Raw genomic sequence first — 72,089 nt, forward strand, 5'->3', positions numbered from 1 at the left:
CCATACCTCCCTCTCTCTCTCCATCCATACCTCCCTCTCTCTCTCCATCCATACCTCCCTCTCTCTCTCCATCCATACCTCCCTCCTCTCTCCATCCATACCTCCCTCTCTCTCTCTCCATCCATACCTCCCTCCCTCTCTCCATCCATACCTCCCTCTCTCTCTCCATCCATACCTCCCTCCTCTCTCCATCCATACCTCCCTCTCTCTCTCCATCCATACCTCCCTCCCTCTCTCCATCCATACCTCCCTCCCTCTCTCCATCCATACCTCTCTCTCTCCATCCATACCTCCCTCTCTGTCTCCATCCATACCTCCCTCCCTCTCTCCATCCATACCTCCCCATCTCTCTCCATCCATACCTCCCTCTCTCTCTCCATCCATACCTCCCCCTCTCTCTCCATCCATACCTCCCTCTCTCTCCATCCATACCTCCCTCTCTCTCTCCATCCACCTCCCTCTCTCTCCATCCATACCTCCCTCTCTCTCCATCCACACCTCTCTCTCTCCATCCATACCTCCCTCTCTCTCTCCATCCATACCTCCCTCTCTCTCTCCATCCATACCTCCCTCTCTCTCTCCATCCATACCTCCCTCTCTCTCTCCATCCATACCTCCCTCCCTCTCTCTCCATCCATACCTCCCTCTCTCTCTCCATCCATAGCTCCCTCTCTCTCTCCATCCATACCTTCCTCTCTCTCTCCATCCATACCTCCCTCTCTCTCTCCATCCATACCTCCCTCTCTCTCTCCATCCATACCTCCCTCCCTCTCTCTCCATCCATACCTCCCTCTCTCTCTCCATCCATACCTCCCTCTCTCTCTCCATCCATACCTCCCTCTCTCCATCCATACCTCCCTCTCTCTCTCCATCCATACCTCCCTCTCTCTCCATCCATACCTCCCTCTCTCTCTCCATCCATACCTCCCTCTCTCTCTCCATCCATACCTCCCTCTCTCTCCATCCATACCTCCCTCTCTCTCTCCATCCATACCTCTCTCTCTCTCTCCATCCATACCTCCCTCTCTCTCTCCATCCATACCTCCCCCTCTCTCTCCATCCATACCTCCCTCTCTCCATCCATACCTCCCTCTCTCTCTCCATCCATACCTCCCTCTCTCTCTCCATCCATACCTCCCTCTCTCTCTCCATCCATAACTCCCTCTCTCTCTCCATCCATACCTCCCTCTCTCTCCATCCATACCTCCCTCTCTCTCCATCCATACCTCCCTCTCTCTCTCCATCCATACCTCCCTCTCTCTCTCCATCCATACCTCCCTCTCTCTCTCCATCCATACCTCCCTCTCTCTCTCCATCCATACCTCCCTCTCTCTCTCCATCCATACCTCCCTCTCTCTCTCCATCCATACCTCCCTCTCTCTCTCCATCCATACCTCCCTCTCTCTCTCTCCATCCATACCTCCCTCTCTCTCTCCATCCATACCTCCCTCTCTCTCTCCATCCATACCTCCCTCTCTCTCTCTCCATCCATACCTCCCTCCCTCTCTCCATCCATACCTCCCTCTCTCTCTCCATCCATACCTCCCTCCCTCTCTCCATCCATACCTCCCTCTCTCTCTCCATCCATACCTCCCTCTCTCTCTCTCCATCCATACCTCCATCCATACCTCCCTCTCTCTCTCCATCCATACCTCCCTCTCTCTCTCCATCCATACCTCTCTATCTCCATCCATACCTCCCTCTCTCTCTCCATCCATACCTCCCTCTCTCTCTCTCTTTATCCATACCTCCCTCCCTCTCTCCATCCATACCTCCCTCTCTCTCTCCATCCATACCTCCCTCCCTCTCTCCATCCATACCTCCCTCCCTCCCTCCATCCATACCTCTCTCTCTCCATCCATACCTCCCTCTCTCTCTCCATCCATACCTCCCTCCCTCTCTCCATCCATACCTCCCTCTCTCTCTCCATCCATACCTCCCTCTCTCTCTCCATCCATACCTCCCCCTCTCTCTCCATCCATACCTCCCTCTCTCTCTCCATCCATACCTCCCTCTCTCTCTCCATCCATACCTCCCCCTCTCTCTCCATCCATACCTCCCTCTCTCTCCATCCATACCTCCCTCTCTCTCCATCCATACCTCCCTCTCTCTCTCCATCCATACCTCCCTCTCTCTCTCCATCCATACCTCCCTCTCTCTCTCCATCCATACCTCCCTCTCTCTCTCCATCCATACCTCCCTCCCTCTCTCCATCCATACCTCCCTCCCTCTCTCCATCCATACCTCTCTCTCTCCATCCATACCTCCCTCTCTCTCTCCATCCATACCTCCCTCCCTCTCTCCATCCATACCTCCCTCTCTCTCTCCATCCATACCTCCCTCTCTCTCTCCATCCATACCTCCCTCTCTCTCTCCATCCATACCTCCCTCTCTCTCTCCATCCATACCTCCCTCTCTCTCTCCATCCATACCTCCCCCTCTCTCTCCATCCATACCTCCCTCTCTCTCCATCCATACCTCCCTCTCTCTCCATCCATACCTCCCTCTCTCTCTCCATCCATACCTCCCTCTCTCTCCATCCATACCTCCCTCTCTCTCTCCATCCATACCTCCCTCTCTCTCTCCATCCATACCTCCCTCTCTCTCCATCCATACCTCCCTCTCTCTCTCCATCCATACCTCCCTCCCTCTCTCCATCCATACCTCCCTCTCTCTCTCCATCCATACCTCTCCATCCATTCGGCATTTGGTTGTGTGTGTGCATGCTTGTGTAAGTGTGTGTGTGCGTGCATTTGTGCATGTGTGGAAGAGATACATGGAGAGTGAGATGGAGAGAGCGAGGGACAGAGAGAAAGAGGTGGAGAGAAAGAGAGCGGGATGGAGAGAGAGATTGTGGGTGCAGATAACCATACTGAGTGTGTAATTGCAGTAGACATCTCATCACATGTCTGTCATAATTATAAGCAGGTGTGGGAATTGTCCTGGTACTCAGCTCTGTGTGTGTGTGTTTGTATGTGTGTGTGTGTGCATGTGCGTGTGCGTGCTTCTCTAAGTGGGAGAATCCTGAATACATGATCATCACCTGTCTAGTGAGAGAGAGAGACAGAGAGAGATAGAGAGGGACAGAGAGGGACAGAGAGAGACAGAGAGAGACAGAGAGAGACAGAGAGGGACAGAGAGAGACTGAGAGGGACAGAGAGGGACAGAGAGGGACTGAGAGGGACAGAGAGGGACAGAGAGGGACAGAGAGGGACAGAGAGGGACTGAGAGAGACTGAGAGAGATGGGGATGAGATATATATAGGGAGTGGGAGAACGAGAGGAGAGAGTGAAAAAGTAAAGGTGCCCTTTAATTGCTATCATCTTGGTAATTCACATATTCATTTTTTTACACAAATGCAAATCCAGATAAAATGCAAATCCAGCTCTTTAGATAGTTGTGTGTACTTCTGTGTCTGTCTGTGTTGGGTTCTATAACCCTGTCCTCTCTCTCTCTCTCTCTCACTCTCTCTCTCTCTCTCTCTCTCTCTCTCTCTCTCTCATTTCATGTGATTTCAAAGGGCTTTATTGGCATGGGAAATATACAGTGGGGAAAAAAAGTATTTAGTCAGCCACCAATTGTGCAGGTTCTCCCACTTAAAAAGATGAGAGAGGCCTGTAATTTTCATCATAGGTACACGTCAACTATGACAGACAAAATGAGGAAAAAAAATCCAGAAAATCACATTGTAGGATTTTTTATGAATTTATTTGCAAATTATGGTGGAAAATAAGTATTTGGTCAATAACAAAAGTTTCTCAATACTTTGTTATATACCCTTTGTAGGCAATGACACAGGTCAAACTGTCTTCACAAGGTTTTCACAAGGTTTTCACAAGGTTTTCACACACTGTTGCTGGTATTTTGGCCCATTCCTCCATGCAAAACTCCTCTAGAGCAGTGATGTTTTGGGGCTGTCGCTGGGCAACACAGACTTTCAACTCCCTCCAAAGATTTTCTATGGGGTTGAGATCTGGAGACTGGCTAGGCCACTCCAGGACCTTGAAATGCTTCTTACGAAGCCACTCCTTTGTTGCCCGGGCGGTGTGTTTGGGATCATTGTCATGCTGAAAGACCCAGCCACGTTTCATCTTCAATGCCCTTGCTGATGGAAGGAGGTTTTCACTCAAAATCTCATGATACATGGCCCCATTCATTCTTTCCTTTACATGGATCAGTCGTCCTGGTCCCTTTGCCGAAAAACAGCCCCAAAGCATGATGTTTCCACCCCCATGCTTCACTGTAGGTATGGTGTTCTTTGGATGCAACTCAGCTTTCTTTGTCCTCCAAACACGACGAGTTGAGTTTTTACCAAAAAGTTCTATTTTGGTTTCATCTGACCATATGACATTCTCCCAATCCTCTTCTGGATCATCCAAATGCACTCTAGCAAACTTCAGATGGGCCTGGACATGTACTGGCTTAAGCAGGGGGACACGTCTTGCACTGCAGGATTTGAGTCCCTGGCGGCGTAGTGTGTTACTGATGGTAGGCTTTGTTACTTTGGTCCCAGCTCTCTGCAGGTCATTCACTAGGTCCCCCCGTGTGGTTCTGGGATTTTTGCTCACCGTTCTTGTGATCATTTTGACCCCACGGGGTGAGATCTTGCGTGGAGCCCCAGATCGAGGGAGATTATCAGTGGTCTTGTATGTCTTCCATTTCCTAATAATCCCACAGATGATATCTTCAAACCAAGCTGCTTACCTATTGCAGATTCAGTCTTCCCAGCCTGGTGCAGGTCTACAATTTTGTTTCTGGTGTCCTTTGACAGCTCTTTGGTCTTGGCCATAGTGGAGTTTGGAGTGTGACTGTTTGAGGTTGTGGACAGGTGTCTTTTATACTGATAACAAGTTCAAACAGGTGCCATTAATACAGGTAATGAGTGGAGGACAGAGGAGCCTCTTAAAGAAGAAGTTACAGGTCTGTGAGAGCCAGAAATCTTGCTTGTTTGTAGGTGACCAAATACTTTTTTTCCACCATAATTTGCAAATAAATTCATAAAAAATCCTACAATGTGATTTTCTGGATTTTCTTTTCTCAATTTGTCTGTCATAGTTGACGTGTACCTATGATGAAAATTACAGGCCTCTCTCATCTTTTTAAGTGGGAGAACTTGCACAATTGGTGGCTGACCAAATACTTTTTTTCCCCACTGTATGTTTACAGTGCCTTGCAAAAGTATTCATCCCCTTGGCATTACAACCTGTAATTTAAAAGGATTTTTATTTGGATTTCATGTAATGGACATTAACAAAATAGTCCAAATTGGTGAAGTGAAATGAAAAAAAGATAAATAACAGAAAAGTGGTGCGTGCATATGTATTCACCCCCTTTGCTATGAAGCCCCTAAATAAGATCTGGTGCAACCAATTACCTTCAGAAGTCACATAATTAGTTAAATAAAGTCCACCTGTGTGCAATCTAAGTCTCACATGATCTGTCACATGATCTCAGTATGTATACACCTGTTCTGAAAGGCCCCAGAGTCTGCAACACCACTAAGCAAGGGGCACCACCAAGCAAGTGGCACCATGAAGACCAAGGAGCTCTCCAAACAGGTCAGAGACAAAGTTATGGAGAAGTACAGATCAGGATTGGGTTATAAAAAAATATCAGAAACTTTGAACATCCCACGGAGCACCATTAAATCCATTATTAAAAAATTTAACGAATATGGCACCACAACAAACCTGCCAAGAGAGGGCCGCCTACCAAAACTCACAGACCAGGCAAGGAGGGCATTAATCAGAGAGGTGACAGAGACCAAAGATAACCCTGAAGGAGCTGCAAAGCTCCACAGCAGAGATTGGAGTATTTGTCCATAGGACCACTTTAAGCCATACACTCCACAGAGCTGGGCTTTATAGAAGAGTTGCCAGAAAAAAGCCATTGCTTAAAGAAAAAAATAAGCAAACACGTTTGGTGTTCGCCAAAAGGCATGTGGGCGACTCCCCAAACATATGGAGGAAGGTACTCTGGTCAGATGAAACTAAAATTGAGCTTTTTGGCCATCAAGGAAAACGCTATGTCTGGCGCAAACCCAAAACCTCTCATCACCCGAAGAACACCATCCCCACAGTGAAGCATGGTGGTGGCAGCATGCTGTGGGGATGTTTTTAATCGGCAGGGACTGGGAAACTGGTCAGAATTGAAGGAATGATGGATGGCGCTAAATACAGGGAAATTCTTGATGGAAACCTGTTTCAGTCTTCCAGAGATTTGAGACTGGGACGGAGGTTCACCTTCCAGCAGGACAATGACCCTAAGCATACTGCTATAGCAACACTTGAGTGGTTTAAGGGGAAACATTTAAATGTCTTGGAATGGCCTAGTCAAAGCCCAGACCTCAATCCAATTAAAAATCTGTGGTATGACTTAAAGATTGCGTCCCCACAGTGACCGTACGTACATACCCCAACCAGAAGCCATGGATTACAGGAAACATCCGCACTGAGCTAAAGGGTAGAGCTGCCGCTTTCAAGGAACGGGACTCTAACCCGGACGCTTATAAGAAATCCCGCTATGACCTCGAACCATCAAACAGGCAAAGAGTCAATACAGGTCTAAGATTGAATCGTACTACACTGGCTCTGACGCTTGTCGGATGTGGCAGGGCTTAAAAACTATTACAGACTACAAAGGCAAGCACAGCCGCGAGCTGCCCAGTGACACAAGCCTACCAGACGAGCTAAACCACTTCTATGCTCGCTTCGAGGCAAGCAACACTGAAGCATGCATGAGAGCACCAGCTGTTCCGGATGACTATGTGATCACGCTCTCCGTAGCCGATGTGAGTAAGACTTTTAAGCAGGTCAACATTCACAAGGCCGCAGGGCCAGACGGATTACCAGGACGTGTACTCCGAGCATGTGCTGACCAACTGGCAAGTGTCTTCACTGACATTTTCAACATGTCCCTGACTGAGTCTGTAATACCAACGTGTTTCAAGCAGACCACCATAGTCCCCGTGTCCAAGGACTCTAAGATAACCTGCCTAAATGACTACCGACCCGTAGCACTGACGTCTGTAGCCATGAAGTGCTTTGAAAGGCTGGTCATGGCTCACATCAACAGCATTATCCCAGAAACCCTAGACCCACTCCAATTTGCATACCGCCCCAACAGATCCACAGATGATGCAATCTCTATTGCACTCCACACTGCCCTTTCCCACCTGGACAAGAGGAACACCTACGTGAGAATGCTATTCATTGACTACAGCTCAGCATTCAACACCATAGTGCCCTCTAAGCTCATCACTAAGCTAAGGATCCTGGGACTAAACACCTCCCTCTGCAACTGGATCCTGGACTTCCTGACGGGCCGCCCCCAGGTGGTAAGGGTAGGTAACAACACATCTGCCACACTGATCCTCAACACGGGGGCCCCTCAGGGGTGCGTGCTCAGTCCCCTCCTGTACTCTCTGTTCACCCATGACTGCATGGCCAGGCACGACTCCAACACCATCATTAAGTTTGCCGACGACACAACAGTGGTAGGCCTGATCACCGACAACGATGAGACAGCCTATAGGGAGGAGGTCAGAGATCTGGCCGTGTGGTGCCAGGACAACAACCTCTCCCTCAACGTGACCAAGACAAAGGAGATGATTGTGGACTACAGGAAAAAAAAGAGGACTGAGCACGCCCCCATTCTCATCGACGGGGCTGTAGTGGAACAGGTTGAGAGCTTCAAGTTCCTTGGTGTCCACATCACCAACGAACTATCATGGTCCAAACACACCAAGACAGTCGTGAAGAGGGCACGACAAAGCCTATTCCCCCTCAGGAGACTAAAAAGATTTGGCATGGGTCCTCAGATCCTCAAAAAATTATACAGCTGCACCATCGAGAGCATCCTGACTGGTTGCATCACCGCCTGGTATGGCAACTGCTTGGCCTCCGACCGCAAGGCACTACAGAGGGTAGTGCGTACGGCCCAGTACATCACTGGGGCAAAGCTTCCTGCCATCCAGGACCTCTATACCAGGCGGTGTCAGAGGAAGGCCCTCAAAATTGTCAAAGACTCCAGCTACCCTAGTCATAGACTGTTCTCTCTGCTACCGCACGGCAAGCGGTACCGGAGTGCCAAGTCTAGGTCCAAAAGACTTCTCAACAGCTTCTACCCCCAAGCCATAAGACTCCTGAACAGCTAATCATGGCTACCCGGACTATTTGCACTGCCCCCTCACCCCATCCTTTTTACGCTGCTGCTACTCTGTTAAGTATTTATGCATAGTCACTTTAACTCTACCCACATGTACATATTACCTCAACTACCTCAACTAGCCGGTGCCCCACTGTTGGTTAAGGGCTGTAAGTAAGCATTTCACTGTAATGTCTGCACCTGTTGTATTCGGCGCATGTGACCAATAAAATTTGATTTGATTTGATTTCATTTGAAGATTGCTGTACATCAGTGGAACCCATCCAACTTGAAGGAGCTGGAGCAGTTTTGCCTTGAAGAATGGGTAGAAATCCCAGTGGCTAGATATGCCAAGCTTATAGAGACATACCCCAAGAGACTTGCAGCTGTAATTGCTGCAAAAGGTGGCTCTACAAAGTATTGACTTTGGGGGGGTTCAATAGTTATCCATGCTCAAGTTTTCAGTTTTTTTGTCTTATTTCTTGTTTGTTTCACAATAAAAAATATTTTGCATCTTCAAAGTGGTAGGCATGTTGTGTAAATCAAATGATACAAACCCCCCAAAAAATCCATTTTAATTCCAGGTTGTAAGGCAACAAAATAGGAAAAATGCCAAGGGGGGTGAATACTTTCGCAAGCCATTGTACATTGCCTAAGCAAGTGAAATAGATAATAAACAAAAGTGAATTAAACTAAAGTGAAATAAACAAACAAAAATGAACAGTAAACATTACTCTCACAAAAGTTCCAAAGGAATAGAGACATTTCAAATGTCATATTATGTCTATATACAGTATTGTAACGATGTGCAAATAGTACAAAATGAATAATAAATAAACTTAAATATGGGTTGTATTTACAATTATGTTTGTTCTTCACTGGTTGCCCTTTTCTTGTGGCAACAGGTCACAAATCTTGCTGCTTTGATGGAGTATCTTCTTCTTTTTTTTGGTAGGTTTCTACACTACTTTCCTTCAATCTATAGCATTTCTTAATATTATGTAGTTCCTTTGATTTTGATGCCTCATGATTGAGTATTGCTCTGTTCAAGTAGACTGTGATTTTGCTGTGATCTGATAGGGGTGTCAGTGGGCTGACTGTGAACGCTCTGAGAGACTCTGTGTTGAGGTCAGTGATAAAGTAATCTACAGTACCATTGCCAAGGGATGAGCTGTAGGTGTACCTACCGTAAGAGTCCCCTCGAAGCCTACCATTTACTATGGACAGACCCAGCATGCGACAGAGCTGCAGGAGTTGTGACCCATTTTTGTTGGTTGTTTTGTCATAGTTGTGTCTAGGGGGGCACATTTGGGAGGGAATGCTGTCACCTCCAGGTAGGTGTTTGTCCCCCTGTCTGCTAAGAGTGTCAGGTTCTTGTCCAGTTCTGGCATTTAGGTCACCACAGACTAGAACATGTCCCTGGGCCTGGAAATGGTTGATCTCCTGCTCTAGGATGGAGAAGCTGTCATCGTTAAAGTATGGGGATTCTATTGGGGGGATATAGATACCACACATGAGGAAATGTTTCTCTGTTGAGATAATGTCCTTATTAATTTCTAGCCAGATGTAAAATGTTCCTGTTTTAACTAAGTTAATAAAGTGTGTTATGTCTGTTCTATACCAAATTAGCATACGCCCTGAGTCTCTTCCCTGTTTCACACCTGGTAGTTTGGTGGATGGGCCTACCAGAGTCTCTGTAACCTAGAGGGCAACCAGTGGGTCCGTCTCCTCTATACCATGTTTCTTGTAGGATGACAATGTCTGTATTTCCAATTTCTTTGATGAAGTCTGGGTTCCTGCTCTTTAGGCAAAAGGTAGATGACCTCAGACCTTATATATTCCAGGATGAGATAGTAATAGCTTTGTGTTTCCTGGTGTCTAATGTTGTTTTCGGGTGGTTTAAGCTCAGACCATTACAGTAGGTGTGAGCAGAGCATGTTGACTGATCTGGGGGGGCCTATATAGGGTGTGGCTAGGGTTTGTTTGGGGAGAGGTCGGCTGGTTGGGGTGGGGATGTGGCTGGTGGTGCTGTGGTCTGGGTGTAGGTCCTCTTGGTGTGGATCCTCTTGATACAGGTCCTATGGGGGGGTGGGGGTGGGATGGGATGGGTGTCCGTTTCTCTATTGCTCCTGTTAGAGGTGCTGGGGCTGCGGTAGAGGGTGATGTCCTTCAGGGTCCTGGCAAAGGTGGGGACTGCTGCCTTGTAGAGGTGGACCTGGTCATGAAGGCTGTTTTAGTCCAAGGTGGAGTGGTGGGCCAGGTAAACATTTCGTTTTGAGGCACAGTCCCAGGAAATGCTTGCATTCACCCGCTGTATGGTGGCAGGGTGAAAGTATTTTCGTGGTAGCAGGATGGAGATAACCACTCATTTGCTCTCTTTCTCGCTCTCTCTCTCTCTCTCTCTCTCTCTCTCTCTCTCTCTCTCTCTCTCTCTCTCGCTCTTGCTCTCGCTCTCTCTCTCCTTCAGTCGGAAGTGCCCCTGACCGTTCCAGTGTGTCAGCTGTCTAGGTGATGGATAGAGGGAGAGTCGGAGTGATGGATAGATGGAGTGATTAATGGAGTGATAAATGAGAGGGCAGGATGGACATCAAAGGGAATTATGGGTGCCCGGTAGACCTGGGGAAAATTAGAAGTTTTTCAGAGTTAACCATTGTAGAGTAGTGATCCCAAGGCTGTCCAAATCACTGCTCAGTGGTCAAGGTGTTCTTGTAAATTGTAACAGAATACAGCTCCTAAATCTTAATCTGATTACGTAATACCTCTTGTATTCCGCTACTACCTGCCTGCAGCTCATGTGAACTAAACCAGAGTTCCTAACCAGATGAACTATGATTATCCTCTAAGGAGATGTGTCAACACCTCTGCAGTGACACACAGTGTGTTGTGTAGTTAAACACAACAGGACATCTGTGTAAGGGTTGGATATTATACTGGATATGACTGCTCTGAGAGAGTGAGATGTCTGTCTGTCTGTCTGTCTGTCAGGATGACCTAAACCAGGATTAGATCCTACCTCACCAACACATACACTACTAGTCAAAGGTTTGGACACACCTACTCATTCAAGGGTTTCCCTTTATTTTTACAAAAAAAAAATTACATTGTAGAATAATAGTGAAGACATCAAAACTATGAAATAACACATATGGGATCATGTTGTAACTAAAAAAGTGATAAACAAATCAAGATATATTTTATATTTGAGATTCTTCAAATATCCACCCTTTGCCTTGATGACAGCTTTGCACACTCTTGGCATTCTCTCAACCAGCTTCATGAGGTAGTCACCTGGAATGCATTTCAATTAACAGGTGTGCCTTCTTAAAAGTTAATTTGTGGAATTTATTTCCTTCTTAATGCGTTTGAGCCAATCAGTTGTGTTGTGACAAGGTAGGGGGGTATACAGAAGATAGCCCTATTTGGTAAAAGACCAAGTCCTTATTATGGCAAGAACAGCTCAAATAAGCAAAGAGAAATTACATTACTTTAAGACATGAAGGTCAGTCAATACGGAACATTTCAAGAACTTTGAAAGTTTCTTCAAGTGCAGTCGCAAAAACCATCAAGCGCTATGATGAAACTGGCTCTCATGAGGACTGCCACAGGAATGGAAGACCCAGAGTTACCTCTGCTGCAGAGGATACGTTCATTAGCGTTACCAGCCTCAGAAATTGCAGCCCAAATAAATGCTTTACAGAGTTCAAGTAACAGACATATCTCAACATCAACTGTTCAGAGGGGACTGTGTGAATCAGGCCTTCATGGTCGAATTGCTGCAAAGAAACCATTACTAAAGGACACCAATAAGAAGAAGAGACCTGCTTGGGCCAAGAAACACGAGCAATGGACATTAGACCGGTGGAAATTTGTCCTTTGGTCTGGAGTCCAAATTTGAGATTTTTGGTTCAAACCGCTGTGTCTTTGTGAGACGCAGTGTGGGTGAACGGATGATCTCCGCATGTGTATTTCCCACCGTAAAGCATGGAGGAGAAGGTGTTATGGTGTGGGGGTGCTTTGCTGGTGACACTGTCTGTGATTTATTTAGAATTCAAGGCACACTTAACCAGCATGGCTACTACAGCATTCTGCAGCGATACGCCATCCCATCTGGTTTGGGCTTAGTGGGACTGTCATTTGTTTTTCAACAGGACAATGACCCAACACACCTCCAGGCTGTGTAAGGGCTATTTTACCAAGAAGGAGAGTGATGGAGTGCTGCATCAGATGACCTGGCCTCCACAATCCCCCGACCTCAACCCAATTGAGATGGTTTGGGATGAGTCGGATGGCAGGGTGAAGGAAAAGCAGCCAACAAGTGCTCAGCATATGTGGGAACTCCTTCAAGACTGTTGGAAAGGCATTCCAGGTGAAGCTGGTTGAGAGAATGCCAAGAGTGTGCAAAGCTGTCATCAAGTTAAAGGGTGGCAACTTGAATAATTTGTTTAACACTTTTTTGGTTACTACATGATTCCATATGTGTTATTTAATAGTTTTGATGTCTTCACTATTATTCTACAATGTAAAAAATAAGAAATAAAGAAAAACCTTTGAATGAGTAGGTGTGTCCAAACTTTTGACTGGTACTGTACATGCACACACACAAACACACACTCACTGTTACACTAATGCATGTCAAAAGCCCCCTGCAACAATTACTCCCTCTCTTTCTCTCTCTCCCTCTCTCTCTCTCTCTCTCTCTCTCTCTCTCTTTCTCTATCACACAGCTTACTGAGTTTGTAGCAGAAATAAAGTAGTCTACACTCATTTACTCACTCTACCTCCCTCAGCATTTTCTCACTCACACACACACACACGTGAGTTGTCTCCATAGACATTAAAACTAATAGATAGTGATAGCGCTGACGTCATCCACATATTCATATGGAAAACTCCCTATGGCGCGTGAAGCCGGAAGTATTTACATTTGAAGCATGTCGTATTGCTGAATGGGGCTGAATGGCACCAAAAAATCACTAAGGATCATGGTGAAAGTGGCCGTAACTAGCAAAGGATCATGGTCAATGTAGTTGTTTTCATCCTGCCTGAGAGTGTGTATGAGGGCGCGAGCCTCCTCATAGCCTGCCGGCCCGTGAGTGGTCTGTGTCAGCACGTGGTCCTGTGTGACGACAAATGTAGTAGTCAGAATGGATCACTGTTATCTCATTTTGTATCAAACTTTAAAATAATTCACAGTGGGGATCGAACTTGATCATAATCATTTTAGAGCTCAAAACAACCTTTAAAAAAATCTGCCGATCGCAATTGACTTAGGCTTTCTAGGGCAGACCAGGGCTTTTGGCCCTGCTAGGTTCCAACACAATAGCCGACCAGCAGAGCTCATGACTTCACGCTCCATACCGGACACTGGGGGCCTGGTTGTCTCCCCCCTACCTGTTTGGCTGGCAGCTTCAGCTGCTCTCATCAGGAGATTGGATACAAAAGCCAAGAAACTGACTATTTACAGTGTGTGTGTGTGTGTGTGTGTGTGTGTGTGTGTGTGTGTGTGTGTGTGTGTGTGTGTGTGTGTGTGTGTGTGTGTGTGTGTGTGTGTGTGTGTGTGTGTGTATCCTACTGTCCTTCCTCCTCTGTCACTGTGTGCATTCCTGCCCTGCAGGATCTTATCAGGGGGCGGGTCTCCTGTCTCTCTGAGTTTGATGGATGACCCCGGAGCTGTCAATCAAGGAGACACACGATACCTGACCTGCCATTGACATGAAAATAAGCACACACACGTACTCTCTCTCACACACACACACACACACACAGTCTCTGTCTCTCACATACTCACACACATTCACAAACAGACTGGCACACATACAACCATACTGGCACACATTCTTGGCACACTGTGAGCTATTGAGCTGTAGCAGGAAGACAGGACACAATGCTGTGAGCTGGCTTTGTCTCCATCCTATCCTGCCTTTCTCCCTCTTCTCCACAATAAACAGAGGGCAGGTGACTGAGAGAGAGAGAGAGAGAGAGAGAGAGAGAGAGAGAGAGAGAGAGAGAGAGAGAGAGAGAGAGAGAGAGAGAGAGAGAGAGAGAGAGAGAGAGAGAGAGAGAGAGAGAGAGAGAGAGAGAGAGAGAGAGAGAGAGAGAGAGAGAGAGAGAGAGAGATAATAAAGAGGGAGAGAATAAGAAAGGGATGTGCAGACATAAACTCTCTCTCTCTCTCTCTCTCTCCTGTACCTGCTGTCTCAACCTCTGAATTCTCGGCTATGAAAAGCTAACTGACATTTACTCCTGAGATGCTGACCTGTTGCACCCTCTACAACCACTGTGATTATTATTTGAACCTGCTGGTCATCTATGAACGTTTGAATATCTTGAAGAACGAGCTGGCCTTAATGGCCATTTTTGTTAGATATTACTGCACAGCATTTCACTAAACCCGCAATAACATCAGCTAAATATGTGTATGCGACCATTAACATTTAATTTGATTTGATGCACTCTTATAATCTCCTCGGAGCCTGGTTGCTCTCTAGGTTTCTTCCTAGGTTCCTGCCTTTCTAGTTTTTCCTAGCCACCATGCTTCTACATCTGCATTGCTTGCTCTTTGGGGTCTTTGTGGTTTTAGGCTGGGTTTCTGTATAAGCACTTTGCTGATGTAAAAAGAGCTTTATAAATAAATGTGATTGATTGAAACCCATAAACACTCCTCAATCCTTTCACATCACTCTGTTTCTTTCTCTCTGTTTCATTCTCTATTATTGTTCTTTTATCACTCTCTATTTTCTACGTTTGTCCCTCTTCTCATTCCATACAGTGTCTGATATTCTAAATGTTTATTCTTTCCTCTAGCTGAAGTGAAAAGAGCTGTGTGTGTTATGGTTTGTCTGTTTGTGCTGTAAAGGAGTGTTGACCTGGAATAACAGCTCATGAGGGCATTATAAAGCTGTCATTAATCCTACATAAGAGAGGGCCACAATAGACTTCTGCTCTCTTTCTGTCTCTCCTTCTCTCCACTCCTCTTTCCCCTCTATCACACGCTCTCATAAAGACCACCACCCTCAACAGTTCTTCTGGTGTCACACATGCACACTAGGCCTGGGAACTGCCAGGGACCTCACGATGCGATTTTTATCACGAAACTTAGGTGCCAATACGATTTGTATAGTGGTTCTCACGATTCTATATGTATTGCGATTCGATACCGTGATTTTATTGCGATTTGATGTTCCAAACATATTGCTCATTATATGTCTGCCGCAGAGGGACAGGAGAGTGCCATGAGAAAACTAGTTTGGATCAGTCACAGCAATAAAAGTGCTGAACAAAAAATTGGCTCCCTATTTAAAAAGAAGACGGAGAAGAAACTATGAAGGGAAAATAGAGGAGTTTTGGTGCAGGTACAGCCAACTGAGCTGAACAAAAAATTGGCTCCCTATTTAAAAAGAAGATGGAGAAGAAACTATGAAGGGAAAATAGAGGAGTTTTGGTGCAGGTACAGCCAACTGCCGACAAAAATAAAATTGCGATATTGTCAAAACGATACGATACGGTACGATATATTGTAAAAAATAATATCCCGATATGTAACTGTATAGATTTTTTTCCCCATTACTAATGCCAACACACACACACACACACAAACACACACATTTGGAGTCCTCTGCTAATATTTTAAACTGGCATGAAGCCTATACTCATTGATAGCGGTTCTCAGTAGGCATGATGATCTGGCACTCAAGGCAGGCTAGAGTAAACGGTCATCTATAAAAGCAGTGATAACTGATGTGAGTGGCTCTTATCGGTGTGTGTTAGTGCTCGGCATTTGTGTGTGTGTGTCTGTGTGTACCTGTGTCTGTGTGTGTGTGCATGTTTTTATACTATCAGTGCTTAATTGAGCTATAAAAAACAATAACAATCTTTAAAGCATTCCTTTGTGTTAGAGAGAGAGAGAGAGAGAGAGAGAGAGAGAGAGAGAGAGAGGAACCAAGGACTGATAACCCCAATCCACAAAAGTGGAGACAAATTTGACCCCAATAACTACCGTGGGATATGCATCAACAGCAACCTTGGGAAAATCCTCTGCATTATCATTAACAGCAGACTTGTACATTTCCTCAGTGAAAACAATGTACTGAGAAAATGTCAAATTGGCTTTTTACCAAATTACCATACGACAGGCCACGTATTCACCCTGCACACCCTAATTGAAAAACAAAACAAAACAAAACAAAACAAAGGCAAAGTCTTCTCATGCTTTATTGACTTCAAAAAGCTTATGAGGGTCTGCTATACAAATTGATGGAAAGTGGTGTTGGGGGAAAAACATACAACATTATAAAATCCATGTACACAAACAACAAGTGTGGGGTTAAAATTGGCAAAAAACACACACATTTCTTTCCACAGGGCCATGGGGTGAGACAGGGATGCAGCTTAAGCCCCACCCTCTTCAACATATATATCAATGAATTGGCGAGGGACTAGAACAGTCTGCAGCACCCGGCCTCACCCTACTAGAATCTGAAGTCAAATGTCTACTGTTTGCTGATTATCTGGTGCTTCTGTCCCCAACCAAGGAGGGCCTACAGCAGCACCTAGATCTCCTGCACAGATTCTGTCAGACCTGGGCCCTGACAGTAAATCTCAGTAAGACAAAAATAATGGTGTTCCAAAAAAGGTCCAGTTGCCAGGACCACAAATACAAATTCCATCTAGACACCGTTGCCCTAGAGAACACCAAAAACGATACATACCTCGGCCTAAACATCAGCGCCACAGGTAACTTCCACAAAGCTGTGAACGATCTGAGAGGCAAGGCAAGAAGGGCCTTCTATTGCCATCAAAAGCACCATAAAATTTGACATACCAATTAGGATCTGGCAAAAAATACTTGAATTAGTTATAGAACCCATTGCCCTGTATGGTTGTGAGGTCTGGGGTCCGCTCACCAACCAAGAATTCACAAAATGGGACCTCCTGCCAAATGTATGATCATATTAGAGACACATACACTACCGTTCAAAAGTTTGGGGTCACTTAGAAATGTCCTTGTTTTCGAAAGAAAACCATTAAAATAACATCAAATTGATCAGAAATATAGTGTAGACAATGTTAATGTTGTAAATGGCTATTGTAGCTGGACACGGCTGATTTTTCATGGAATATCTACATAGGCGTACAGAGGCCCATTATCAGCAACCATCAGTCCTGTGTTCCAATGGCACGTTGTGTTTGCTAATCCAAGATTATCATTTTAAAAGGCTAATTGATCATTAGAAAACCCTTTTGCAATAATGTTAGCACAGCTGAAAACTGTTGTGCTGATTAAAGAAGCAATAAAACTGGCCTTCTTGAGACTAGTTGAGTATCTGGAACATCAGCAATTGTGGGTTCGATTACAGGCTCAAAATGTCCAGAAAAAAATAACTTTCTTCTGAAACTCGTCAGTCTATTCTTGTTCTGAGAAATGAAGGCTATTCCATGCAAGAAATTGCCAAGAAACTGAAGATCTCGTACAACGCTGTGTACTACTCCCTTCACAGAACAGCGCAAACTGGCTCTAACCAGAATAGAAAGAGGAGTGGGAGGCCCCAGTGCACAACTGAGCAAGAGGACAAATACATTGCAAAGAAAAAGCCATATCTCAGACTGGCCAATTAAAAATAAAATATTAAGATGGGCAGTCTGAGATATGGCTTTTTCTTTGCAACTCTGCCTAGAAGGTCAGCATCCCGGAGTGGCCTCTTCACTGTTGACGTTGAGACTGGTGTTTTGCGGGTACTATTTAATGAAGCTGCCATTTGAGGACCTGTGAGCCGCCTGTTTCTCAAACTAGACACTAATGTATTTGTCCTCTTGCTCAGTTGTGCACCGGGGCCTCCCACTCCTCTTTCTACAACTGAACAAGAGGACAAATACACACACACACAAACACTGTTACCCGCCTTTTCTCGCACACACACACACACCATGGGGTTTATGTCAAACTAAGTAGTATGTCAATGCATTTGTTGATTGTAATAGAATGAAAAGTCATGGAATCTCTCTCTCTCTCTCTCTGCAGCGTGTAAGGTTGGTTTCTACAGAGCTGTGTCTACAGACGGAGCATGTTCTAAGTGTCCTCCACACAGTCACTCAGAGAAGGTGGGGGCTACTGTCTGTGACTGCAACCCAGGATACTACCGCTCTGAGACTGACCCTGCATCTATGCCCTGCACACGTAAGAACACACGGACGCACACACACACTTTATTTCCCCATGGGGGATCTGTACTTTTTCTCCTCTCTATTCCTCCCTCTGTCTCTCCCCTCTCAGTCCTCCCTCTGTCTCTCCCCTCTCAGTCCTCCCTCTGTCTCTCCCCTCTCAGTCCTCCCTCTCTCTCCCCTCTCAGTCCTCCCTCTCTCTCCCCTCTCAGTCCTCCCTCTGTCTCTCTCCTCTCAGTCCTCCCTCTGTCTCTCTCCTCTCAGTCCTCCCTCTGTATCTCCCCTCTCAGTCCTCCCTCTGTCTCTCCCCTCTCAGTCCTCCCTCTGTCTCTCCCCTCTCAGTCCTCCCTCTGTCTCTCCCCTCTCAGTCCTCCCTCTGTCTCTCCCCTCTCAGTCCTCCCTCTGTCTCTCCCCTCTCAGTCCTCCCTCTGTCTCTCCCCTCTCAGTCCTCCCTCTATTCTCCCCTCTCAGTCCTCCCTCTGTCTCTCCCCTCTCAGTCCTCCCTCTGTCTCTCTCCTCTCAGTCCTCCCTCTGTCTCCTCTCAGTCCTCCCTCTGTCTCTCCCCTCTCAGTCCTCCCTCTGTCTCTCTCCTCTCAGTTCTCCCTCTGTCTCTCTCCTCTCAGTCCTCCCTCTGTCTCTCTCCTCTCAGTCCTCCCTCTGTCTCTCCCCTCTCAGTCCTCCCTCTGTCTCTCTCCTCTCAGTCCTCCCTCTGTCTCTCTCCTCTCAGTCCTCCCTCTGTCTCTCTTCTCTCAGTCCTCCCTCTGTACTGATCCAATTACTTAAGACTAATAAGCCATGTCCTGAGTGGGATGAATAGTCCTCAGTAACATCTCTTTCTTTCTCCCCCTCTCTCGCCCCCTCTCTCTCCCACTTGCTCTCTTTCTCCCTCTCTCTCTCTCTCTCTCTCCCTCCCTCTCTCTCTCTCTCTCTCTCTCTCTCTCTCTATCTCTCTCTCTCTCTCTCTCTCTCTCATTGTTCTGACTGAGACCTTGGTCTGTTTGTCATAAACTTAATTATGCCTATATACAGCACATGGTTCACCCAGTCAGCCTGAGAAAACACATAGAACACACATACACACTCACACAACATAACGACAAAAAGTACCAAAGAGGAAAGTATATAACCATAACCACAATATTATTTCTAACTCAACCTCCCTGTCCTATGTATCCCAGAACCCCCCTCTGCTCCACAGCAACTGATCTCAGAGGTCAACGAGACATCAGTGTTTCTAGAGTGGAGCGCCCCCCTCAGGCTCGGAGGGAGAACTGACATCAGCTACAGTGTGGACTGCCTGCTCTGCCACGGTCCTGAGAGTTACCCTGGGAGTCAAACCGGGAATCAAACTCAGATTGGGAGTACGTCTGGGAGTCAACTTGGAGAGGCTGATAGCCTTTGGGGTCCTGAGGCGCCTCTTGGGGCCCAGCTCTGCCTGCCCTGTGGCCCAGACGTCCTCTTCTCCCCCCAGCAGAGCGGCCTGAGGGCCACCAGAGTGTGTGTGAGCGAGCTGCAGGCACACACACGCTACACCTTCACCATCTGCGCCCGCAACGGGGTCTCCCAAGACCACACTGCAGGGGCAAGACAGAGTGTGTCTGTCACTCTCACCACCAACCAGGCCGGTGAGTTTATGTCTATCTCCTCTCAGCCCAGCAGGACTGTGTCTATTCCATGTCTGTTCGAGAGTTTCTGAAGCGGGTTGTTTTAATTGGATTTAGTTGGGTCTGAGTCTGTATTTCAGTCTCTTTGTATGGGGGTTTTGTGTGCATGTCTGAGTGTGTTTGTCTCCTCTCTTAAGGAGTGACTTGTCTCAGTGACATAAACAGAATACCACTGTGAAGTCGTCATGTAATTGGTTTAGGTTGATTTTTAGATGCCTCAGTAACACAATACTTGTCTATGGCTCCTCTTACTGTGTGTGTATGTGTGTGTGTGTCTCTGTGTGTGTGTGTGTGTGTGTGTGTGTGTGTGTGTGTGTGTGTGTGTGTGTGTGTGTGTGTGTGTGTGTGTGTATGTACGTGTTTAACTATACTTGTGGGGACCAGAAGTCCCCACAAGAATAGCAAACGAACAAAACATTTTGTTGGTCCCCACAAGGTCAAAAACAATTATGAAAAAAAATACATATATAATAATAATGTATGCACTCACTAACTGTAAGTCGCTCTGGATAAGAGCGTCTGCTAAATGACTAAAATGTAAAAATGTAAATGTCAAATGGTATTTCTAGGGGGTTTAGGGTTAAGGTTAGAATTTGTGTTAGGGTTAGAATTAGGTTTAGGGTTAGGGTTAGGAGCTAGGGTTAGTTTTAGGGTTAGGGTTAGGAGCTAGGGTTAGGTTTAGAGTTAGGGGTTAGGGAAAATAGGATTTTGAATGGGACTGAATTGTGTGTCCCACAAGGTTAGTTGTACAAGACTGTGTGTGTGTGTGTGTGTGTGTGTGTGTGTGTGTGTGTGTGTGTGTGTGTGTGTGTGTGTGTGTGTGTGTGTGTGTGTGTGCGGGAGCGTGTATGTGTTGGTTTATTCGGGTCCCCATTATCTTTTGCCTAAGCAGTAGTTTTTCTTCCTGGGGTTCACAAAAAACAAGTAACAAAACACTGATACACTGATAGACAAGGACAGTCACACAAATGTAAAATACAACGATATACAATGGTGTCTGTGTCTGTGTCTGTGTCTGTGTGTGTGTGTGTGTGTGTGTGTGTGTGTGTGTGTGTGTGTGTGTGTGTGTGTGTGTGTGTGTGAGTGAGTGAGTGAGTGAGAAAACTGAAGATCTCGTACAACATTGTGTACTACTCCCTTCACAGAACAGCGCAAACTGGCTCTAACCAGAATAGAAAGAGGAGTGGGAGGCCCCAGTGCAAGAGGACAAATACATTAGCGTGTCTAGTTTGCGCTGTTCTGTGAAGGGAGTAGTACACCAGTCTCAACCATAACAGTGAAGAGGCCACTCCAGGATGCTGACCTTCTAGGCAGAGTTGCAAAGAAAAAGCCATATCTCAGACTGCCCATCTTAATATTTTATTTCTAATGTAGTCTGAGATATGGCTTTTTCTTTGAAACTCTGCCTAGAAGGTCAGAATCCCGGAGTCGCCTCTTCACTGTTGACGTTGAGACTGGTGTTTTGCGGGTACTATTTAATGAAGCTGCCAGTTGAGGACCTGTGAGGCGCCTGTTTCGCAAACTAGACACGCTAATGTATTTGTCCTCTTGCTCAGTTGTGCACTGGGGCCTCCCACTCCTCTTTCAATTCTGGTTAGAGCCAGTTTGCGCTGTTCTGTAAAGGGAGTAGTACACAGTGTTGTACGAGATCTTCAGTCTTTTGGCAATTTCTCGCATGGCATTGCCTTCATTTCTCAGAACAAGAATAGACTGACGAGTTTCAGAAGAAAGTTATTTGTTTCTTTGTTTCTGGCCATTTTGAGCCTGTAATCGAACCCACAATTGCTAATGCTCCAGATACTCAACTAGTCTCAAGAAGGCCAGTTTTATTGCTTCTTTAATCAGCACAAACGTTTTCAGCTGTGCTAGCATAATTGCAAAAGGGTTTTCTAATGATCAATTAGCCTTTTAAAATGATTAACTTGGATTAGCAAACACAACGTGCCATTGGAACACAGGACTGATGGTTGCTGATAATGGGCCTCTGTATGCCTACGTAGATATTCCATTAAATTTCCAGCTACAATAGCCATTTACAACATTAACAATGTCTACACTGTATTTCTGATCAATTTGATGGTATTTTAATGGACAATTATTATTTTTTTCTTTAGAAAACAAGGACATTTCTAAGTGACCCCAAACTTTTGAACGGTAGTGTGTGTATATATATATATATATTGCTCTTGTTTCTTGGCCCAAGCAAGTCTCTTCTTCTTATTGGTGTCCTTTAGTAGTGGTTTCTTTGCAGCAATTCGACCATGAAGGCCTGTTTCACGCAGTCTCCTCTGAACAATTGATGTTGAGATGTGTCTGTTACTTGAACTAATTTATTTGGGCTGCAATCTGAGGTGCAGTTAACTCTAATGAACTTATCCTCTGCAGCAGAGGTAACTCTGGGTCATCCTTTCCTCTGGCAGTCCTCATGAGAGCCAGTTTCATCATAGCGCTTGATGGTTTTTGCGACTGCATTTGAAAGTTCTTGAAATGTTCTGTATTGACTGACCTTCATGTCTTAAAGTAATGATGGACTGTCATTTCTCTTTGCTTATTTTTCGTTTTTCTTGCCATAATATGGACTCGTCTTTTACCAAATAGGGCTATCTTCTGTATACCACCCCTACCTTGTCACAACACAACTGATTGGCTCAAATGCATTAAGAAGGAAATAAATTCCACAAATTAACTTTTAAGAAGGCACACCTGTTAGTTGAAATGCATTCCAGGTGACTACCTCATGAAGCTGGTTGAGAGAATATCTAAGAGTGTGCAAAGCTGTCATCAAGGCAAAGGGTTGCTACTTTGAAGAATATAAAATATAAAATATATTTTTTGGTTACTACATGATTCCATGATTCCATATGTGTTATTTCATAGTTTTGATGTCTTCACAGTATTCTACAATGTAAAGAATAGTACAAATAAAGAAAAACTCTTGAATGAGTAGGTGTGTCCAAACTTTTGACTGGTAGTGTATATATAAAAGTTCTACAGCTGCACCATTGAGAGCATCTTGACTGGTTGCATCACCGTTTGGTATGGCAATTGCACCGCCCTTGACGGCAAAGCGCTACAAAGGGTGGTGCAGACAGCCCAATACATCACTAGTAAAAATAAAGAAAAACCCATGAATGAGTAGGTGTGGACACACCTATTCATTCAAGGGTTTTTCTTTATTTTTACAATTTTTTTACATATAAAACTCAGCAAAAAAAGAAGCTTCCTCTCAATGTCAACTGCGTTGATTTTCAGCAAACTTAACATGTGTAAATATTTGTATGAACATAACAAGATTCAACAACTGAGACATAAACTGAACAAATTCCACAGACATGTGACTAACAGAAATTGAATAATGTGTCCCTGAACAAAGGGGGGGTTAAAATCAAAAGTCACAGTCAGTATCTGGTGTGGCCACCAGCTGCATTAAGTACTGCAGTGCATCTCCTCCTCATGGACTGCACCAGATTTGCCAGTTCTTGCTGTGAGATGTTACCCCACTCTTCCACCAAGGCACCTGCAAGTTCCCAGACATGTCTGGGGGGAATGGCCCTAGCCCTCACCCTCCGATCCAACAGGTCCCAGACATGCTCAATGGGATTGAGATCCGGGCTCTTTGCTGGCCATGGCAGAACACTGACATTCCTGTCTTGCAGGAAATCACGCACAGAACGAGCAGTATGGCTGGTGGCATTGTCATGCTGGAGGGACATGTCAGGATGAGCCTGCAGGAAGGGTACCACATGAGGTAGGAGGAAGTCTTCCCTGTAACGCACAGCGTTGAGATTGCCTGCAATGTTCAACAAGCTCAGTCCGATGATGCTGTGATACACCGCCCCAGACCATGACGGACCCTCCACCTCCAAATCGATCCTGCTCCAGAGTACAGGCCTCAGTGTAATGCTCATTCCTTCGACGATAAACGCAAATCTGACCATCACCCCTGGTGAGACAAAATCGTGACTTGTCAGTGAAGAGCACTTTTTGCCAGTCCTGTCTGGTCCAGCGATGGTGGGTTTGTGCCTATAGGTGACGTTGTTGCCGGTGATGTCTGGTGAGGACCTGCCTTACAATAGGCCTACAAGCCCTCAGTCCAGCCTCTCTCAGCCTATTGTGGATAGTCTGAGCACTGATGGAGGGATTGTGCGTTCCTGGTGTAACTCGGGCAGTTGTTGTTGCCATCCTGTACCTGTCCCGCAGGTGTGATGTTCGGATGTACCGATCCTGTGCAGGTGTTGTTACACGTGGTCTGCCACTGCGAGGATGATCAGCTGTCCGTCCTGTCTCCCTGTAGCTCTGTCTTAGGCATCTCACAGTACGGACATTGCAATTTATTGCCCTGGCCACAGCTGCAGTCCTCATGCCTCCTTGCAGCATGCCTAAGGCACGTTCATGCAGATGAGCAGGGACCCTGGCATCTTTCCTTTGGTGTTTTTCAGAGTCAGTAGAAAGTCCTCTTTAGTGTCCTAAGTTTTCATAACTGTGACCTTAATTGCCTACCGTCTGTAAGCTGTTAGTGTCTTAACGACCGTTCCACAGGTGCATGTTCATTAATTGTTTATGGTTCATTGAACAAGCATGGGAAACAGTGTTTAAACCCTTTACAATGAAGATCTGTGAAGTTATTTAGATTTTTCCGAATTATCTTTGAAAGACAGGGTCCTGAAAAAGGGATGTTTCTTTTTTTGCTGAGTTTATATACACTACCAGTCAAAAGTTTGGACGCACCTACTCATTCATGGGTTTTTCTTTATTTTTACTAGTGATGTATTGGGCTGTCTGCACCACCCTTTGTAGCGCTTTTCCGTCAAGGGCTGTGCAATTGCCATACCAAGCGGTGATGCAGCCAGTCAAGATGCTCTCAATGGTGCAGCTGTAGAAATGTTTGAGGATCTGAGGGCCCATGCCAAATCTTTTCAGCCTCCTGAAGGGGAAGAGGTGCTGTCATGCCCTCTTCACGACTGTGTGGGTGTGTGTGGACCATGTTAAGTCCTTAGTGATGCGAATGCCAAGGAACCTAAAGCTCTTGACCCGTTTCACAACAGCCCTGTCAATGTGGATGGGGGTGTGCTCTCCCCTCTTTCTCCTATAGTCCACGATCAGCTCCTTGGTCTTACTGATGTTGAGAAAGAGGTTGTTGTCGTGGCACCACACTGCTAAGTCTCTGACCTCCTCCCTGTAGGCTGACACTTCGCCGTCGGTGATCAGGCATACCACCATCGTGCCGTCAGCGGCCACACAGTCAAGGGTTAACAGGGAGTACAGGAGGGGACTAAGCACACACCCCAGAGGGGCCCCCATGTTGAAGGTCAGCGTGGCGGAGGTGTTGTTGCCTACCCTCACCACCTGGGGCCGATCAGTCAGGATGTCCAAGATTCAGTTGCAGAGGGAGGGGTTCAGTCCCAGGTTCCCTAGCTTGGTGATGAGCTTGGAGGGGACTATGGTGTTGAACACTGAGCTGGAGTCTTTGAACAGCATTCTCACATAGTTATTTCCCCTTTTGTCCAGGTGGGAGAGGGCAGTGTGAAGTGCAATTGAGATTGCGTCATCTGTGGATCTGTTGGAGCAGTATGGAAATTGGAGTGGGTCTAGGGTGTCTGGGATGATGGCGTTGATGTGTGTCATGACCAGCCTTTCAAAGCACTTCATAATTACAGATGTGAGTGCTACAGGGCGATAGTCATTTAGGCAGGTTACCTTGGAGCTCTTGCGAACAGGGACAATGGTGAGCTTGAAACATGTTAGGATTACAGACTGGGACAAGGAGTGTCTGTGAAGCCACTTGCCAGCTGGTCTGCGCATGCTTTGAGAACGCTCCCCTGGAATTCCATCTGAAACGGTAGCCTTGTGATTGTTAACCAGTTTCAACGTTTTGCTCACATCAGTCACAGAGAGCGAGATCACACAGTCATCCAGAAAAGCAGGGGCTGTCACGCAAGGCACAGTGTTATATTCCTCAAAGCGAGCATAAAAGGCATTTAGCTGGTTTGGGAGTTCTGCGTCGCTGGGCAGCTCATGGCTGGGTTTCCCTTTGTATTCCGTTATCGTCTGCAAGCCCTGCCACATATGACGACCGTCGTAGCCGGTGTAATAGGATTCCACCTTCCTCCTATATTGTCCTTTTGCATGTTTGATGTCTTGTCGGAGGTCATAGTGGGCTTTCTTTTATGCGTCCATGTCCGTATCCCGTTTCTTGTAAGCGGTAGCTCTACCCTTTAGCCCAGCGTGGATGTTGCCTGTAATCCATGGTTTTTGGTTTGGATACGTACTTATAGTCACTGTGGAGATGACATCGCCTATGCACTTATTGATGAAGCCTGTGACTGTTGTGGTAAACTCCTCAATGTTATCGGATGAATCCCGGAACATATCCCAGTCTGTACTAGCAAACAGTCTTGTAGCCTCGCGTCTGCTTCGTCTGACCACTTCCTTATTGAGCGCATCACTGGTACTTCCTGTTTGAGCTTTTGTTTATAAACAGGAAGCAGGAGAATGGAGTCATGGTCAGATTTTGCCGAAGCGAGGATGAGGGAGGGCCTTGTATGTGTTTCTGTGGGTAGAATAAAAGTGGTCTAGAGTTTCAGCGCCCCTAGTGGCGCAGGAGACGTGTTGGTAAAAGTGAGGTAGGACAGTCTCCCCGCGTTAAAGTCTCCACCCACCAGAAACGCTGCCTTTGGGTGAGGAGTTTCTTGTTTGTTTATGGTCCCATACAGTTTGTTGAGTGCCAGAGTGGTGTTGGCCTGTGGAGGAATGTAGACAGCCGTGATGAAAACTCTCTTGGTAGATAAAAGGGTCTGCAACTTACCATGAGGTATTCTATATCCCCTCTTCACATTGTTTAAGATAGAATTGAAATATTATTTTGAAATTATTATTAAGTGTAAAAACAAAAAAGCAATACGTATTTTATATCAGGTGAGCAAAAGCTTGAGATTCACACTTGAAGCAGCACACCAGTTGTTATTTATGAAATAATACCCACCGCCACCTTTCTTTTTCCCCGAAGCCACCATCCGATCCTGCCACTACATGGAGAATCTACCGAGTACTACGTGCATAGCGTAATCATCCAGCCATGTTTCAGTAAGACATATAATAATACATATTTTCAAGTCTCTATGATAAGAAAATTATGAACGAAGCTCATCCATCTTATTCTCGAGTGATTGGACATTTTCCAATAGAATGGAGGGGAGCGCCATTCGGTTTCCTCTTCACCTCAATTTCACTAGGACTCCCCCTCGTTTTCTGTGTTTACGTCTGCAGCGTTTTGGTAGCCCATGGAGCAAAGGAATAGGTGCCGGTATGAACAGTGGAACAGCTGTGTCGGAGTTGAAGTCGTAATATGTAATATAATAAGTTGCATGGTCTCATTCTGTGTGCAATAATAGTGGTCAATTCTTCAGAGTCTAAGACATTGGGGGGGGGGGGGTTAAGCTGACATATGGAATTGTTTTAAGATGGTCATACTATGGATAATTTAGCTAATTTATTTTGAATTTTAGGACCCCTTTAGGTATAAAAAAAGAAATTTGATAATATGTTTTGGCCTTTACTACTAAAGAATAGCATTGAATAACACATTCATAAATGGCAAAAAGGACAGTCAAAAAGAAACAAGGTTTTGAAGTGTCTGTCCTAAATCTAGGAGATATAAAAAATAATGGATTATTAAAAATATATATATTTAACCCATTTTGGGCAGGCACAAAACTACCTTCATAATTCCATTAGTTTTTTAAAACCGGTACCGGTTACCTTCAGACAAGTCCCATGACACTTGTGGGGGTCATAGAGCAAAACAGGGAACATCATGGTGTTCATGGGAGTCATAATAGTTTGTAGGCCAAACCTTTCAGACGCTAGGTCCCCTGTAGCTCAGTTGGTAGAGCATGGCACTTGCAACACCAGGGTTGTGGGTTCATTTCCCATGGGGGGCCAGTATGAAAAATGTATGCACTCACTAACTGTAAGTCGCTCTGGATAAGAGCGTCTGCTAAATGACTAAAATGTAAATGTAAAATGCTACAGACGTTTACGCGAGAAGACGTCTTTCGGGATGTCTTATGGTCTGGCAAACACCTCTCTAGCTCTGCCACCTTTCACTGCAGATGCGTAAGTGCGATACTGGCGGATGCGGTGGATTGAGACAGATATCACTAGCTTAAATTGACAGATTTTGATGGGGATTTTTTTGTTATGTAACTTAGATTGACGCACCGGTGTATAAATCGACTCTAGGGAATTAACATGATTTTTGAATGACTACGTCATCTCTGTACATTACACATACACTTATCTGTAAGGTCCCTCAGTCGAGCAGTGCATTTCAAACACAGATTCAACCACAAAGACCAGGGAGGTTTTCCAATGCCTCGCAAAGAAGGGCAACTATTGGTAGATTGATTTTTTTGTTGTTGCAGATATTGAATATCCTTTAGAGCATGGTGAATTAATTATTTACACTTTGGATGGTGTATCAATACACCCAGTCACTACAAAGATACAGGCGTCCTTCCTAACTCAGTTGCCGGAGAGGAAGAAAACCACTCAGGAATTTCACCATGAGGCCAATGGTGACTTTAAAACAGTTACAGAGTTTAATGGCTGTGATAGGAGAAAATTGAGGATGGATGAACAACATTGTAGTTACTCCACAATACTAATCTAATTGACAGAGTGGAAAGAAGGAAGCCTGTACAGAAAAACAATATTCCAAAACATGTGTCCTGCTTGCAACTAGACACTAAAGTAATACTGCAAAATATGTGGCAAAGCAATTAACTTTTTGTTCTGAATACAAAGTGTTATGTTTGGGGCAAATCTAACACAACACATTACTGAGTACCACTCTACATATTTTCAAGCATAGTGGTGGCTGCATCATGTTATGGGAATGCTTGTAATTGTTAAGGACTGGGGAGTTTTTCAGGATAAAAAAGAAACGGAATGGAGCTAAGCAAAGGCAAAATCCTAGAGCAAACCTGGTTCAGTCTGCTTTCCATCAGACACTGGGAGATAAAGGCCAAATCTACACTGGAGTTGCTTACCAAGAAGACAGTGAATGTTCCTGAGTGGCTGAGTTACAGTTTTGACTTAAATCTACTTGAAAATCTATGGCAATACCTGAAAAAGGTCTAGCAATAATCAACAACCAATTTGACGGAGATTGAAGAATTTTGAAAAGAATAATGAGCCAATTTTACAAAATCCAGATGTGGAACGTTCTTAGAGACTTACCCAGAGCCAAAGGTGCTTCTACAAAGTATTGACTCAGGGGTGTGAATACTTATTTAAATGAGATTTTTCTGTATTTCATTTTCAATAAATGTACTAACATTTCTAAAAACATGTTTTCACTTTGTCATTATGTGGTATTGTGTGTAGATGGGTGATTTTTTTTAATCAATTTTGAACTCAGGCTGTAACACAACAAAATGTGGAATAAGGCACTGTAGCTACTGTGGTAGGTCAAAGCTGTGTGATGGAAATCCATGGTGGAGCATGGGTGGTGTAGGCATTGTGGTGCTCGTGAATTTCCTTTCTTTTTCAGTTTCAGACCAATGCCTACTTCTCCACCGTTCTCTCCTCCGTAGTAGCAATACACGCACAGTAGTACACACACCACAGTTCCTGTCCATTGCCACTCAACAATGCTCTTTTAAGAGCCACCTAATAATTGAAAATAAGCATGACGTATGTGTCGGGATTGGGAGGGGGTGTCAAAACTATACACGAAAGAGAATAATCAAAATGTCTCCTCCGAAAGCCGAACCCAGGACCTTCAGATCCCATGGCGGTGACGTTAATGCTTACGCTGCGAACCCTGTCATGAACGCATTATCTTGACACTATTTAAATGGAGAGTCTGGTGATGACAGGAGACTTTTGTTGTTGTTCATTCACTCAGTTCTGATTGAACGTCCATTTCTCTTGCCTGGTTAAAAACAGTTGATGTGTTGAAAACAGTCACATAGCTAACCAAGTTAGCAAAAATGGCGTTTTCTTTTGACTGCACAAAGGTCAAAAGGTTGGTGTTGTTTAACCTGGGTGCACCCGCACTTTTTTTATTGAATGGCGACTTCAGGTTTTCGGGAATACATTGAAAAGTAACTTTACACTAATCAGTCAGTGCAAATTTGGATTATATTGACAAGAAAATTGTATTGACAGAGGAGGGAGTGTACTGAATCACTGGATAAGGTAAGGGCTGTAACGTTAGCTAGCTACATTGCTTTCAGAAAGGTTTTTTTTTGTCTCACCCATCTACACACAATACCCCATAATGACAAAGTGAAAACATGTTTTTAGAAATGTTTGCAAATGTATTGAAAATGAAATACAGAAATATCTAATTTACATAACTATTCACATTCCTGAGTCGATACATATTAGAATCATCTTTGGCAGCGATTACAGCTGTAAGTCTTTCTGGGTAAGTCTCTACAAAACAAAAGAGATGATCGTGGACTTCAGGAAACAGCAGAGGGAGTACCCCCCTATCCACAGCAGTGGAGAAGGTGGAAAGTTTTAAGTTCCTCTGCATACATATCACTGACAAACTGAAATGGTCCACCCACACAGACAGTGTGGTGAAGAATGCGCAACCTCAGGAGGCTGAAGAAATTTGGCCTGTCACCTAAAACCCTCACAAACTTTTACAGATGCACAATTGAGAGCATCCTGTCGGGCTGTATCACCGCCTGGTACGGCAACTGCACTGCCCACAACCGCAGGGCTCTCCAGAGGGTGGTGCAGTCTGCACAACGCTTCACTGGGGGCAAACTACCTGCCCTCCAGGACACCTACAGCACCCGATGTCACAGGAAGGCCAAAAAGATCATCAAGGACAACTACCACCCAAGCCACTGCCTGTTCACCCCGCTGTCATCCAGAAGGCGAGGTCAGTACAGGTGTATCAAAGCTGGGACCGAGAGACTGAAAAACAGCTTCTATCTCAAGGCCATCAGACTGTTAAACAGCCATCACTAGCACAGAGGCACTGCTGCCTACATACAGACTTGAAAATCACTGGCCACTTTAATATATGGAACACTAGTCACTTTAATAATGTCACTTTAATAATGCCACTTTAATAATGTATACATATCTTGCATTACTCGTCTCATACAGTATGTATATACTGTATTCTATACTATCTATTGCATCTTAGCCTATGCCGCTCTGACAATGACATTGCTCATCCATATATTTATATATTCTTGTTCCATTCCTTTACTTAGATTTGTGTGTATTAGATATTTGTTGTGGAACTGTTAGATATTACTTGCTAGATATTACTGCACTGTCAGAACTAGAAGCACAAGCATTTCGCTACACTCACAATAACATCTGCTAACCATGTGTATGTGACCAATACATTTGATTTGATTTGATAAGAGCTTTGCACACCTGGATTGTACAATATTTGCACATGATTCTTTTCAAAAATCTTCAAGCTCTGTCAAGTTGGTTTTTGAACATTGCTAGACAGCCATTTTCATGTCTGCCATATATTTTCAAGCTTTTTAAGTCAAAACTGTAACTAGGCCACTCAGGAACATTGAATGTCGTCTTGGTAAGCAACTCCAATGTATATTTGGCCTTGTGTTTTAGGTTATTGTCCTGCTGACTAAACCAGGTTTTCCTCTAGGATTTTGCTATTCCATTTATTTTTATCCCAAAAAACTCCCTAGTCCTTGCCGATGACAAGCATACCCATAACATGATGCAGCCACCACCATGCTTGAAAATATGAAGAGTGGTACTCAGTGATGTGTTGTTTTGGATTTGCCCCAAACGTAACGCTTTGTATTCTGGACATGAAGTTAATTTCTTTGCAGTTTTACTTTAGTGCCTTATTACAAACAGGATGCATGTTTTGGAATATTTTTTATTATGTACAGGCTTCCTTCTTTTCACTCTGTCATTTAGCTTAGTATTGTGGAGTAACTACAATGGTGTTGATCAATCCTAAGTTTTCTCCTGTCACAGCCATTAAACTCTGTAACTGTTTTAAAGTCACCATTAGCCTCATGGTGAAATCCCTGAGCGGTTTCCTTCTTCTCTGGCAACTGAGTTAGGAAGGACGCCTGTATCTTTGTAGTGACTGGGTGTATTGATACACCATCTAAAGTGTAATTAATAACTTCACCATGCTCAAAGGCATATTCAATGTCTGATTTTTTAGGTGCCCTTTTTTGTGAGGCATTGGAAAACCTCCCTGGTCTTTGTGGTTGAATCTGTGTTTGAAATTCACTGCTCGACTGAGGGACCTTACAGATAATTGTATGTGTGGGGTACAGAGATGAGGTAGTCATTCAAAAATCATGATGAGGTAGTCATTCAGAACCACTATTACTGCACACAGAGTGAGTCCATGCAACTTATTATGTGACTTTTCAAGCACATTTTTGAGCTTCAACCAATGCCATACTATCGCCCCCACAATAATAAAGCCTTGGCTAAAGGTTAAAGAATTTACAGCTCTGATTTTCTCCCCATCATAACCATGAAATATTCTGCGTGCATGTTTAGGATTGGACAAAACTGATAAAAGTAGCTTCGTGTCAAATTAAATATCCAATTGTCTCACATGGAATTCTCGTCTCGTCACATTTTCGTCGACTAAAATGAAAAAGTAATTTGTAATAGTTATTGTTTTTTTCCAGGGCATCTCATCTCGTTACGTCATAGTTTTAGTCAGGAAAAATAGGTAATTGACGAGTATTTTTCGTCATAGTTATTGTTGACGAAATGAACACTGGTGTGTGTGTGTGGTGGTAACACAATGCCTCTCCTACTCTAACTGGGTCAACTAAACAACCCATGAGTGTTTGCGTGGCTCTGAGTCATTCTGTGTGTATGCATGTTTGTGTGTGTGTATGCGTGTGTGTGTTCTGGGAGAAGGTCTGCTCGTTTGACAACCTCTCTTTACATTTAGGAGGACTGTAACATTTTACGAGGTGTTTCATTTTAGCTTGTTCGGGGAGTGTGAGTCAGATGAGGTGTGTGTGTGTGTGTGTTCTTTCAGAACTCACGATGTGGATGAAAACCTGTCAAGCCTGTAGCTTGAAGCATTTTGCTATGCACTTGTTATGCACTTGTGTCTTAGCTATTCTGGTAAACCATTCAAGACCGTTCAATAGAATGTATAAGCCATAGGCCTCCCGAGTGGCGCAGTGGTCTGCATTGCAGTGCTAGAGGCGTCACCACAGACCTGGGTTCGATCCCAGGCTGTATCACAACCGGCAGTGATCGGGAGTCCCATAGTGCGGCGCACAATTGGCCCAGCGTCGTCCGGGTTAGGGGAGGGTTTGGCCGGGGGGGGCTTTACTTGGCTCATCGCGTTTTAGCGACTCCTTGTGGCGGGCCGGGTGCCTGCAGGCTGACCTCGGTAGTCAGTTGAACTGTGTTTCCTCCGACACATTGGTGCGGCATGCTGGCGGGCGGGCGTTAAGAAGCGCAGTTTGGCGGGTCATGTTTCGGAGGACGCATGACTCAGCCTTCGCCTCCCGAGCCCGTTGGGGAGTTTCAGCGATGAGACAAGATCGAAATTGGGGGTAAAATAAAAATGGTTGGGCTGTCTTCAACTTGTGTACCCCTCTTTCTCTCCTCTCGCTGTCTCTCCCACTCTCTCTCGCGTAGCTCCCTCCTCAGTCACGTCCATCCAGAACAGTGATGTCACCAGGCACGGTGTGTCGTTGGCATGGCAACAGCCCGACCGGCCCAACGGGGTCATCCTTGAGTACGAGGTCAAGTACTACGAGAAGGTGAGGTGTCTCGTGGGAACCGCCGTTCAGAAATCAGATATCCTATGGAAACCTATTGTAACTGTGTGTTTGTGTGTGTGTATAAGTGTTCACGTGCTTCAACTGCTTCAACTGTTATCAATAGACCTATAAAATAACCAATAAACTATCTTCAAAGCTTTCCTTTTTTATGACACAGAAAAGGATAGAGGGAGAAATGGAGCAGGTTGACGTTTATTGTCATGAGTCTTATCCTGGAGGCAGAAATTAGTGACTTCCCATTAGATAGGCCAGCTGCAAAATTGGCTATATTGTAAAAATTCATGAAAACAAAAATGTCCTTTTTGGTCTTAATTTAAGTTTAGGGTTAGGCTTTAGCATTAGCAGTGTGGTTAGGTTTAGGGTTAACATCTGATTTAGTGACTTTGTGGCTGTGCCAGCTAGTGACCACTATGCAGAGCTGCCTCCAGAACACGATTCATGACGAAAAACGCTAACCTGCAGAAAGTGAGGGAGAGATAATACGAGATAAAATATATTGGGAGTTGGGAGAGAAAAAGAGAGAGAGTTTGAGGCAATGTAGATAAGAGATGAGCAGGCTGTGGGAGTGATTTGTGACTTGGTGTGGTGATATGTTTGTGTGTTTCCTTGCTAGGAGAGGGATTTCCCTCCAGACCCACACAGAAAACATTGTTCTGCAACTTCAAGTTACATTTTAGAATCATGTTCTCATCGCTTACCCATTTTCTTTACGCTTGCCAATTATAATGGGGTGTATTTTAGTATGCTGTACTCTATATTGGAACGCTTCATATAGTTGACATTGACACATCCCTCACCTCTTTTCCTCTCGTCCAATCAGGATCAGAAGGAGAGGTCCTACCGCATTATGAAGACGGCATCCCGTAGTGCTGATATCACTGGGCTGAGCCCACTGACTGTGTACGTATTTCACGTGCGCGCTCGCACCGCCGCCGGATACGGAGAGTTCAGCGCCCCCTTTGAGTTTTCCACCAACTCAGGTACAACACTATGTTCTATTATTTTATTAACTATTCTATTCTTTATAGAGCAAGAGATATTGAGAAAAAAATTTTACCTGTTGTGAATGAAAACGTCCTGGTTTGTGACATGTTGTATCCTCCCCCTGTCAGATCCCTTGCCTCTGATTGGTAATGCCGCTAACTCCACGCTTCTCCTGCTGTCAATCAGCGGGGGTGTGGTTCTACTGCTCATCTCTTCCACAGTCTTCATCATCAGCCGCAGGTACACACACACACACACACACACACACACACACACACACACACACAGCCACAGGTAAACACACATTCTTGTGTGTGCATGTGTGTATCACCTGGGTCAATGGAGGGGAGTTAGAGAGGAAACAGTGTGTCCTAAAGGAGTCAGTGTGTCCTAAAGGAGAGTGTGTCCTAAAGGAGATATTGTGTCCTAAAGGAGAGAGTGTGGCCTACAGGAGGCTGAGTGTCCTAAAGGAGAGTGTGTCCTAAAGGAGAGTGTGTCCTAAATGAGTGTGTGTCCTAAAGGAGAGTGTGTCCTAAAAGAGAGAGTGTGTCCTAAAGGAGAAAGTGTGTCCTAAAGGATAGTGTGTCCTAAAGGTGTGTGTGTCCTAAAGGAGAGTGTGTCCTAAAGGAGAGTGTGTCCTAAAGGAGGCAGTGTGTCCTAAATAAGGCAGTGTGTCCTAAAGGAGGCAGTGTGTCCTAAAGGAGACAGTGTGTCCTAAAGGTGTGTGTGTCCTAAAGGAGAGTGTGTCCTAAAGGAGAGTGTGTCCTAAAGGAGAGTGTGTCCTAAAGGAGAGTGTGTCCTAAAGGAGACAGTGTGTCCTAAAGGAGAGTGTGTCCTAAAGGAGAGTGTGTCCTAAAGGAGGCAGTGTGTCTTAAAGGAGGCAGTGTGTCCTAAAGGAGAGTGTGTCCTAAAGGAGAGTGTGTCCTAAAGGAGAGTGTGTCCTAAAGGAGAGTGTGTCCTAAAGGAGGCAGTGTGTCCTAAAGGAGGCAGTGTGTCCTAAAGGAGATTGTGTCCTAAAGGCCTGATTGCTCACCTGGTTATCCCCTTGTCCCTGACTTATCATTAGTGTCCACAACAACACAGCCCCTGTATCAGCTTCCCCTTGCGTCCTCACACACACACACACACACACACACACACACACACACACACACACACACACACACCTCTCCCTTGAGGCTGCTTTTTACTGAGAGTGGCTCTCAGGACTAAGGCATCACACACGTGCACACACCGCTTCAAGACTCAATGGGTAGTGTTAAAGACAGGTTCTGTAAGATAACACCTTTCTTCCTGTATAACCCATTAGTCACTATTCTCCTCCATCTCCCTCTCTTTCTTCTCCTCCTGTTGACTAGCTGTGTTCTGTTCCCCTAACTACTTCATCCTCTACCTCTCTTCTTTCAGGAGGGGACAATACAGCAAAGCTAAGCAGGACTTAGAGGAGGAGAAACATTTAAACCCAGGTAAGACCACACACACAAACAAACATGCCCGAGCGCATACTCATGCGGGCATTCCTCCATCCCTTCCAATTCATTTTCTCAAACCATCTCCCTTCCCCTCCCTCCCTCCCGCCCTCCCTCTCTCCATCTGAAGGTGTGAGGATATACGTGGATCCGTTCACCTATGAGGACCCGGACCAGGCTGTCCATGAGTTTGCCAAAGAGATTGACTTCTCCAACATACACATAGAGAAAGTCATTGGCATCGGTAAGGGAGCCTGACACACACACACACAGTTAATCATCAAGGTGCACAGGTGTGTGTGATACAAATGCTGTGTGTGCGTGTGTGTGTGTGTGTGTGTGCGTGCGTGCGTGCGTGCGTGCGTGTGTGCGTGCGTGCGTGCGTTGTAGGTGAGTTTGGGGAGGTGTGTAGTTATTTATACTGTGTGTATCTGTGTGTGTTGTAGGTGAGTTTGGGGAGGTGTGTAGTGGTCGTCTGCGACTCCAGGGGAAGAGAGAGATCTACGTGGCCATAAAGAGTCTGAAGGCAGGATACACCGACAAACAGAGGCGGGACTTCCTCTCTGAGGCCAGTATCATGGGACAGTTCGACCACCCAAACATCATCAGACTGGAGGGTGTGGTCACACGATGTGAGTGATTGACAGCTACTTTGACCAATCTAAGCAGAGACTTACAGGTTCTTTCTTCATTTATAAAGAAAACGCAGAGAACCCAAAGCTGATCCTTGTGGAACACCACTCTGGCTTAATCGCTGCTTGTTTGTCTCCTGTGCAGGTAACCCAGTGATGATCATCACAGAGTACATGGAGAATGGATCCCTCAACACCTTCCTCAGGGTAAGAGGGGGAACGAGAGAGAGTCTGTGTATTTCTGTGTTTATACTGTAAACTCTATTCTAAGGTCTATATTGTCTCTCTCCATTAGAAACACGACGGTCAGTTCACAGTGATCCAGCTGGTGGGCATGCTGCGTGGCATCGCGTCGGGCATGAAGTACCTGTCTGACATGAGCTACGTTCACCGAGACCTGGCCGCCCGCAACATCCTGGTCAACAGCAACCTGGTGTGTAAGGTGTCTGATTTCGGCCTGTCACGAGAACTGGAGGACGACCCTGAGGCAGCTTACACCACACGGGTAAGAACACACAGGAAAGAACATAGAACCTAAACATATTACATGTCTGGAGTAATGATTTATTATGCAAGATAAGTTAAGGTTTCAATGATTGTAAGATCACTCATCTTTGAAATGTGGGTCCTTAGCACCTTAATGCTTGACTGTGGATCCTCATTTCTAATTTTCTCATTCTCTTCCCATGTGTTACAGGAGGTGACTGGGACATACCACTCTCCAGGGGGGAAGATCCCCATCAGATGGACTGCTCCAGAGGCCATCGCCTACAGGAAGTTCACTCCAGCCTCCGACACATGGAGCTACGGTGTGGTCATGTGGGAGGTGATGTCATATGGAGAACGGCCATATTGGGACATGAGTAACCAGGATGTAAGCGTGTGTTAAAACTCAAAAACAGGACATTCGCCTGAATGTGAGACAGAAACAAAGTTCAGCAGTTAGACAAAGTTAGTTAAACATGCTTTCTTACCCTCTTCATCCCTCTCTCCCCCTCTCTCTAGGTGATAAAAGCGATAGATGAGGGTTATCGTCTGCCCCCGCCTATGGACTGTCCAGTGTGTCTGCACCAGCTGATGTTAGACTGCTGGCAGAGAGACAGAACACACAGACCCAGCTTCACGCAGATCCTCAACATGCTGGATAAACTAATCCGCAACCCAACCACCACACTGAGGAGGACAGGAGGAGAGAGGTGCACACACAGAGGAAACCATGTCTTTCATTGCAGGCACTTTCAGTGTTTTTTTCAGGATAACATGGACTGTCTATAACTCATCCTCTTTCTTTATATCTCTGTGCAGGCCTGTTCCCACTCTGTTGGAGCCTGTAGTATGTCCAGAGTTTGTGTCAGTGTGGTCAGTAGAATACTGGCTCCAGGCTATAGGGATGGACATGTACAGAGACACCCTCACTGCTGCTGGATACACCAGTCCTGACAGCCTGCTAACCCTCACACAGCAGTGAGTCTGTTTCTCTCTATCTCTCTCTCTCTTTCTCTCTCTGTCTCTCTGTCTCTCTCTCTCTCTCTCTCTCTCTCTCTCTCTCTCTCTGTCTCTGTCTCTGTCTCTGTCTCTGTCTGTCTCTGTCTCTCTCTCTCTCTCTCTCTCTCTCTCTGTTTCTCTCTCCCCCCCACCCTCTCTCTATCTGTTTCTCACTCTCTGTATCTCTCTCTCTCTGTCTCCCCCCCCCCCCCCCCCCACCCTCTCGCTCTCTTTTTCTGTGTGTACGTGTGCATGCTCTGTTCAACTCCCAACGTGTCTAACTGTGTGTTGTTATATGTTTACAGGGACATGGCCAGTATAGGAATCGTCACACCATCACACCAGGACCAGATCCTTGCCAGTGTGCAGCAGGTATTGCTGTCCCACATGCAACAAATACAGGAACAGATGCAGGACAGTATGGTTCCCGTCTGAGCCAGTGAATGGATAAAAAACAGAAACAGACATTTGTTTTCCATTTACCTCATCCATGCACTTTAGATTGAGATTTTCATAAGGAATAACGTCAACAAACAAACCCTACAACAGAAAATATGAATGGAGGAGAGAAAAGCAGCACTTTTATAAACCCTATAACCTTTGACCTTTGAACTATGCCCTGAGGATTGACCTGAAGCTGAAGAAGCTGCCGAAGAGGTTCCCTGTGTGTTTCAGTGGAACCAATGGAACATTCCGGCCCTTGTTCTGTTTACTTTTTGTACATACAGTGGGGAAAAAAAGTATTTAGTCAGCCACCAATTGTGCAAGTTCTCCCACTTAAAAAGATGAGAGAGGCCTGTAATTTTCATCATAGGTACACGTCAACTATGACAGACAAAATGAGAAAAAAAAATCCAGAAAATCACATTGTAGGATTTTTAATGAATTTATTTGCAAATTATGGTGGAAAATAAGTATTTGGTCAATAACAAAAGTTTCTCAATACTTTGTTATATACCCTTTGTTGGCAATGACACAGGTCAAACGTTTTCTGTAAGTCTTCACAAGGTTTTCACACACTGTTGCTGGTATTTTGGCCCATTCCTCCATGCAGATCTCCTCTAGAGCAGTGGTGTTTTGGGGCTGTCGCTGGGCAACACGGACTTTCAACTCCCTCCAAAGATTTTCTATGGGGTTGAGATCTGGAGACTGGCTAGGCCACTCCAGGACCTTGAAATGCTTCTTACGAAGCCACTCCTTCGTTGCCCGGGCAGTGTGTTTGGGATCATTGTCATGCTGAAAGACCCAGCCACGTTTCATCTTCAATGCCCTTGCTGATGGAAGGAGGTTTTCACTCAAAATCTCACGATACATGGCCCCATTCATTCTTTCCTTTACACGGATCAGTCGTCCTGGTCCCTTTGCAGAAAAACAGCCCCAAAGCATGATGTTTCCACCCCCATGCTTCACAGTAGGTATGGTGTTCTTTGGATGCAACTCAGCATTCTTTGTCCTCCAAACACGACGAGTTGAGTTTTTACCAAAAAGTTCTATTTTGGTTTCATCTGACCATATGACATTCTCCCAATCCTCTTCTGGATCATCCAAATGCACTCTAGCAAACTTCAGACGGGCCTGGACATGTACTGGCTTAAGCAGGGGGACACGTCTGGCACTGCAGGATTTGAGTCCCTGGCGGCGTAGTGTGTTACTGATGGTAGGCTTTGTTACTTTGGTCCCAGCTCTCTGCAGGTCATTCACTAGGTCCCCCCGTGTGGTTCTGGGATTTTTGCTCACCGTTCTTGTGATCATTTTGACCCCACGGGGTGAGATCTTGCGTGGAGCCCCAGATCGAGGGAGATTATCAGTGGTCTTGTATGTCTTCCATTTCCTAATAATTGCTCCCACAGTTGATTTCTTCAAACCAAGCTGCTTACCTATCGCAGATTCAGTCTTCCCAGCCTGGTGCAGGTCTACAATTTTGTTTCTGGTGTCCTTTGACAGCTCTTTGGTCTTGGCCATAGTGGAGTTTGGAGTGTGACTGTTTGAGGTTGTGGACAGGTGTCTTTTATACTGATAACAAGTTCAAACAGGTGTCATTAATACAGGTAACGAGTGGAGGACAGAGGAGCCTCTTAAAGAAGAAGTTACAGGTCTGTGAGAGCCAGAAATCTTGCTTGTTTGTAGGTGACCAAATACTTATTTTCCACCATAATTTGCAAATAAATTCATAAAAAATCCTACAATGTGATTTTATGGATTTTTTTTCTCAATTTGTCTGTCATAATTGACGTGTACCTATGATGAAAATTACAGGCCTCTCTCATCTTTTTAAGTGGGAGAACTTGCACAATTGGTGGCTGACTAAATACTTTTTTTCCCCACTGTACGTGTATGTGTAAAAAAAAAAATCAAATGCTCTTGATTATTTTATTTTTTTGTGAATTTGTGACACGACTATGTTTGTCACAGTCATCCTGACTTTTAAGTAATGTGCGAAATGTTTCTGTAGTTCGTTTAGAGTAGGGCTGGGCGATATGGCCTAAAAATCATATCTCAATTTTTTTCAAATTTATGGGCAATTCACAATAAATCGATGTTTAAAAGGTTTTCTCTAAATAAGCGTTGTGGTACAATTAAAGGTCAAATACACTGCATTTCACTAATCATTTTATTATTTTATCAAAATAGTTGTACCTAATTTTTTGCAATAATCACTGATCTAGCTTTCAGGTCTGTCTATGAAAATGCAAAATTTTTTACAAAAGGAACCAGAACCATGCATAATGCATATTCACTAATAATGACTAACTTCTTGTAGAAGGCATTGTAGAAAATTAACACAGGTCTCAAACAATCTCTAAAGCACAAGCCCACGTGCTAGTGAGTAGCCAGCTAATCTTTATATTTCAAGTTTAGCCAACTTGGATATATTTGCTAGTTTACAAGGCAGAATAGTTGAATTGTTATGAACACACCCTTCTGTCCATCTCCCAACTGTTTAAACAGCATGCTAGCCTTTCCACTTTGTTCAGATGTTGCAATCAAGTGGCCTACCTTATTTCTCGGAATGAGAAGGCGTTTCCAATTCCTTATATAATTGTGCTTTATGCTAACTGCACATTTATAAAACACACACTAGACAGCTAGTATAACAATCTGACTAAAATGCTGCTAGCGTTACGTCGTACCGCAATGCGCGCGCAACAAGCTGCGCATACATTTTCTAGAATCAATGTTCATTGATACTCCTATTTTAGGAGTGTCTGCTCTGCGCGACATTTGAGGAGATAAGACATAAAAAGGGTATCATTAGAAAGGTTAACCTCATCTATTACAGTAAAATAATGTCTTAATGTGTTTCGATGTCCGAATGACCGATTCTGTCACACCAAACCTCAAATGCAAATAGCGAGTTGAAACCGCTTGTCAGAGAGGAAGAATTGATCTCTCATCTTTGTTGTTGTGAGTGGCAGGTGGTGGGCTTGGTGCGTGTGTAAACAGAGAGGAAGAAGCGAAGCGAGAGGTTTCACTCTCGCCAAAATCTGTCCAAAATAAGCCCAATGCGTTTCTATGGGCTTATTTTGAACCTAAGCTTGTCGCCTGCCTTCCCGTCTTTGGGACAACGATTCCCATTGTTAGGGCGGAGACATGAGCATCTCATCATTATATACGGATCTCTGGTGTAAATGAGAAGGTGACAGCAGCACAGAGGAGCGAAGGAGACGAGACAAAAAAGACAACATGAGAGCAAGCGGACATAAACGTTAATAAAATAAAAATAAAATAAATGATTCTGCGATACAGGTATTTGGAATTATCACGCAAAAAGAGTAATTCAAATTAATTTGATATCACCCAGCCCTAGTTCAGAGTGGTGCCAATGTTTTCTGTTCACATAAACAGTTTTTTTAATCTCCACTACACAAACAGAATATATGCCTCCAATTTGCCACATATGCATTTCAGGAGCACACTACTCATTCATCTCTAATACAATATCATGACTCCAACTCCCATAACCACTAAGGAGTAGTCCCTCCATTGAACTTTGTTGACAAGTACTAATAAGTGCTACATCCATTCATCAACAAGGACTTGTAAGTTTATAGTGAAGCGGAGTTCAATTAATAAAACCAGGAGTTGAATGTCCACCAAGTATGGCCTAAGGCATTTCAGATGACTACGATAGTCATTATTTTGTAATTGTCATTGTGTAAATGTGCTGTTTATCATATCTGAACCATGACAGAATGTGGTCAGATTTTCAGCTGGTAGAGGAGAGATGTTTTAGCTGCTCTGGAGCTTTGGGCTCTATCTGAAACATGTCTGAAAGTTGACAGAAACTTAAAGGACGAGCTGAGAAAGTGTAGTTCTGAAGCATCACGCTCTGTGTGTGTGTGCTTGTGCACCTGCGCGTGCTTGCTTATCTTTGAGGACCAGTTTTGGATATGCAAAGCCAGAAAGATGGGGAGGAGAGGAGAGTGTTTTGTGATAGAATGTATTGTGCCAAGCTCTCGATGCCTTTTTTATTGAGGATGAACACACTAACAATGGTTTTAGCAGTTTTATCTAGTCAACGATGAGCATATACTGTAGGTATAGTCTTTGTAAATGTAATTGTTTGAAAATGAATTCAGGTACATGAAGCATTTCATTCTATTTATGGACTTCTTATTATCTGGTTTGTAAATTGTAAAATAGGAATATGGAAAATGAATGACTGACATATTGCATTGTAATAAATGTCCAAACTGAGATGGGCCGCCCGCTTCTGTCAGAACTTATTTTTGCTGCAGATGCAGGAGAGTGTGTGTGACTGCGAAGTGTGTGTGTCTGTGTGTGTGTTTGTGTGTGTGTGTGTGTGTGTGTGTGTGTGTCTGTGTGTTTGTGTGTGGGTAACGAAGTGAAGGGTCTGCACTAGTGTGTTCTGGCTGACGGCGGCAAAGCCAGGTGGATTCAAGTGAAGGGTGCTGGGAGGCGTTCTGTTAAAACGTTCAGTGGTGTGGAGAGTGCCATCTGCTAAACACACACTGTGACACACATACACACAGCAGGAGAGAACTACTGACACACACACACGGACAGCATAGGTAAAGGACCGGAGAATAACATATATCATCCATAGCAGTACAGAACATGGTGTACTCAAGGATATGTGTCACTTGAGCAACTGCTTGCACAAAACCAAACCTCAATTTCACATTCAAATCTGGGATATTTGATTTTGGATTAAATAAAATCCTTGCATGCTGGAGACAAAAGGCAAATCACCTTGGATACTCAGACATTCTACACCAGGGTTTTGCATAGGATCTGACTGATACACATAAACACAAAGCTGCCCTGTGGGTTAGGGGTGCGGAGCAGATATGTGCTGGGACAGTCTTTTTGAAGAGTTGATCCCGTTAACGGCCATAGACACACTGATCTCTCACACAAAACACACCCTGTCATATAAATACAGACGCACCCACTCTACTATTCTAATAGAGTTTGAGGGAGACCCAAGCACCAAGCTAGACACCAGTTCCTAATCTGCCTCTGTCTCTAAGAGAAAGGAATCCCTGTTAAAATGAATGCTGAAATTAAATCATTCTCCCCTCTGTCTCCCTCTCTCTCTCTCCCTCTCTCTGTAGGGTGTCATTGTGGTTTTTCGGTCACTAGCTTAGTGTGGTAATAGAACAGGCTAATCCCGCCTGGTCTTACACAGGGGAGTGGCAGTGGGGTGTCTTTAATAGCCAGCCAACCGTACCCTAATGTGTGTGTGACTGGGAGGAGAGAGACAGGGTTTAGATACACAAACACACACAAACACACACAGAGGCATGCACGCACACACACAAACACACACACACACACACACAAACACACAGCCAGGGTTGAAATATATTTCCATTTAAATGCATCACCTCATTGACCAATGCAATGCCAGAGGCATTCCCACGGTAACCCTGGTGTATGCGTGTGTTGTGTGTGTACGTGCATGCAAGTGTGTGTGCCCACTGGTACTGGTAGAAAGAGGTGCCAGGCAGTCCGGCAAGCGTAAATTAGCTCATATCCACACCATGAAATGATGTGTTATCCTGGTTCATTCACCAATACTTTTTAATATGTGTACTGAAGATGAGAGGGGGTAAGAGGGGAGAGGAGAAGAGAGGAGAGGAGGGAAGGGAAGGGAAGAGGAGAGGAGAGGAGAGGAGAGGAGAGGAGAGGAGAGGAGAGGAGAGGAGAGGAGAGGAGAGGAGAGGAGAGGAGAGGAGAGGAGAGGAGAGGAGAGGAGAGGAGAGGAGAGGGAGAGGAGAGGAGAGGAGAGGAGAGGAGAGGAGAGGAGAGGAGAGGAGAGGAGAGGAGAGGAGAGGAGAGGAGAGGAGGGAAAGGAAGAGGAGAGAAGGGAAGAGGAGAGAAGGGAAGGGAAGAGGAGAGAAGGGAAGAGGAGAGAAGGGAAGGGAAGAGGAGAGAAGAGAAGAGAATAGGAGAAAATAGGAGAGAAGAGGAGGGAAGAGGAGAGGAGAGAAGAGGAGGAAAGAGGAGGGAAGAGAAGGAAAGAGGAGAGAAGAAGAGAGGAGAGGAGAGAAGAGAAGAGAAGAGAAGAGAAGAGAAGAGAAGAGAAGAGAAGAGAAGAGAAGAGAAGAGAAGAGAAGAGAAGAGAAGAGAAGAGAAGAGAAGAGAAGAGAAGAGAAGAGAAGAGAAGAGAAGAGAAGAGAAGAGAAGAGAAGAAAATAGGAGGAAAGAGGAGGGAAGAGGAGAGGAGAGGAGAGGAGAGAAGAGGAGGAAAGAGGAGGGAAGAGGAGGAAAGAGGAGAGAATAGAATAGAAGAGAAGAGAATAGAAGAGAAGAGAAGAGAAGAGAAGAGAAGAGAAGAGAAGAGAAGAGAAGAGAAGAGAAGAGAAGAGAAGAGAAGAGAAGAGAAGAGAAGAGAAGAGAAGAGAAGAGAAGATGAGGAAAGAGGAGAGAAGAGGAGGGAAGGGGAGGAAAGAGGAGAGAAGAGGAGGGAAGAGGAGGGGAGAGAAGGGAAGAGAAGAGGAGAGGAGGGAAGAGGAGAGAAGTGGAGAGGAGAGAAGAGGAGAGGAGGGAAGAGGAGAGGAGATGAGAAGAGAGAAAAGGAGATGAGGGAAAAGGAGAGGAGGGAAGAAAATAGGAGAGAAGAGAAGAGGAGTGGAGGGAAGAAGAGAGGATGGAAGAGGAGAGGAGAGGATGGAAGAGGAGTGGAGACTTTCTGTCATATACTGTAGATAGAATTGAGTCCTCTCCCCCTTCTCCTCTCTCTTTCTCCTTCTCTCTCACCATCCTGTTGTAGCCACCTGTCCAACTTGGCAACCTGTGCTCCCCTCATTACTGAAGCCACTGACTCGAGTCATGTGATCCATCTCCCCTGCTGCCAGTGGACAGGTAACATCTGACAGACATTAAAAGCTGACTAATGAGTCTGAGACAGACATCAGGAGCCAATTGATGAGTCTGCAGTAGCATCTTACTATAGCACTTTTTACCCTAAAAACCTGCTTAGTCTAGTCAGTTGGGTAATAGCTCTATGACTTCTTACTTTTCTGCTGAATAGTTATCTGGAATACTTCAAATAGCTACAGCCATTTAATGGAGTCTCGTCAATGGGAGTACAGTCGTGGTCAAACGTTTTGAGAATGACACAAGTATTGGTCTTCACAAAGTTTGCTGCTTCAGTGTTTTTAGATATTTTTGTCAGATGTTACTATGATATACTGAAGTATAATTACAAGCATTCCATAAGTGTCAAAGGCTTTTATTGACAAATACATTAAGTTTATGCAAAGACCCTTCTTTTTCAAGACCTCTGCAATCCGCCCTGGCATGCTGTCAACTTCTGGGCCACATCGTGACTGATGGCAGCCCATTCTTGCATAATCAATGCTTGGAGTTTGTCAGAATTTGTGGGATTTTGTTTGTCCACCCGCCTCTTGAGGATTCTCAATGGGATTAAGGTCTGGGGAGTTTCCTGGCCATGGACCCAAAATGTCGATGTTATGTTCCCCGAGCCACTTAGTTATCACTTTTGCCTTATGTCAAGGTGCTCCATCATGCTGGAACATAAATTGTTCGTCACCAAACTGTTCTTGGATGGTTGGGAGAAGTTGCTCTCGGAGGATGTGTTGGTACGTTCTTTATTCATGGCTGTGTTCTTAGACAAAATTGTGAGTGAGCCCACTCCCTTGGCTGAGAAGCAACCCCACACATGAATGGTCTCAGGATGCTTTACTGTTGGCATGACACAGGACTGATGGTAGCGCTCACCTTGTCTTCTCCGGACAAGCTTTTTTCCGGATGCTCCAAACAATCGGAAAGGGGATTCATCAGAGAAAATGACTTTACCCCAGTCCTCAGCAGTCCAATCCCTGTACCTTTTGCAGAATATCAGTCTGTCCCTGATGTTTTTCCTGGAGAGAAGTGGCTTCCTCGCTGCACTTCTTGACACCAGACCATCCTCCAAAATTCTTTGCCTCACTGTGCGTGCAGATGCACTCACACCTGCCTGCTGCCATTCCTGAGCAAGCTCTGCATTGTTGGTGCCCCGATCCCACAGCTGAATCAACTTTAGGAGACGGTCCTGGCGCTTGCTGGACTTTCTTGGGTGCCCTGAAGTCTTCTTCACAACAATTGAACCTCTCTCCTTGAAGTTCTTGATGATCCGATAAATGGTTGATTTAGGTGCAATCTTACTAGCAGCAATATCCTTGCCTGTGAAGCCCTTTTTGTGCAAAGCAATGATGACGGCACGTGTTTCCTTGCAGGTAACCATGGTTAACAGAGGAAGAACAATGATTTCAAGCACCCCCCTCCTTTTAAAGCTTCCAGTCTGTTATTCTAACTCAATCAGCATGACAGAGTGATCTCCAGCCTTGTCCTCGTCAACACTCTCACCTGTGTTAACGAGAGAATCACTGACATGATGTCAGCTGGTCCTTTTGTGGCAGGGCTGAAATGCAGTGGAAATGTTTTTTGGGGATTAAGTAAATTTTCATGGCAAAGAGGGACTTTGCAATTAATTGCAATTCATCTGATCACTCTTCATAACATTCTGGAGTATATGCAAATTGCCATCATAAAAACTGAGGCAGCAGACTTTGTGAAAATTAATATTCTCAAAACTTTTGACCACGACTGTACATGGTTATAATGAAAACCTCAGAGTAGAAATGCTGATATTGGACCAGTTTTGTCTTTTAGACGATAATTAATAAATTGACAGGGGGACCTGATCCTAGATCAGCACTCCTGAGATGCAGTGTGAATACGGACCAAGAGTTTTGGAATCCTGGTCTTGAGGTCATAGAGGGGTCACTGAGGGGAGGTTGTAGTTCTCGAGGTCAGGGATGGACGGACCTCCCACGTCTCTGTTATGTTCTACCCAGAATTCCCTTGGGGATACCAGTGTGATTAACACTAATCTTGCTGCTATTTACACAACAGCCTCCACCATTACATTGCTCTTTAAGACGCACACACGCACACAGCCATGCACGCACATATTCACATACACAGGAGGTTGGTTGCACCTTAATTGGGGAGGACGGGCTCGTGGTAATGGCTGGAGCAGAATAAGTGGAATGGTATCAAATATATCAAACACATGATTTCCATGTGTTTTATGCCATTGCATTCACTTGTTCCAGCCATTATAATGACCCGTCCTCCCCTCAGCAGCCTCCACTGATTCATATACACACACACACACAGAGAGAGAAAGAGAGAGAGAGAAAGAGAGAGAGAGAGAGAGAGAGAGAGAGAGAGAGTTGAGAGTGAGTTGAGAGATGCTGCTGACTCTGTTGTATTTTGCTGGTCTAGTGCATAATGGTACAGTGCAGGTTCTTCCCCTCCATCTCCCTCTTTCCCTCTGTCAGTGTGTGCTTGTGTCCACTGATTCCTGTAAAGAAAGGTGAGTTCTCTCTCCTGATCTGCCAAGGTACCAGACTGTTCTCCATCTGTCACCAGCTACACCCCTCCAGTGTGTGCTTGCATGTGTGTGTGTGTGTGTGTGTGTGTGTGTGTGTGTGTGTGTGTGTGTGTGTGTGTGAGAGAGAGAGAGAGAGAGAGTGGTGTCCTAATTAGAGCACTCTATGCTTTCATGTCTGGGTTCACTATGGGGGGAATTTCCTTTCAATGCACTTTTCTCTCTACGTGTATTCTGACCTTGAACTTAAGCATGAGAATATCGTGCCATTCACCCGCTATTCGTTTGGGGAAGAGATAAATAAAATGGTGTGGCGCAGGTGTGTCTACAGATACTCTGTATTCTGACCTTGACTTCATTCCATCATAATTCCACCACCTTTACGCTTGAATAAATTATGAATAAGGTCGAGCTACCTGTTGCTTCCAAGTGGAACAACATGTACGTTCTTTTTTTCCTATAGAAGTAAATCCATTCTCCATGCACAGTAATTTACAAATTGATAAAAGCCATTGATAAGAGCTAGGTAAATGAGTAAGCAGTTTGGATAAGGGGATTGTAAATATAAATGACAATCGTTTTAGATCTATTTTACCGTCCTTACGATCGATGGAGACAAATGTGAAACCAGTCATATCGCAGCAAACTGAAGCATATCAACATATCACAATTTCCACAGTGAAGTTTATGAACTTCTGGCCTTATAACTTGGGATGAAATTTGGAGAGCCAAGCTATAGACTTCTGTAGATATGCACAAATGACAGTATAGCGCCAAACCTACAGAGTTTATTTATGATTTCTAGAATGTTTTAATTATATGCCCAGACTTTTCACTGTATTTTTTACAATTTGTATCGTGTTAAATATTAGCCACATTCAGCAGCCACCGTCAGTTATACCCACATACATTTATAACTGTCACTGACTTCATTGTTAGTTTCTGTAAATTTTGCATCATTCCATTACATCGTTAGTTTACCTTTCTTTCCTCTGTCACGTTCGTGTGGTTGTTCCTAAGGATTGCTAGCAATAATGGATTATATTAGGCTAACGTATTACAAGTTGTGCAATAATTTGGGACATGTAGCCTATTTCAATCATTATGGAATGCAGACCTGGAGTTTAAACCAGGAGTTTAAACCTGGCGCATGGTTCATGACATCTGGACCGTTGTCATCACAGTTCCATGATTAGTGAGGATTAGGGTAGATTTATAGGACTACTGTTCAACCACCACTGTACACTTTTCTCACCTTCCAATATTTCATGGATTGAACAATTGAATATAGCAACTTTCAGAATGAATCAAACCACTGTAGTTTTATTCACCAATATATTTAATGCGTAAAGGCTCTCCAAACCTTTTTTTTTTATTCTGAATAAATACTTTCCTAACCCTAAATAATATACACCATCAGAGTATTTTTAATTCTACCAATTCGTGCTTTAAATGAGACTAATATATGTGTATTTACATGGCTTTCTTTAATTGATCCCTAATATTCTGAACCGTTCTCTCCATATATTCTAGTGAGTCTGTCAAGAAAATTCAATTGAAAGGTACACCAATTTGAAAGAGATGGGTTTAGCTACAGTGCATTCGGAAAGTATTCAGACCCCTTTACTTTATTCACATTTTGTTACGTTACAGCCTTATTCTAAAATAGATTAAATAGTTGTTTTCCCTCATCAATCTACACACAGTACCCCATGATGACAAAGCAAAAACAGGTTTTTAGAAATCTTTAGAAAAACTGAAATATCAAATTTACATAAGTATTCAGACCCTTTACTCAGTACTTTGTTGAAGCATCTTTGGCAGCGATTACAGCCTTGAGTCTTCTTGGGTATGACGCTACAAGCATGGCACACCTGTATTTGCGGAGTTTCTCCCATTCTTCACTGCAGATCCTCTCAAGCTCTGTCAGGTTGGATGGGGAGCGTTGCTGCACAGCTATTTTCAGGTCTCTCCAGAGATGTTCGATCGGGTTCAAGTCCGGGCTCTGGCTGAGCCACTCAAGGACATTCAGAGACTTGTCCCGAAGCCACCCCTGCATTGTCTTGGTTGTGTTCTTAGGGTCGTTGTCCTGTTAGAAGGTGAACCTTCGCCCCAGTCTGAGGTCCCGAGCGCTCAAGAGCAGGTTTTCATCAAGGATCTCTCTGTACTTTGCTCCGTTAATTATTGCCTCGATCCTGACTAGTCTCCCAGTCCCTGCCGCTGAATAACATCCCCACAGCATGATGCTGCCACCACCATGCTTCACCGCAGGGATGGTGCCAGGTTTCCTCCAGACGTGACGCTTGGCATTCAGGCCAAAGAGTTCAATCTTGGTTTCATCAGACCAGAGAATCTTGTTTTTCATGGTCTGAGCGTCTTTAGGTGCCTTTTGGCAAACTCCAAGAGGGCTGTCATGTGTCTTTTACTGAGGAGTGGCTTCCGTCTGGCCACTCTACCATAAAGGCCTGATTAGTGGAGTGCTGCAGAGATGGTTGTCCTTCTGGAAGGTTCTCCCATCTCCACAGAGGAACTCTAGAGCTCTTTCAGAGTGACCATCGGGTTCTTGGTCACCTTCCTGACCAAGGCCCTTCTCCCAGATCTGTGCCTCGACACAATCCTGTCTCGGAGTTCTACGGACAATTCCTTCGACCTCATGGCTTGGTTTTTGCTCTGACATGCACTGTCAACTGTGGGACCTTATATAGACAGGTGTGTGCCTTTCCAAATCATGTCCAATCAATTGAATTTACCACAGGTGGACTCCAATCAAGTTGTAGAAACATCTCAAGGATGATCAATGGAAACAGGATGCACCTGAGTTCAATTTTGATTCTCATAGCAAAGGGTCTGAATACTTATGTAAATAAGGTATTTATGTTTTTATTTTTAATACATTTGCAAAAATTTCTAATAACCTGTTTTCGCTTTGTCATTATGGGGCATGGTGTGTAGATTGATGAGGGGAAAAAATAATTTAATCCATATTAGAATAAGGCTGTAACGTAACAGAATGTGGAAAAAGTCAAGGGGTCTAAATACTTTCCGAAGGCACTATAAATGTACTGAAAACCCTATTGAATGAATACTCCACGAGAAAATCTGTTGACCAGCAAGTGGGAGGGTTTTAAGAGGTTGAATTAAACAATTTCAGCGCACGCTAGGGAACCACGCCTGCAAAGCCCATTACGCACCTTCCAATTGGTAAGTCTGAATACCAACTACTGGGAAGTGCATAGGAAAGGCGTGCATAGAAATTGACATACGTTTTCTAAGTCTGAATCGGGCCCTAAGAGCCAATGCTAACTGGCTACAATGTAATAGGACCGTAGGCCGTAATTCTATTGTAGAGGTTTCTCTCAAGTTTCAATCACACAGACAAGCAGGGTTCAAAACCCAGTCAGTTACACCGTACATATCGAAACGAGCAAAATACATAATTCCCTCTCTTTCCTCTTTCCCTATATATGATTGATTGATTGTCCTTGTTCAATCAATTGAGTGAGGGATTGATTGGTTGACCATCCTACTGTCCTTCTCTGTCCCCTATAGATACTGTATTTGTCTTTCTAAACAAGGTCTGTGTCTTTGTGTTCTAGTAGAGGTCAGTGGGAGCTGGGTAGAGGGGGAGAGCAGCCTGATCACTAGAAATAGACTTCGATTTCAGTCGTTTAAAAAGGTCCCCAAAATGTTGCAAAGAAAATATGTATTTTTTTAACGATTGCCCAGCACTGGGTACAAACTCATGATGCCTCAAAGCCAGAGCGCGCTGCTTATACCACAGCGCCACTGCAATGCTCTAGCAAGCCATGAGAATACTTGATGATAGTTGATGGAAACGCATTGTTTTTAATTATTTTGTTTTAAGCCTTCCCCAAAACATAGCCCTAACCTTAACCACTCAGAATGAATGACTAAACGGTTAACCGTTGAGTTGTTTCTGTTTTAACCCTGTAACCACGCGGCATTAATGCGTCAAAAATAGATGTTCATCCATAATGCGTTGAATATCAAAGGGAAACTATGAGATCTTGTGAGCGGAGCAAAGAGATGGAGAGGAGAGACTTGTCAATCACTCTGGCGTCTCGCTGAGTGAACAAATTAAGTGTGGTGGTTCTCGGGTGCAGGGTTAATGCAATTACTGTCCTCCACAGCAGGGTTACAGCAGTGAGTCTGTCCGTGTATTGTGTGTGTGTGTGTTTGTGTTTGTGTGCATGTGTGCGTGTGCGTGTGTGTGCGTGTGCGTGTGCGTGTGTGTGTGTGTGTGTGCTCTGTCTGTCCTTTGATGCCCTGGATAACTGTGTTTAATCCTGAGGCTCAGAGATAATAGAAAGGCAAAGAGAAATACAGAGAGAGAGATGGAGAGGGGAATGGAGAGAGAGATGGAGAGAGGGATGGAGAGAGGAATGGAGAGAGAGATGGAGAGAGGGACGGAGAGAGAGATGAGAGAGGGATGGAGAGAGGGACGGAGAGAGAGATGGAGAGAGGGATGGAGAGCGGAATGGAGAGAGAGATGGAGAGAGGGGAATGGAGAGAGAGCTGGAGAGAGGGATGGAGAGAGAAATGGAGAGAGATGGAGAGAGGGATGGAGAGTGGGGAACGGAGAGAGAGATGGAGAGAGAGATGGAGAGAGGGGAATGGAGAGAGAGATGGAGAGAGGGATGAAGAGAGAGATGGAGAGAGGGGAATGAGAGAGAGATGGAGAGAGGAATGGAGAGAGAGATGGAGAGAGGGATGGAGAGAGGGATGGAGAGAGAGATGGAGAGAGAGATGAAGAGAGGAATGGATAGAGAGGTGGGGAGAGGAATGGAGAGAGAGATGGAGAGAGGAATGGAGAGAGATGAGAGAGAGATGTAGAGAGAGATGGAGCGAGAGATGGAGAGAGAGATGGAGAGAGAGATGGAGAGATGGAGAGAGAGATGAAGAGAGGAGTGGAGAGAGACATGGAGAGAGAGATGGAGAGAGAGATGTAGAGAGAGATGTAGAGAGAGATGGAGAGAGATGGAGAGAGAGATGAAGAGAGGAATGGAGAGAGAGATGGAGAGAGAGATGGAGAGAGAGATGGAGAGAGAGATGAATAGAGAGATGGAGAGAGAGATGGAGAGATGTAGAGAGAGATGAAGAGAGGAATCGAGAGAGAGATGGAGAGAGAGATGGAGAGAGAGATGGAGAGAGAGATGAATAGAGAGATGGAGAGAGATGGAGAGAGAGATGGAGAGATGTAGAGAGAGATGAAGAGAGGAATGGAGAGAGGGATGAAGAGAGAGATGGAGAGAGGGTAATGAGAGAGAGATGGAGAGAGGAATGGAGAGAGAGATGGAGAGAGGGATGGAGAGAGGGATGGAGAGAGAGCTGGAGAGAGAGATGGAGAGAGAGATGAAGAGAGGAATGGAGAGAGAGATGGGGAGAGGAATGGAGAGAGAGATGGAGAGAGGAATGGGGAGAGATGGAGAGAGAGATGTAGAGAGAGATGGAGAGAGAGATGGAGAGAGAGATGGAGAGATGGAGAGAGAGATGAAGAGAGGAGTGGAGAGAGACATGGAGAGAGAGATGGAGAGAGAGATGTAGAGAGAGATGTAGAGAGAGATGGAGAGAGAGATGAAGAGAGGAATGGAGAGAGAGATGGAGAGAGAGATGGAGAGAGAGATGGAGAGAGAGATGAATAGAGAGATGGAGAGAGGGATGGAGAGAGAGATGAGAGATAGATGGAGAGAGGGATGAAGAGAGAGATGGAGAGAGAGATGGAGAGAGAGATGGAGAGAGAGATGGAGAGAGAGGTGGAAAGAGAAATGGAGAGAGAGATGGAGAGAGAGGTGGAAAGAGAGGTGGAGAGAGGGATGGAGAGAGAGATGGAGAGAGGGATGGAGAGAGAGATGGAGAGAGAGATGGAGAGAGAGATGGAGCGAGGGATGGAGAGAAGGATGGAGAGAGAGAGGGAGAGAGAGATGGAGAGAGAGATCAAATCAAATCAAATCAAATTTTATTGGTCACATGCGCCGAATACAACAGGTGCAGACATTACAGTGAAATGCTTACTTACAGCCCTTAACCAACAGTGCATTTATTTTAAACAAAAAAAGTAAGAATAAAACAACAACAAAAAAAGTGTTGAGAAAAAAAGAGCAGAAGTAAAATAAAGTGACAGTAGGGAGGCTATATATACAGGGGGGTACCGTTGCAGAGTCAATGTGCGGGGGCACCGGCTAGTTGAGGTAGTTGAGGTAATATGTACATGTGGGTAGAGTTAAAGTGACTATGCATAAATACTTAACAGAGTAGCAGCAGCGTAAAAAGGATGGGGTGGGGGGGCAGTGCAAATAGTCCGGGTAGCCATGATTAGCTGTTCAGGAGTCTTATGGCTTGGGGGTAGAAGCTGTTGAGAAGTCTTTTGGACCTAGACTTGGCACTCCGGTACCGCTTGCCGTGCGGTAGCAGAGAGAACAGTCTATGACTAGGGTGGCTGGAGTCTTTGACAATTTTGAGGGCCTTCCTCTGACACCGCCTGGTATAGAGGTCCTGGATGGCAGGAAGCTTTGCCCCAGTGATGTACTGGGCCGTACGCACTACCCTCTGTAGTGCCTTGCGGTCAGAGGCCAAGCAGTTGCCATACCAGGCGGTGATGCAACCAGTCAGGATGCTCTCGATGGTGCAGCTGTATAATTTTTTGAGGATCTGAGGACCCATGCCAAATCTTTTTAGTCTCCTGAGGGGGAATAGGCTTTGTCGTGACCTCTTCACGACTGTCTTGGTGTGTTTGGACCATGATAGTTCGTTGGTGATGTGGACACCAAGGAACTTGAAGCTCTCAACCTGTTCCACTACAGCCCCGTCGATGAGAATGGGGGCGTGCTCAGTCCTCTTTTTTTTCCTGTAGTCCACAATCATCTCCTTTGTCTTGGTCACGTTGAGGGAGAGGTTGTTGTCCTGGCACCACACTGCCAGATCTCTGACCTCCTCCCTATAGGCTGTCTCATCGTTGTCGGTGATCAGGCCTACCACTGTTGTGTCGTCGGCGAACTTAATGATGGTGTTGGAGTCGTGCCTGGCCATGCAGTCATGGGTGAACAGAGAGTACAGGAGGGGACTGAGCACGCACCCCTGAGGGGCCCCCGTGTTGAGGATCAGTGTGGCAGATGTGTTGTTACCTACCCTTACCACCTGGGGGCGGCCCGTCAGGAAGTCCAGGATCCAGTTGCAGAGGGAGGTGTTTAGTCCCAGGATCCTTAGCTTAGTGATGAGCTTAGAGGGCACTATGGTGTTGAATGCTGAGCTGTAGTCAATGAATAGCATTCTCACGTAGGTGTTCCTCTTGTCCAGGTGGGAAAGTGCAGTGTGGAGTGCGATAGAGATTGCATCATCTGTGGATCTGTTGGGGCGGTATGCAAATTGGAGTGGGTCTAGGGTTTCTGGGATTATGCTGTTGATGTGAGCCATGACCAGTCTTTCAAAGCACTTCATGGCTACAGACGTCAGTGCTACGGGTCGGTAGTCATTTAGGCAGGTTATCTTAGAGTTCTTGGGCACGGGGACTATGGTGGTCTGCTTGAAACATGTTGGAGAGAGGGATGGAGAGAGAGATGGAGAGAGAGATGGAGAGAGAGATGGAGAGAATAAAGTACAATACTGATTTTAAGTCAGAGGCGATAGTAAGGACACCCAGTGCGCACAGCCGACGTTTGTGTTGGTCTGTCTTGTCCTTAAGAGAGAGAATGAGAGAGAGAGAGAGACAGGTAGAAAATGAGACAGAGAGTTAGAGCTAAAGCTAGAGAAATATGGAGAGAAGGAGAGGGAAGAGAGAGAAAGGAAAGGTTCTGACATTAATTAGCTGACGACTGTGGGATATGAAATCCAAGAGTATGGGGAGGAGACCTTAAAACAGACGTCTGTGCATGTGTCTTTGTGTGCATGCGTGCGTGAGTGCGTGTGTCTGTGTGTGTGTGCATGCATGCGTGCAGTCCTGTCTGCTAGGAGATGTCTGAAAGGTGACCCCAAACTTCCTGTGCTGGGTCACATGAGACAAACATAGACTAGGGTTACTGTCCTAATGAAAAACAGGCCCCCTCTCTGTGTGTGTGTGAGCGTGTGAGTGTGTGTGTGCGCGTGTGTGTTTGTGTTTGTGTGTGTGTGTGTGTGTGTGTGAGAGAGAGAGCGAGAGAGGGAGAGAGATCCAAATGAACTTTGACCCCTACTTGAGAGCCAGATCACTTAGCTCACTATCTAACCAAATCAACCAACACAACTTAGACATTGTGCCTTTTAGGCTGAAAGAATCTGGAATTTTGAGCAGCGCTACCATTAACGTTCCTGTTTCCTCTGTATTCACTTTTCTCTCATTCACATTCCAACTCTTTCAAATCCTCTTAGGTTCAAATGCAATTTCTCTTAAACTGTTTTTGAATTGCTTTTCAACACTCTTTAGTACGAAAAATATATATTTATGATACAGAATGCAGGCAAAAGACTTGGCAGACACTGACTAAAAAAATCACGAAGGGAGAGCCAAAAACATTGATCTGTGTGTGTGTGTCAAATCAAATTATATTTGTCGCATACACATATTTAGCAGATGTTATTGCGGGTGTAGTGAAATGCTTGTGTTCCTAGCTCCAACTGTGCAGTAATATCTAACAATTCACAACAATACACACAAATCTAAAAGTAAAAGAATGGAATTAAGAAATATAGCCTACCAGTCAAAAGTTTGGACACACCTACTCATTAAAAGGTTTTTCTTTATTTTTGCTATTTTTTACAATGTAGAATAATAGTGAAGACACCAAAACTATGAAATAACACATATGGAATCATGTAGTAACCAAAAAAGTATTAAACAAATCAAAATGTATTTTATATTTGAGATTCTTCAAATAGCCACCCTTTGCCTTGATGACAGCTTTGCGACACTCTTGGCATTCTCTCAACCAGCTTCACCTGGAATGCTTTTCCAACAGTCTTGAAAGAGTTCCCACATATGCTGAGCACTTGTTGGCTGCTTTTCCTTCACCCTGCCGTCCGACTCATCCCAAACCATCTCAATTGGGTTGAGGTTGGGGGATTGTGGATGCCAGGTCATCTGACTCCATCACTCTCCTTCTTGGTAAAATAGCCCTTACACAGCCTGGAGGTGTGTTGGGTCATTGTCCTGTTGAAAAACAAATGATAGTCCCACTAAGACCAAACCGGATGGGATGGCGTATCGCTGCAGAATGCTGTGGTATCCATGCTTGTTAAGTGAGCCTTGAATTCTAAATAAATCAGAGACAGTGTCACCAGCAAAGCACCCACACATCATAACACCTCCTCCTCAATGCTTTACGGTAGGAACTACACATGCGGAGATCATCTGTTCACCCACACCGCGTCTCACAAAGACACGGCAGTTGGAACCAAAAATCTCAAATTTGGACTCCAGACCAAAGGACAAATTTCCACCGGTCTAATGTCCATTGCTCGTGTTTCTTGGCCCAAGCAGGTCTCTTCTTATTATGGTGTCCTTTAGTAGTGGTTTCTTTGCAGCAATTCGACCATGAAGGCCTGATTCACACAGTCCCCTCTGAACAGTTGATGTCGAGATGTGTCTGTTACTTGAACTCTGTGAAGCATTTATTTGGGCTGCAATTTCTGAGGCTGGTAACTCTAATGAACTTATCCTCTGCAGCAGAGGTAACTCTGGGTCTTCCTTTCCTGTGGCGGTCCTCATGATAGCCAGTTTCATCATAGCGCTTTATTGTTTTTGTGACTGCACTTGAATACATTTTTTTGGTTACTACATGATTCCATATGTGTTATTTCAGAGTTTTACACTGTAGAAAATAGTAAAAAATTAAATAAAAAAACTTTAATGAGTAGGTGTGTCCAAACTTTTGACTGGTAGTGTATATATATATATATATATATATATATATATATATATATATATATGTGTGTGTGATGGGATGTATAGACATTATGGACAGTGTTTCTGTTAGAATATTTAGTATATCTGTGGAATACGTAGGATAGAATAGTAAATATGTACAGCAATAGTGGAATAGGATGGTATTGACTAGAACACAGTATATACATATGAAATGTCCCTTGTAGCTCAGTTGGTAGAGCATGGCACTTGCAACGCCAGGGTTGTGGGTTCGTTTCCCACGGGGGGCCAGTATGAAAATGTATGCACTCATCAACTGTAAGTTGCTCTGGATAAGAGCATCTGCTAAATGACTAAAATGTAAATGAGTAAAACAGTATATAAACATTATTAAAGTGACCAGTGATTCCATGTCTATGTACATAGGGCAGCAGCCTCTAAGGTGCAGGGTTGAGTAGCCAGCTGGTGACATTGACTAAGTTCAGGGCAGGGTGCTGGTTGGAGGCCGGCTAGTGATGGCTATTTAACAGTCTGATGGCCTTGAGATAGAAGCTGTTTTTCAGTCTCTCGGTCCCAGCTTTGATGCACCTGTACTGACCTCGCCTTCTGGATGATAGCGGGGTGAACAGGCCGTGGCTCGGGTGGTTGATGTCCTTGATTATCTTTTTGGCCTTCCTGTGACATCGGGTGCTGTAGGTGTCCTGGAGGGCAGGCAGTGTGCCCCTGGTGATGCGTTGGGCAGACCGCACCACCCTTTGGAGAGCCCTGCGGTTGCAGGCGGTACAGTTGCCGTACCAGGCGGTGATACAGCCCGACAGGATGCTCTCAATGGTGCATCTGTAAAAGTTTCTGAGGGTCTTAGGGGCCAGATTTTCAGGGATGTGTACACCGAAGAACTTGCATGTGCATGAGTGTGCGCGTGCGTGTGTGTATGTGTGAATGCGTGCGTCCGTGTTTGAGTGTGTGTGTGCGTGTGTGTAAAGTATATATATGCCTGTAACATGAATCCTCTAGGCTCTGGAGGCTGTTCAACAGCATGTTTCAGTTCCAGATGTCCGGTCTTAGCTTATTTATTATGGTTATACTGGGTCTGCTTTCACTTGGCAGGGGGCTACTCCACTGTTACAGGAGGAAGGGAGAAGAGAGACAGGATGGAGAGGAGAGTGTGTGTGAAAGAAAGAAAGAAAGAAAGAAAGAAAGAAAGAAAGAAAGAAAGAAAGAAAGAAAGAAAGAAAGAAAGAAAGAAAGAAAGAAAGAAAGAAAGAAAGAAAGAAAGAAAGAAAGAAAGAAAGAAAGAAAGAAAGAAAGAAAGAAAGAAAGAAAGAGAGAAAGATAGAGAGAAAGAGACACAGAGGAAGAGAAAAGAGAGAGGGAGGGGAGGGGAGGGGAGATGATGGAGAGGAGACTTTTTTTGAGAAAGAGAGAGAGAACACTAGCTAGCTGATGAAAGCATCTGTCCTGGATCCTCTCTCCTCTAAACACCTCTACATTAATCTATCCATCTGTTCATCCCCTCATTGTGAGGGGTGATCAAAAATGTGCAGCAGGACACATTATAACACAATGTAATACCGTATAATACCCAATGTACTGTCTGTGTCCTTATGTGTGTTTGTCAGGACTGAAACCAATAGCGCACCATCTGTGTGTTTAGAGTTTAGAAAAATTGATTTAAGTGTCACTCCACAATGATACAATAATACAAAATACAAAAAAACACATTGTGGACCACTCAAATAGAGTTTTGAGACACAAAAAACAATCATAGTGAAACATGGTACAGGCGTCATATATAATACATGACATAATCTACAGACATTTCAGTGATAATGCCCGATAAGCCGGTGTTTGGAGGATATATTGGCATGGGTGTTGAAAGGCCCGAGACGAAGTCACTTTTATAACAACGGGTTACCAACAAATTCAAATAATGATTTACATATTTTCATTTAAAATGTTATTTTGATGAATTTATTCATAATATTTCATCTTTCCACAAGATCTAGTCCAGAAACAAATCTAGGGTTGCTACCCAAGCCGGCTGGTCGTTCGTTCTATAGGTTCGGTTGCCAGAGATGCAACCCAGTCGTTCAGTCTTTTTGTTCTGTATGTATGGACGTGACCCAGTCGTTCGTTCTAAATGTTCTATTGCCATACTAGCTGGCAACGTTCTTATCCCTTGCTTGCTAGCTAGCCAACTACGGCTAACTTACAGTCACATCAAATAGTGCAGCCAGGGCCTCCCGAGTGGCGCAGTGGTCTAAGGCACTGCATCGCTGTGAAACTAGAGATCCTGGTTCGATTCCAGGCTCTGTTGCAACCGGCCGAATGGGAGACCCATGGGGCGGCGCATAATTGGCCTAGCGCCGTCCAGGGTAGGGGAGGGGAGGGTTTGGCCGACAGGGATGTTCTTGTCCCATCGCGCACTAGAATTCAAGGCACACTTAATCAGCATGGCTACCACCTCATTCTGCAGCGATTCGCCTTCCCATCTGGTTTGGGTTTACATCATTTAGCAACGCTCTTATCCAGAGCGACTTACAAATTGGTGCATTTAACCTATGATAGCCAGTGGGACAACCACTTTCCTTTTTTTTTGTTTTATGGGGGGGTGGGGAGGGAGGGGTAGAAGGATTACTTTTATACTATTCCAGGTATTCCTTAAAGGCTCAGTGGGACTACCATTTGTTTTTCAACAGTACAATGCCCCAACACACCTCCAGGCTGTGTAAGGGCTATTTTACCAAGAAAGAGAGTGATGGAGTGCTGCATCAGATGACCTGGCCTCCACAATCCCCCGACCTCAACCCAATTGAGATGGTTTGGGATGAGTCGGACGGCAGAGTGAAGGAAAAGCAGCCAACAAGTGCTCAGCATATGTGGGAACTCCTTCAAGACTGTTGGAAAATTATTCCAGGTGAAGCTGGTTGAGAGAATGCCAAGAGTATCATCAAGGCAAAGGGAATCTTACCCAAAGACCCTGTTTGCTCTCTAGAGAATGAATGAAATAGCCTACCTGAAATAAAAATGCACACATATGCAAATACACACACACAAAGTAGCCTGAAGAAAGAGGAAGTAGTGTTGACAGAAGTACATGCTTGTGGTGTCAGACTTGTGATCAGTGTTGCTTCTAGTAAAGTCCCATTTACTGGAAACGAAGGTGAGGGGAGCAACGGAACTCTCCTGGTTTGGCCGGGACTCTCCTGGTGTGGTACCCTATTCTCCTGGTTTGTCCGGAACTCTCCTGGTGTGGTACCCTACTCTCCTGGTTTGGCCGGGACTCTCCTGGTGTGGTACCATATTCTCCTGGTTTGGCCGGGACTCTCCTTTTGTGGTACTATATTGTCCTGGTTTGGCCGGGACTCTCCTGGTGTGGTACCCTATTCTCCTGGTTTGGCCGGGACTCTCCTGATGTGGTACTATATTGTCCTGGTTTGGCCGGGACTCTCCTGGTGTGGTACCCTATTCAACTGGTTTGGCAGGGACTCTCCTGGTGTGGTACCATGTTCTCCTGCTGTGTCAAACTTTCCTATTGCACCAATACATGACTCAAGCTAGGTTTCCATCCAATTGGCGATAGATTTTCATACACATATTCTAAAATCCGCATAAAACAATTTATGCATTTTCCCACCAGAGATGTGTTTCCATCAAATTGACTTGTTGCGGATAAAAGGCTTTACGTGACGACCTAGTGCACATAAAAATAACTTTGTGGTAAAATTCCATGTAGCCTACCAAATAAAAAATACAAGTTACATGGGTTTCCGTCGCATTTTCAACTCTACTAATGGTTTAGTCACAAAAGATGTTGTGTAGTGACTGTGCCCACTCTGGTATCGGCACCTTATATAGTGACTGTGCCCACTCTGGTATTGGCACGTTATATAGTGACTGTGCCTACTCTGGTATTGGCACGTTATATAGTGACTGTGCCCACTCTGGTATTGGCACGTTATATAGTGACTGTGCCCACTCTGGTATTGGCACGTTATATAGTGACTGTGCCCACTCTGGTATTGGCACGTTATATAGTGACTGTGCCCACTCTGGTATTGGCACGTTATATAGTGACTGTGCCTACTCTGGTATTGGCACGTTATATAGTGACTGTGCCCACTCTGGTATTGGCACGTTATATAGTGACTGTGCCCACTCTGGTATTGGCACGTTATATAGTGACTGTGCCCACTCTGGTATTGGCACGTTATATAGTGACTGTGCCCACTCTGGTATTGGCACGTTATATAGTGACTGTGCCCACTCTGGTATTGGCAAGTTATATAGTGACTGTGCCCACTCTGGTATTGGCAAGTTATATAGTGACTGTGCCCACTCTGGTATCGGCACGTTATATAGTGACTGTGCCCACTCTGGTATTGGCACGATATATAGTGACTGTGCCCACTCTGGTATTGGCAAGTTATATAGTGACTGTGCCCACTCTGGTATTGGCAAGTTATATAGTGACTGTGCCCACTCTGGTATCGGCACGTTATATAGTGACTGTGCCCACTCTGGTATTGGCACGATATATAGTGACTGTGCCCACTCTGGTATTGGCAAGTTATATAGTGACTGTGCCCACTCTGGTATCGGCACGTTATATAGTGACTGTGCCCACTCTGGTATTGGCACGTTATATAGTGACTGTGCCCACTCTGGTATTGGCAAGTTATATAGTGACTGTGCCCACTCTGGTATTGGCACGTTATATAGTGACTGTGCCCACTCTGGTATTGGCACGTTATATAGTGACTGTGCCCACTCTGGTATTGGCACGTTATATAGTGACTGTGCCCACTCTGGTATTGGCACGTTATATAGTGACTGTGCCCACTCTGGTATTGGCACGTTATATAGTGACTGTGCCCACTCTGGTATTGGCACGTTATATAGTGACTGTGCCCACTCTGGTATTGGCATGTGCGCTCTAGCCAACAGCTCGCAGATACAGTGTGTGTATAGCCTACATTATAAAGGAGTTTCCACCACCATTTCTCGCATATTACATTTTACAGACACAAAAAGATCCCACCTTGTCTAGCGTATTTTGTTTTGTCGACGTTTGGAAAGTTTACGGACAAATGTGCAGTTTCCATCAGTCCTGTCATGACATGTTTTATCCGACATGTACTTTACTCTTAGAAAAAGGTTGGCTTGAAATCTGGTTACAGACATGGATTTGGTAAGTGCCCTACATTGTGATTCCATAGTTACAGGAGAGAGAGAGAGAGAGAGAGAGAGAGAGAGAGAGAGAGAGAGAGAGAGAGAGAGAGAGAGAGAGAGAGAGAGAGAGAGAGAGAGAGAGAGAGAGAGAGAGAGAGAGAGAGAGAGAGAGAGTGAGAGAGAGAGAGAGAGAGAGAGAGATATCTCAAACACACCAAGACAGTCGTGAAGAGTGACTGAAAAGATTTGACATGGGTCTTCAGATCCTCAAAAAGTTCTACAGCTGCACCATCGAGAGCATCCTGACTGGTTGCATCACCGCCTGGTATGGCAACTGCTCAGCCTCCCACCGCAAGGCACTACAGAGGGTAGTGTGTATGGCCCAGTACATCACTGGGGCCAAGCTTCCTGCCATCCAGGATCTCTATACCAGGCGGTGTCAGAGGAAGGCCCTAAAAATTGTCAAAGACTCCAGCCACCCTAGTCATAGAATGTTCTCTCTGCTACCGCACGGCAAGCGGTACCGGAGCGCCAAGCCTAGGTCCAAAAGGCTTCTTAACAGCTTCTACCCCCAAGCAATAAGACTCCTGGACAGCTAATCATGGCTACCCGGACTATTTGCATTGCCCCCCCCTCCCCCTTTTTTTCTTTTTTTTCTGAAAACTGCATTGTTGGTTAAGGGCTTGTAAGTAAGCATTTCACTGTAAGGTAGTATTCACCTGTTGTATTCGGCGAATGTGGCAAATAAGATTTTATTTTATTTTATTTGAGAGAGAGCGAGAGAGAGAGAGAGAGAGAGAGAGAGAGAGAGAGAGAGAGAGAGAGAGAGAGCAGTAAAGAGGGAAATTATTGTGGTTTAAAAATAGAACCAACGTGTTCAGGTAATGTCAAGAGAATGGGTGAATGGATTCCCACAGATTGTCTATACTTAAAAATGCAACATTTATAACCACAGAGACCCTTGTTGATATCCATAACTACCATGTGTAGATGGAGCAAAGCTGACCAAATACAGGCTGGGGTATAACAAAGTCTGTTCTAATATCTGTACTGACAATGACACACAGGGAAAGATCCAGAACCAAAGCTTGAACAATATGTACCCAAGATCAAGTGTATCAAAGACAAGGTTTCAGACATTCCACTACGGCTGGAGAAAAAGAGCCATTATCATTGAATATCAGGCACTCAGAGCTAAGGACATGCCTTCCGCTAGCCAAACACAGGCCAAACAATTACTGATGTTTGGACTGAAACATGATACGCCCTGGAGAGAGGCAGAAAGAGAGAGAATGAGAAGAATATAAGAGAGAGAGAGAGCAATGATGAATAGAGAGATGAGAGAGACAGGAACGAGTTAACTTTCACAGCCAGGAGACCAATCAATGGGAGAAAGAGAAGAATTGAGTCATTTGCAGTCAAGTTGATTCAGTGAACTAGCTCAGACAGCCATGACGGCAGAGTAAGAATTGGCTGTGAGGTAATGTGAACAGACAATAACCCAAAAGCAGAGAAACAGAAACTTCATGGAAATTTCACAGACCGAGTATAAATCCATAGTCATCTGTGGGTGTCAAGACCTATAAGCCTATAGGCAATAGCTCTGGTAGCTAACGCGAGTCTTCAGGATCAAAGCAAGGCAATTTATCACACGTTCACCAAAGTCCACTACATCTAACCTGACCTAGTACTTTATTTATTGACGAGAAGGAAGAATAGAGACGAGTAGAGATGGAGAGAGTTTTGTCCTCCTTCATAGGCCCTCTACCCCTCTATGTTAGTTAGGGTGGATTGAAGATCGATAGGACAGGCTGTAGAGGAGGGGATTAGGATTTGAAATCAATTGCTTTGTTGTCTCCACCCAAGGCAAAGATAAACACGTACCTGGGAGCTAAACAAAGTTCAACAATGTAAAATATTTTCTTTACTATAAAAGCTGCTGGTTCATCAGTCAGCCTGGCAATGAAACTCTCATTCCTTTCTTACCAGCTGTAGCCAGAGAGGAACACCACAAGATACACCCCCTTACTGATAACATCCAACATGACAAAATACTATAGCATACTATGGCCTAAATACAGTAGTATTACTATATTTACACCACCGTTCAAAAGTTTGGAGTCACTTAGAAATGTCATTGTTTTCGAAAGAAAAGCAAAAAAAATTGTCCATTAAATAACATCAAATTGATCCGAAATACAGTGTAGACATTATTAATGTTGTAAATGGCTATTGTAGCTGGAAACGGCTGATTTTTTATGGAATATTTACATAGGCGTACAGAGACCCAATATCAGCAACCATCAGTCCTGTGTTCCAATGGCACGTTGTGTTTGCTAATCCAAGATTATCATTTTAAAAGGCTAATTGATCATTAGAAAATCATTTTTCTATTATGTTAGCACAGCTGAAAACTGTTGTGCTGATTAAAGAAGCAATAAAACTGGCCTTCTTGAGACTAGTTGAGTATCTGGAACATCTGCTGACCTTCTAGGCAGAATTGCAAAAAAGCCATATCTCAGACTGGCCAATAAAAAGAAAAGATTAAGGCAGTCTGAGATGCGCAGTGTGAGATATCGCTTTTTCTTTGCAACTCTGCCTAGAAGGTCAGCATCCCGGAGTCGCCTCTTCACTGTTGACGTTGAGACTGGTGTTTTGCGAGAACTATTTAATGAAGCTGCCAGTTGAGGACCTGTGAGGCGTCTGTTTCTCAAACTAGACACTCTAATGTATTTGTCCTCTTGCTCAGTTGTGCACCGGGTCCTCCCACTCCTCTTTCTGTTCTGGTTAGAGCCAGTTTGCGCTGTTCTGTTAAGGGAGTAGTACATAGCATTGTACGAGATCTTCAGTTTCTTGGCAATTTCTCGCATGGAATAGCCTTCATTTCTCAGAACAAGAATAGACTGACGAGTTTCAGAAGAAAGTTATTTGTTTCTGGCCATTTTCTAATGATCAATTAGCCTTTTAAAATTGTAAACTTGGATTAGCAAACACAACGTGCCATTGGAACACAGGACTGATGGTTGCTGATAATGGGCCTATGTACGCCTATGTAGATATTCCATAAAAAATCTGCCATTTCCAGCTACAATAGCCATTTACAACATTAACAATGTCTATACTGTATTTCTGATCAATTTGATGTTATTTTAATGAACAAAAAATGTGCTTTTCTTTCGAAAACAAGGACATTTCTAAGTGACCCCAAACTTTTGAACGGTAGTGTATATACTATAGTATTCACTGTATTGTTTTTGCAGAATTTACAGTATTATTCAATATACTATACTATAGTTTTTTTGTGGACATGACTGTAGTATAATATAGTATCACTGTGGTGTTTTTGCGGACTTTACTGTAGTATTCACTGTAGTGTTTTGCGGACATGACTGTGGTATACTATAGTATTCACTGTAGTGTTTCTACGGACATGACTGTAGTATACTATAGTATTCACTGTAGTGTTTCTACGGACATGACTGTGGTATACTATAGTATTCACTGTAGTGTTTCTACGGACATGACTGTAGTATACTGTAGTATTCACTGTAGTGTTTTGCGGACATGACTGTGGTATACTATAGTATTCACTGTAGTGTTTCTACGGACATGACTGTAGTATACTATAGTATTCACTGTAGTGTTTTTGCGGACATGACTGTAGTATGCTATAGTATTCACTGTAGTGTTTTTACGGACATGACTGTAGTATACTGTAGTATTCACTGCAGTTTTTTTGCAAACTTTACTGTAGTATACTGTAGTATTTACTGTAGTGGTTTTGTGGACATGACTGTAGTATACTGTAGTATAGTACAGTGTGTAGTATAGTATTCTACAGTATACTACAAAATTCTATAGTAAGCATTCGAGGGACACTACAGAGTGGAGTGTAGTATTCTATGGTATACTACAACATTCTATAGTAAGTTCTTCACATGATCGAGGGATACTACAGTGTGAGTATAGGATTCTACAGTATACTACAGTTTACTACAGAATTCTATAGTAAGTACTATGGTATTCTATAGAAAACTGCAGTATTTATTTTTTGTGGGATGTCCCAATGTGTGTCCTGCATTACTAAAGACAATCTGTGCGCATGCATGCGTCCGTGTATGAACTCAATGCTTCACATGTCATAACCTGCATGCATATGCAAGGTCAACCATTACATAGCTTTACATACATACATAATCAATCCCCCCCCCCCCCCCCCCCCGGCATCCTCATGGGGTGCTAATCTAGAGGTCAGAGGTCAGGCCAGAGCTGACAGTCTTCATGCAGCGCTAACACAATCTGCCTTTCACAACAACTCCTCTGCTTCATTACTGAGAGAACTTCACCTCTACCTCACCTCTCGTACAACCAGCCTCCCCCTCACCCTCACCCCTCACCCCCCTAATCCAACCTCCGGCCATTTGTTGATGATAATGGAAAGGAAATTCAAGTCATCTCTCTCTCCCCCTCTCTTGCTCTATGATAGCACAAAACATAAAAATTCATACAGTACAATATACCACAGCAAAATACCAAAACCACTACAGCATGTTAATACCATTACAGAATGTCAAAACCGTGGTGAAGTTCCAAAACCAACCACAGCATTGCAGTTGTGTCCAAACCACACTCCAGTCTGAATCCATGTGGTCCTCAATCATCTAATCACATTAGAAATATAACACATACAGTATAAAGACAGAATAAAGTCTCTCTGTGGACTACATTACAACTTCATTTCAATGTGATTCCTAAAATGACTTGTATTCTGTCAATATTCTGGTATATTGTCATGGGGACAAAGTGTTTATCAGAGAGTTGTTTCTGATGTCTCCTTCTCTAGAAAACAAAACAACAGTCAACCATGGTTGTAGGGTGTTTTGCTGTACTACGTAAATCTAATCTAACTCAATATCCCATGTAAGCTTTAAGCAAATAATTTAGGCCGTCATTTCAAGTTTTGATTTATATGCACCATCACTGGTTTCCACTTTCATAAAAACTCTGTAACCTTTTGTTGGTTTCTCATGGGGATTTATAGTAACCATGGTAACGCAATAAGAACAGCGATGGCCCTCAAACCCTGAGTGGGCTGACAGGGGTGACGCAATGCATGATGGGTAGGTACGTACGGTGTCACCTCCCACACAGGACCAATTCTTCGTCTCCGTCTCGCTCCCCCTCCGGAGTTCAAACACTTCCCATCTGCTTTGATATCTGCTCTCTCTATCCATCTCCCTCTCTGTCTCTATCTCCCTCTGTCACTCTCTCCCTCTCTGTCTCTGTCTCTCTCTCATTCTCTCTCTCTGTGTCTCTCTCTCTTTCTCCCTCTCTATCCATCTCCCTCTCTGTCTCTGTCTCTCTCTCATTCTCTCTCTCTGTGTCTCTCTCTCTTTCTCCCTCTGTCTCTATCTCCCTCTGTCACTCTCGCACTCTCTCTGTCTCTGTCTCTCTCTCATTCTCTCTCTCTGTGTCTCTCTCTCTTTCTCCCTCTGTCTCTATCTCCCTCTGTCACTCTCGCACTCTCTCTGTCTCTGTCTCTCTCTCATTCTCTCTCTCTGTGTCTCTCTCTCTTTCTCCCTCTGTCTCTATCTCCCTCTGTCACTCTCGCACTCTCTCTGTCTCTGTCTCTCTCTCATTCTCTCTCTCTGTGTCTCTCTCTCTTTCTCCCTCTGTCTCTATCTCCCTCTGTCACTCTCGCACTCTCTCTGTCTCTGTCTCTCTCTCATTCTCTCTCTCTGTGTCTCTCTCTCTTTCTCCCTCTGTCTCTATCTCCCTCTGTCACTCTCGCACTCTCTCTGTCTCTGTCTCTCTCTCATTCTCTCTCTCTGTGTCTCTCTCTCTTTCTCCCTCTGTCTCTATCTCCCTCTGTCACTCTCGCACTCTCTCTGTCTCTGTCTCTCTCTCATTCTCTCTCTCTGTGTCTCTCTCTCTTTCTCCCTCTGTCTCTATCTCCCTCTGTCACTCTCGCACTCTCTCTGTCTCTGTCTCTCTCTCATTCTCTCTCTCTGTGTGTCTCTCTCTCTCTATATATATCTCTCGTGTTCTCTGTCTCTCTCTCTCTATGTCTCTGTCGCTCTCTCATTCGCTCTCTCTTTCTGTGTCTCTCTCTCTGTCTCTCTATCTCTCTCTGTCTCTCTCACACTCTCTCTCCGTCAATTTCAATTCAATTTAAGGGCTTTATTGGCATGGGAAACATATGTTTACATTGCCAAAGCAAGTGAAACAGATAATAAACAAAAGTGAAATAAACAATAAAAAATGAACAATAAACATTACACTCACAAAAGAATAGAGACATTTCAAATGTCATATTATGTCTATATACAGTGTTGTAACGATGTGCAAATAGTTAAAGTACAAAAGGGAAAATAAATAAACATAAATATCGGTTGTATTTACAATGTTTACATTGCCAAAGCAAATGGAATAGACAATAAACAAAAGGGAAATAAACAAGGGAAATAAACAATCAGTAAACATTACACTCACAAAAGTTTTTAAAGAATATAGACATTTAAATAGTTATATTATTGGATATGTACAGCGTTGTAACAATGTGCAAATAGTTGAAGTATGAAAGGGAAAACACTCTCACTCTCTCTCTCTCTCTCTCTCTCATTCTCTATCTCTCTCTCGCCCTCCTCACTCTCTCTCTTTCTCTATCTATCTATCTATCTCCCTCCACTCCTCTCTCTCTCTCTCTCCCCTCTCTCTCTCTCTCTCTCTCTCTCTCTCTCTCTCTCTCTTTCTCTCTCTCTCTCTCTTCGTCCTCTCTCTCCCTCCTCTCTTTCTCCCTCCAACCCCCCCCCCTCTCTCTCTCTCTCTCTCTCTCCCTCCTCTCTCTCCCTCCTCTCTTTCTCCCTCCACCCCCTTCTCTCTCTCTCTATCTCTCATTCTCTATCTCTCTCTTGCCCTCCTCACTCTCTCTCACTTGCTCTCTCTCTGTCTTTCTCTCTCTCTCTCTTCCTTCTCTCTCTCCCTCCTCTCTTTCTCCCTCCATCCCTCTCTCTCTCACTCGCTCTCTCTCTATCTCTCTCGCCCTCCTCACTCTCTCTCTCTATCTCTCTCGCCCTCCTCACTCTCTCTCACTCGCACTCTCTCTCTCACTCTCTCTCTGTATCTCTCTCTCTCGCTCTCTCTCTCTTTCTCTCTCTCTCTTCCTCCTCTCTCTCTTTCCCTCCTCTCTTTCTCCCTCCACCCCCTCCACCCCCTTCTCTCTCTCTCTCTCTCTCTCTCTCTCTCTCTCTCTCTCTCTCTCTCTCTCTCTCTCTCTCTCTCTCTCGCTCTCGCTCTCTCTCTCCCTCTCTCTCTCTCTTGCTCTCCCTCCTCTCTTTCTCCCTCCACCTCTCTCTCTCTCTCTCTCATTCTCTATCTCTCTCTCGCCATCCTCACTCGCTCTCTCTCTCTCTATCTCTCTCTCTCTCCCTCCTCTCTTTCTCCCTCCACCCACCCTCTCTCTCTCACTCTCTCTCTCTCTCTCCACCCCCCTCCGTCTCTCTCTGTTTGTTGTTTCTATGCTGCTTTGTTCTCTGGCTCAGAGAATAAAATCGTTTATTTTCCCTGCAGATGAAACGTTAGCTTTGTTACACCGCATTTCCCCCCTGATAAAGAACATGTAGACTACGCAGAAATCAAGAGGGGAGAGGGATAGAGAGAGGGGGGAGAGGGAGAAAGAGAGAGAAAGCAAGGGAGAGGGAGGAAGGGGTAGGAGCTCTGTTAACATGTCCATGTAGTCATGTACAAAACACCTGCAGAAAATGTGGGAGGCATACAAAGCCATATGTAAATGAAAAAGCCATAGAGGAAGTGGTGGGGAAGTTGAGAACAGGTCATGTCTTCACTGTGAATGGACTGTTTCAGAAAGTCCTCCAGCACAGAGGAATATGAGAGGGAACTGGGCCACCACAGGCCACTGTTTCAGAGAGGGAACTGGGCCACCACAGGCCACTGTTTCAGAGAGGGAACAGGGCCACCACAGGCCACTGTTTCAGAGAGGGAACAGGGCCACCACAGGCCACTGTTTCAGAGAGGGAACAGGGCCACCACAGGCCACTGTTTGCTTTCTCAGAGTATACATAATACACACACATACCATACGGAAACGTGCCCACACACATACTCACACATGCATGCATGTTCACATACGACCATGCATGAACTATAGTGAATGTGTTTTCATCTGTTTCTCGTAATCATAAATCAATTAACATTTGTGTGTGTGGAGGGGTGTGTGTGTGTGTGTGTGTGTGTGTGTGTGTGTGTGTGTGTAGTTGTGTTGTAGCGTAGTGGGTGAGCGCTGAGAGGAAAATTAAAGGCCTCAGTCAGAGCTAATGACAGAGACCGGACTGCTAATCTCTATGAGAGGAGACCCTAACCACACACACTCACACACAAACACTCACACACATACGTACACACACACTCACTCACACACAACACACGTACGCACACGTACACACATTTCTGCATTGCCAGTGAGCCCTCATTTTATTGTCACTGAGCCTTGTCATCTGCCCAGCCACCTGCTCCTGCCTCACTGGGGCATCACGCGTCATCACCCTGCGCCAGAATCTCCTAATAACATCATTGGGCTTTCATTCGCCCTTACTAACAGGTCCCTGGAGCACAGTAAGTCACGGTTTCCTGTCGGCCAGTGCAGCTGCTATAGCCCCCATGGAAACTGTAAAGAGCCAGGGCTCATAAGGCCTACAAGAGAAAAAGAGAACAAGAAAAGAGTCCGATTCCTTCAGCATGGGGTAGTGTTGTGTGTTCAGAGACATTTTGACAAGGCGATGACAGAGTGCTTATGTCTGGAAGTCTGGCAGGAGAGAGTAGTTGAGGGTACAGGAAGAGAAGCACACAC

General features: G+C 44.7%; 1 protein-coding gene across 1 annotated transcript; it reads left to right on the top strand.

The window, feature by feature from the left end:
- Positions 1-18,163: 18,163 nt before the first annotated feature.
- LOC311118778 (ephrin type-A receptor 4-A-like) lies at positions 18,164-38,765 on the top strand (the record flags this gene model as incomplete). Its single annotated transcript, XM_084193558.1, has 14 exons — positions 18,164-18,319; positions 19,482-19,928; positions 33,615-33,739; positions 34,581-34,740; positions 34,873-34,984; positions 36,152-36,210; positions 36,344-36,457; positions 36,660-36,845; positions 36,991-37,052; positions 37,141-37,350; positions 37,543-37,719; positions 37,851-38,041; positions 38,151-38,309; positions 38,636-38,765. Coding segments are annotated over 14 exons (2,288 nt in total), but the record flags the coding sequence as incomplete, so codon positions are not given.
- Positions 38,766-72,089: the final 33,324 nt, after the last annotated feature.

This window comes from Coregonus lavaretus, assembly GCF_964263955.1.
Source record: "Coregonus lavaretus genome assembly, contig: HAP1_SCAFFOLD_1767, whole genome shotgun sequence".
NCBI lineage: Eukaryota > Metazoa > Chordata > Actinopteri > Salmoniformes > Salmonidae > Coregonus > Coregonus lavaretus.